This window comes from Cimex lectularius, unplaced genomic scaffold (genome assembly GCF_000648675.2).
Source record: "Cimex lectularius strain Harlan isolate CLEC.00 unplaced genomic scaffold, Clec_2.1 scaffold404, whole genome shotgun sequence".
In the NCBI taxonomy this organism is placed as follows: domain Eukaryota; kingdom Metazoa; phylum Arthropoda; class Insecta; order Hemiptera; family Cimicidae; genus Cimex; species Cimex lectularius.
Window position 1 is genome coordinate 149327 of NW_019392941.1, and position 72089 is coordinate 221415.

Sequence of the window (72089 nt, forward strand, 5' to 3'; positions counted from 1 at the left end):
AATAGCAAAGGGTTTACAATGATTCACTACTTAAACGATGAAAAAGGATTTTTTAATGACATTTCGTTTACTATTGTCTATAAATTTTATGAACAATCAACCCGTCCAGTTTCATAACAATCTCATAAAAGAAAACAATGCTGTTTCAATTTTAAGCAAATGTATTTAACAGTAAACCACTATTCATAATCAAATTACCCTTGCTTGTATTATTATTTAATTTTTTTGTCTATCCTTTCAACTTACATTTCATTTTTTTAACAATTTTTATTTAAATTCAGGGATAAGCCCAATTGGCAAAGAAATGTAAAGGTACTGTCATTAATCTATCACAAGGTTAACTTATTATATGAAAATTTTCTTACAATATTAAAACTTGGAAAACATGTTGGAAGTATCAATACTGTAAGTAGTATTTCATATTTGTTCATCCTGCGAATTATTAAGAATAAACGTCTGATGAAGGGAATATATTCCTTGAAAGCTTGATGAAGTAACAGTGTTTTTCTCTTCTTTCAATTTGCCCTCATTACTAATTTTTCAATAAAAAATATAACATTAAAAGCCGATATCAATTGTATCTAGCTTTTCTAATTTAAACAGCTTTAATTTACAAGAAAAAAAGAGTAGTTCCATATAACCAATTATACAATATAAGTGGTTTTCATTAATGACAAATTTTTCTTTTTTTTGCTGGGTCTTCCGACTTCTAGGTCATTTCAGCCCCCCACTAAGTCTATATTCTATATTCTATACCCGTTCAAACACAACATTCATACAAATAAATAATTCATACACTTAAATACATCCATACAGTACACTCATTCCGTTTGGTCGGTGGAGTACTTGATATTCCTCCACCGACCTATACTTAAACTAAACTAGATTGGGGTCGATGGGGTACTTTTATAAATATTCCGCCATTGACCCCGAACACACTCTCACTCGCTTTCATCGTTCGAGAGGCGATGATGACGTTATATTCACCCTCACCCCTCGCCATTCACGCTAATAAATACATGCACACAGACAAAACATATAGACACATAACACATAAGACATACTATATACAATAAAAAACCCCAATTTCCCCTAAAAAGCGGAACAGGGGACTCTGAAGCTCGCTATTGTGCTCGAGGACTCTTCTTAAATCCGGCGGTATGCCTACACGCTCTCTGTATGGAGCTAAGGCATGACACGCCTCTATTATGTGGGACACATCGAGCAACCTTTCTCTGCATAAGGGGCACCTGCGCGGGCTTTGGCCCAAAAGCAGGTGCTCATGTGTCAACCGAGTATGGCTAATCCTCAGTCGGGTGAGGACGATCCCTCGTCTCCTGCTCAGATTCTCTGAGGGTCATCTACCGGTCGTGCTCTTGACTCGCAAGAGCCTCTCCGACGACCCCGCCCACTGACGCTGCCATCTTTTTTTTATAATATTTTTAACTGCGTGTTTAGCGTCAGGGGGCCTGATCGCGACGGTCCGATCTGGAGGGAGAGACGTACCGGCTTTCGCCGCCTCGTCCGCGCGTTCGTTACCCTCCAGGCCGACGTGTCCGGGAATCCAGACAACAACCACCGTTTTTCCGAGAGGCTCCAGCTCCGCGTATTTCTCTAACAAGAGAACGACGAGAGGGTCCACAGACAACCTGTCGCGTATAGCCCAGACAGCGCTCAGAGAGTCGGTACATACGAAGAAGGCTGAACCCTCCCCGGTCCGCACCGCCTCGAGAGCGTATTAATGACTATTATACGAAGAGTTGTAGTATTTTTTTTTCAGTTTATGAACTTAATAAAGATCTAATATAGTAAATACACTGACAGGCAAAAAAGTAGCCACCCTTAACATTTTTAATAACCTCTTAGTTCGTACTCCAGTGATTATCTTACAACAATACTTGGTGGGCGTCGGTGGCCGCAACGGTTTAGGCGTTGACAAGACGCTCATCACTGAAAGGTAAAGGGCCCGGGTTCCAATCCAGCGGCCCTGCATTCGAACCCGACATACTTACAAATGGTTTTTTTTTCAAAAACACCGGCACCCCGAGGATATAGGATTACAATTAGATTTTGTAAATAAATTTTTGAATAGCCAATCTCTTCTTTGTTGATTTTTGTGTAATGCTTCTTTTTTAGCGTTACAAATTTCTTTGAGTGTTGGTTTTAAGTGATACAGATTCGGCTAGAACCATAGCATTGTTGGAAGATGAAAGAAGTCAAGCGTATGTGGCTAGGCTACTATACATTTCTTGAACGGCCTTCCATTGCTACCAAGATACTGGAGGTGACCCAAGAAGGCATCAAACACGTCGTCATCGTGACCTCAGGGAGATGATCGTTTTATTGTTTCGAATGTACTCCGTAATCGACATTTTATCGCTGTTGAGATCAAGGAACAATTTCAACAAATTAAAACTGTTAATGTCAATTAACGCATTTTAAGACGATGCCTTCAGAAGCTGGATTACGTCCGAGAAGGCCTGGCTGTCAGGGCACAGAACAGCTCGGTTAAGTTTCGCAATAAATCACATCAATTGTCACAGCAAGATTAGACTAAAATCATGTTTTCGGATTCTCTGATGGCAGTGAGAGGGTTTGAAGAAGAACTGGTGAGCGATATATCCCAGCAACATTTTCACTCAGGGGAAAGCATGGAAGGTGTGATGGGCAGCCATTTCCGTGGAAGGTCGCACAAACTCGACCTTCATCTAGGCTTCCATGTGTGTACATTGAATATGTTTTATTAGAAGAAGTTTAATATTTTATTTGAAAAGATCTGTACTCTAGATTTTAAATTGAAATCATTCTTTTCATAACATGCTAACAGCTGTAGATTCTAATTTTCTTTAAAGTTATTGAAATTTGTAATCGCCACAATTTAGTATATACAGTTTTATTCCCATTAATTCTTCCGAATACTTCACCAAAGCGAGACTATAGACGATGAAGCAGCATTAAAAGTTTTCATAAGAGACAAAGGAATTAACAGAAATAACTATTAATATGGCCGTGTCATCTGCAGTATGTAAGCGCATTCTAATTTGTAGGCACATCAGAAGTAAAAATTGCGGAGCAAGTATTGACACTTGTGGCACTCCTACAAGCACGTCTTCGTTCTCAGAAGTCTCAGATCCCTGATTTACAGAAAAAAATTGCTCCATCAGGTATGATTGTATAATCAGATAACAGGCCTGGGGTAAAAATAGTTTTAATTTGTATTAAATCCTTTAGATTTCGTGGTCCGATTGACCAAATAACTCCTTTCAATTAATTAATCTTTATATAAGGTATTGGTTGATATAAAAATTCAGTGTCACGAGCGCGATTCGAACCCACGACCTTCGGCTAAATACGCCGCTGTTCTACCACTTGAGCTATCTATCGTGACTTCGAATCCCGCTTGTGACACTAACTTTTTAATCTCAACTAATACCTTACATAAAGATTAATTAATTGAAATATATTATTTGGTCATACGGGCCACGAAAACTAGTGAATTTAAAAATAAATATATGGAGAATACGTGCAACGCAATATATTGTAAGTGTTGTAAGACTATATAGCGTTTAGATTTTTGGGTAAGAAAACAAAAAATAACTGTTTTAAGTCGTGTGATTGGCAAAATGTAAGTATGGGTTTTCACCCAATATCTAATTATTGATTATAGAATATTTCAATATCTGATTACTTCTCGATATACCTTCTTAAATGTCTGTTTTTTATATTCTATCTAGAAATTACGTTCATGAAGTTTTTTAAGTTTTATTATTTAGATGATAAAGACCCAAGTATAGATTTCATTGACTTAACAGGGTAATTTTTGTGAAATGCCTGTTCTAAAATTGGATAGTTTAATTGTAGGAAACGAAGGTTTCCGAATATACTCCACATTCCTTGTGTAAGTATTCAATTAAAGGATACATGTGAATCATTCCGATGGGAGAATATTACAACAGATACCAGCGGTAATCCGTATCATGTCAATGTTTGGGAAGAGAGTCGCGGTCATTACGATGGGAAACAATTGCAATTAGCGGCAATGGGCCTTCACTGAGGCAACTCCTGAGAAATTAGAGTGAGGAGAAGATCGCGGCCGGCTGCGTAATCCGACGATTAGGGAGGATCTTTTGCAATCGAGGCAGAGGGGATGGATCTTCAGCGGAAATTAATTATTTCGGCCGATCTCTGGTGTCGGCAGATCGCCCCTCTTCGTCCCACCCCTTCCAACCGAGTATATAGTCCTACCGGGGGACTTTCCAGCTCGCAGATTCTCGTTTCCACCTCGGACATGGCACACGTCAAGGTAAATAGTGTGGAAAACATTTCTTTTACATTTTATCTGTTTCGTTTTGACTTTATGTGCATCGGCTTTAACCCCGGACTGAATCAACACGATGTGGGATTAAACGATCGACATCGCTTTAGAGCTTACGAGTGAATGATCCATGGTTGAACACCTCTTTTGATTAGACACGCTACCAAACACATTTTCCATTTACCCCTTAAAGTATGAGCTTGTTACATTTCAATACGAACATGGAAAACAAAGTTCTACAAGTCTTCCAACGCATGTTTTTTTTTTTTTTTTTTTTTGTTAACGACAAAAACTTCATCTGATGTCATCTCATCATCCTTTTTTCCTCCAGAAATATTTAATATATATATTTAATAAATTTAAACATTTGTTTGTGTCTAAAGTTTTAAGGTGAACTTTTCTATGCAAGTAATTTAATCAAAAAAGCAAAATTTCTGTTTCCATCTTTGCCAGTCGCAGAAACTATTTTCACTTGTCAACCTGAATTTTCGTAAAATGGTCTTTGTGGTTAAAAGGTTTAAAGTTTAAGTAATGTACTTTCGGTACTGTCTTAATTAGGCTGAAAAGTAACCTAAGCACGCAAACATACATACACTCGGTCACGTCGTCCTAACCAAAAATACTTCGATCCGCCTCTTCTCCAAGAGAGGAAAATACGGATTTTTTAATTTTAGTTTATTTCTTCATCGTAAATCTGTTATTAGAAATTTTCGTTTTTCGATAACAATCAGCTAATCACTGGCTTCTGTACATAATATGGATATTATGCGCGTGTGAGGTTTATATAAAAAAAATCTATACTTAAAAAACTATCGTAAGTGTAGTTGGAACATACATATAAAAGATGTGAATTAGTTGAATAAATCAATTAGTCTTTTTAGACAGAAAAATACCAAGAATGAAGGTTTAGGATTATTTTCACAGATAGTAAAGTTAATTCCTTCATTGGAGTTTTGTTTGTTTATATTTACAAGATAACCATAATCGCATGCCAACGATCACTGAAAATCAATAGAAATCATATATTATTCTGCAGTTGAATTTATACGAAAACATTGGTGCAAAAAAAAATTCATTCCATCAATATTTCTTGTTTAAGTATTATCTCTGCAGGCCGTGAGCTTTTCAGATAAATCTTTCGTTTATCGATCATTGTCCTACAATAAATTATGCTTCCCATGCTTCTAATTAAAAAAAAAACAAATGTGAAATTCATCAAGCTGGACGAGGAAATTAAATCAGGGCCTTTATATTGTTTTTACGTAAAAAAACTACATAAGGATGTATTTAGTCAGTTATGCTAATTACAGGCATAAGTGTAATGGTACGTTTCGCTCTCAAGATACTCGTAACGTAACTGTTTCATAAACAAAAAAATGCATTCTATTTAGAAAACGTTCGTTAAGGGTGTTCTTTTAATTTCTTTATTACTTGCAATCCGCTGGTGCTATAGTTTCTACTGCTGTCTTTGCCCTTAAATTTTTTGTTGTAAAAAAAAAAAATATACGTATATANATATATATATATATTTTTTTTTATTTTTTTTTTGTGTGAGGAAAGTGTACAATTTATGTGAATATTTTATATTGATTGAACATAGTATTTGAATAGGCATTGAACTATCTCATATGCTAATCATAATTAGTTCTTAAACTAATTTTGTACAGAATTGAACATCGTGTGTTCATGCTTGATTCTTAAACAAACATTTTCGCTAAATTTGCTGACCAACTTTTGAACTTCCATTAGTCCAGTCAAATTTTGTGCACATCGTTCTTTTTTATGAAATAACCTCCTACACTATATTATTTGTATTTGTGCAGACAATAAAAATTCTTTATAATTTGTTATAATAAGATAAATTACTAAATAAATAATGAAGTTATTACAAGTTATGATTAAATAGACAATAATTTTAAAAAAACATTTAATCCATCAAACTACAAAAACTCAATTACACTTCCGTATTAAAATTAAAATAATGTTTTAAATAATAAATATTTTTTACACATGTACAAAATTGGTCAAATAATTGTATTTCCATGACAATTTAACATTAATATTTTATGATATTCAATTCAATTGTTGATTAATTAATTGATCTAAATTAGTTAATCAAGGAGTATTGTACGTAAAGTGGTATTAACTGTCTAGACCGAATGACGAGAATAATAATGAGCTAAGATCCACGGGTTCATGGATCAATCAATCGTAATCAATTTAGTTAGGTTTGCATGTATGTTGCACATATTACAAATTTTCGCACGTAAATATGAAGTATTTTAGGGGTTACACTTAATAAATATAAAACAAAAATTAAAGCTGTTCAATTTTAACAGAGAGAAATTTGAAATTTGGAAATGTGGCATCTCCAGAAAAAATTCTTATTTTCTCATTGTACCTCTCTGTCTCCCCCCACTCACTCTATCACTCTCTCTCTCTCTCTCTCTCTCTATCTCTATCTATCTATCTATCTATCTATCTATCTATCTATCTATTTATCTATCTATCTCTCTTTTCTCTATCTCACTTTGTCTTTCTATCTCTCACTTTCTTTCTCTATCTCTCTGCCTGTCTCTCCCCCCCTCTCTCACTCTCTCTCTCTCTCTCTCTCATATATACTATCTCTCTCACTCACTCTTTTTCTTGCTCTCTTTCTATATCTCCTTCATCTTTCTGCTTTGCTTTTACAAATTATGTATTTATTGCTGTTTCTGTTATCTCCTTCACTCTTATAAAAAATTCATTTATTGTTACATTTCTATCACTTTTATTAATAATTCTTTCTAAAATTATCTATTTATTTGTCGGAGTGGCAGTCTGAACATCTTTTATTCCCACTCTATATACTTCTCTCTGTCCCTCTATCTCTATCTATCTGTCTTTATATGTATCTCATTCGGCGTTTAACAAAAAATATATTATTAAAAATCAGCAATCTAGTTCTAAACGCATATTATTCCATCTGGTATATGTGTATATATTATGTTTTCAACGTTTGCAATATGGGTCTGGTTGTCATAATTAACAGGTAGTTAATTATGGAACCAGTTAAATTTTTTGAACAGTTTTAAGCATATCTTCATGTAATTGATACCAGTTTTAATATTATAATAGTATACATAACGTCAAGCGGACCACGAAAACTAGTAAAGTATAAATAACATTAAAAAAAAGAAATAGATATTTGACGAATTTCAAAGTATGTCAACTACTATCAGTTTGTTTGTCAAGCTTTGGAAGGACATATTCCCTTCATCAGGATATTGATGATTTCTAATGATTTACACGGTTAAAAATATAAACATATTTTCTCACAATATTAAAAATTATGGTTGAAGCAAAACATTTTCAAAGTTCTGATAAAATAAATGTATCTTTCAGAAAGGCTGATGAAGGAATTGATTGTTTTTCTTTCTTTCAAATGTTCTTTATCCCTGATTCTTTGAATACCAAGTTGCAAATTTAACTAAACAATTTAATAATATATTAGGTGAAATTCATGTTTTACACTGAGCTGTTACAAAAACAACTAGTGCAAATTGTTGTCTTCCAGATGCTGTACCTCCCTCAACTGAAAACCCTAGAAAAACAAAGTTCACCGTTTGCGTTAATGTTCATCAGTCGCATGCATATTGTAAATCGCATTCTGATTACCGATTATAATGAATTTATGCGGATATGGAAATTTCATTAGGATCGATATGCCCCGGCAGTACTGGAATTGTTGAAATTGCCTGGCATTTCAACCGGACCAAGCCATATCAGGAGAGCTGCTTGACGGAAAATTGCGACTATTCCTGTTTATCGTAGCCGCCAACTGTAACAACAGAGATGATAGTGTTTTCCTGATAATTTTTTTTTGTTTATAACTCAAACTAGAGAAAGGAAATATTTGAAAAAATACTTTCTCTTATACGCACAAATAATTTTTAAAATATTTAAAATATTTTTTTAACTCTGCCTTTCTCAAAACAATAACCGTTATGAAACGAAAATAAAAATTTCTTATCAATATTAAATGGATAATGCACTTCGTAGATATTTACCAAGAAGCACCATAAGGTTTAATTTTATGAATATTTGGAGACTCGCTCTGGTGTGACGTAGGTTTTAGAAAAATTTTTCTTTATCGTGTCAACGTTTCGATCTTTATTGAGATCATCTTCAGGGCCTGGGATTTATAAACATTGTTTAAATGTTACAAATACATGTTGGATGTGAAAAAATGAATTTATACAATGCTAGAAAATTTAGATTAAAAAACAGGAATTAATACAATGCTAGAAAATTTTAGATTAAAACAAATGGAATTTATATAATGCTAGAAAACTTTAGATAAAAAAATGAGTTTATACAATGCTAGACAATTTTAAATAAAAAAAGAGTTTATACAATGCTAGAAAATTTTAAATTAAAAAAATGAAATTCATTACATTGTAAAATTTAAACAATGTTTATAAATCCTAGGCCCTGAAGATGATCTCAATAAAGATCGAAACGTTGGCACAATAAAGAAAATGTTTTTCTAAAACCTACGTCAAACCAGACCGCATCTCACGATCTCCGAATAATAAATGATTAAAGTCAAGTACTTTATGTCATACAGAAGTCCGAAAACGTTTGGGTTATTATGTATACAGTTGAAAAATTTTAAACTACAAACAAAAGTAATAGTAAAATGTTATTTTTAAAAAGATCAGTCTGATTTCTTGAAGAGGAAAGTTTATCTACGTCCCTTCGGTCCTTTTGTTTGTTGACCTTCGCGTTAACAAGGTAACGTGTAAATAATAAAGTATAAAGGAAAACCCGCATAGGCCGGTAAAAATTGCACTCTTTCATTAATACAAATTACGAATGTTTCATTGATATCAGGCAATTATCTAAACAAAACTACATTCAAAATATTGAACTTCGGTGTCTGGGTGAAGAGAAGTTAATTTCAATCACGTTAAGGTTCAATCATTGACGAATATAATTTCTTCTTGGTATAATACGGGGGGGGGGGATTAAATAAGTCCGTCAATAAAAATGTCAGTTGTAAACAAATTAATCAACAATACGTGAACAATTTTTTCCACTACATATTATATAATTTTGTAACTACTCCCATAACATTTTCTGCCGTTAACCTGTGCGATGTGTTTTCTGAAGTCCACCAGTAAGTGAATTTTTTTATAGTTAATAAGGAGCACATCTCAGTATGATGACAAGATGGTAAAAAAACTACCAAAATGTGATTAGCCAATGCCGGTCAAATGAATTAATCTCTCCAATCGAATGCAGTCCGAACTAAAGTTAACGGTTTGGTTGGGCAAAAGAAGCTCAAAATTAACCACCTTCTTCCCATGCCTCAAAATTTACGACATTACATTCATGAGCTGTAATCCGGATTTTGGAGTTGAGGACGGTGGGTCACTGTGTTTTCATCAAGATATTTCTCTCTGAACATTGTTTTAAAATCCCCATTTTTCATTCCCGGTAATCACTAATTTTAAAAATCGTCGTTTGAATTGTGTTTTATAAAAGAATTGCAAATGAAGATGATATTTTTAAATTACTAAATTAATTGCCGTGACAAAGAAAAAAAATGAAAGAGTTGAGAAGCAATTTTGTTACTTTTCCACAATATTCTTTAATAAGTCCATTATATTTCGTGGTCCGATTGACCAAGTAATTTCTTTCAATTAATTAATCTTTATTTAAGGCATTGGTTGAAATGAAAAATGGCAAAAAAGGAGGGAAAATACGAAAGGTAGGTTGAGATGAGAAGTTGGTGTCCGAGTGGATCAAAATCACAATAGCTCAAGTGTAGAGCAGCGGCGTATTTAGCCGAAGATCGTGGGTTCGAATCCCGCTCGTGACACTAACCTTTTCTTATCAACAAATACCTTAAATAAAGATTGATTAATTGAAAGAATATTCTTTATGAAGATTCAAATCGAAAATATGAATAATCGACTGTAATCGTAGCAAATGAAAAAGATCTTAATATCTTACATTTTTCATTGTTTTTCTTTATTTTACCTTTTTCTTTTTATAATGTATGAACCTACTACTAGGAACTACATATCGGTGCCGTTTGTTCTTTATGGTCTACGGGGTTTTGAACCCACTCAGCTTGGTTGTTTTCTGATAATTTTGAATTTCCTCTCCTTGTTGTTTTCATCTGTGAGGCGCGTGTCAGCATTTTGCCATATTCTGTTGTGTATTTGGGTTAAACAAAGTGTGAGGCATACAAGAGAACTTAGCAAAAAAATTGACTCATCTTTAAGACAAATACAGCTAGGATAGGAAATACAATAAGGTTAACTGTTTTCACTTAAAACAAAATATAAAAGTGTATTGTCTAATACCATAGTAGCTTTAATTTTTTTTTTAACTAAACAAAATTTTAGTCGACCAGAAAAGAAGTGGCTAAAATGTACAGGAATATCTAATGCGTGCAACATTTACACATAAATAAACTATTACCAAGTCAAAACAAATATTTATTTGTTACATAATATGTTTGATGAAAATAAAAATGATTTGGGAGTAACTTCACTTGTCGACAATGTAATTTTAAGCTTTTCTAAATTTGCAAATTATTTGCATTATTTACAACTTATACCATTTTTAGCCATTGAAAATAGACAATGTAATAATAATGAAGTTCATATTATACAAATAATAATGTAGTTAATGCCACCAGGAATGTTTCTCATTGTCATTTTCTTTTTTGGTGTATCCGACAGCAGAGATGCAACGTTAGAGATACAAAAATTATCTAATAAATAAATCACAGGGCGTTCTGCTTTCCATAATAATTCCGTCACGTATTCCGACCGCTAATTACACGAAATTTGGATTATTAAAATTCCCGACACGATTTTACTCATTAACTCAAAAGTTATTTACCCAGTCGCCCGGATATAATATAGGTTCCGTTCCTAGCGGGCGACAATTACGCAACACTCCTAATGCCATGTTTTTATGCTTCCATGTAATAACGAGAAATTGATTCTGCACCAATTCGGAATCCGCTCCGCTTTTTCCCTATTTCGCCGTCCCTTAAACCCGAAAGTAACGAAATCTAGAACTATTTAAGCAGCGCATGGTCGAGATAGCGGCTGGAGGTAACGTGCTGCCCGCTGGGAAAGTCAATTCCGGACAAGCTTTCATATTTGCATACTGGAATATTCAGCTTCGGTGCATCCGGCTTTTGGGGTCACCAAGTCGTTCTCGCGGTTTAATTTGTAAATTCTGCAAATTTACAAACAAATTGTATTGTTACATTATTCTATCAAAAATGGGCCCCACAGCAAAAAATATTTTTTTTTCCAATTCCATCATTTTGCACTCTCAACACGACACGCAAGAATGGCACAATTACACAGAAAACAAACACTTTGTGCCCTGGATTCTCAATAAAGATCGAAACGTTAGCACGATAAAGAAAATGTGTTTTTCCAAAACCTACGTCACACCAGACCGCATCTCATGATTTCTGAATAATCATTGTGAGGAATGTAACCCCTGTTGTATTTCATTTGGAATGTATCGTACATTTGGCGGGTGATAGAACTCGTTCTTTCTACTAAGCTAAACTCTTAAATTTATCATACTTGAAACCATAAGTTTTAATATGGTAAGTATATACATTTATATTTGCTAACAATGGCAATAATTAATTAGATACTGTAGGATCCCTTTAAAGTTTGACGAAGGAGCTGATGGTTCATTTTATTTCATTCAAATTAGCTATTTTTTATTTTTAATATACAGTTATACTTATATATACTTATAAGGGTATCGACAACAAGAAGATAAACTCATAAATTATCATATTTCACTGTGTGGTCATCGGGGTGAGGAAGCAACGCGAATTATATTCAAGCCTACGTTAACAAAAATTATTCGCTTTTAATTATATTTATGACCTTCAGATTGTTAATATAAACTATTGGGTTGTAAAATAGATCCATGGCGTTTTTCAATAATTCATTTTAGCCTTTTGATTTGAAAAAACTTTTACAGCAGATTAATTATGTTCTTTCAATCGTCAGTTTTGTTCGAGATTTATAAGTTTTAAAAGTTGTTTTAAGTTTAAAAAGGAGGAAAACAAAGTGCATTTTTGATTACTGCAAAAGGGAAAATAGCAAAATTTGTAATGTGTTTGGTGAGGACATTCTAGGAGAAAGCACATTCGGTAAGAGGTTTGCTCTGTACACGAGCTAAAATTTTGATTTGGAAGACCCAAATAGGTCGTGTTTCGACCATTCATGGTGACCATACAGCTTCTGTAACAAATAACCCAAGCTCAACACAATACATCAGACAGAAACTTAACATGCATTTGAACAAATCTGAGGGTAGCTGGATCTGTATGTCATGAGACGAGGCTATTTCTTGACACACAAAAAGATGAAGTGATGAACAAGGCCTAGATCAAACGTTTGTGTGTAAAATCATGGACGGACACAAAACACTAGGATGATTTGAAATAATCAGTAAATACCCAACTTCTCGATCTATTGTAAGCCAAAGACTCGATCAATTCAGAAACGCTTTTGAACAATTGAGTTGTCAATCAAAGTTGAGCAAACACAATTAACGATCAAAACGAAGAGAACTAAATTATCAAAATAGATTACGTAACCCTTTTTGATCCCTTTAAACCCAGAAGAGTGTTCTCTATTCATCTTAAATTCACGGATGTAATAATTTAAAGCTCTTCTTTTTTCCATTGTTTTGTTGTTACATAAATAAATTAAAAAAGTAGAAACGTTTTAAGGTCATTGACATCAAGTTTAAACAATTTTTTCTCTACATTTTTAAAAAAAATTCTTGATCTCAGGGTAGATTAATTTTCACATTGTTATTGTATGACAGGTATTAAATAAAGTGGTGTAATTATTTAATTCATCAAACTTGAAGTACGAACCTATTTGTAAGCTCATTTTACCTATCTATATGTATTATCTCTTGAGAGATGCGTGTTTAAAATAACATATAGTATATTTTCACATTTACGAAGAAAATTACGAGTGCAGCGCGAGGAGTTGAACCGGGTCTCTATTCAGAAAAACAAAACGAAAACTAATACTTCGGCAACAATTGCCAATCTCTGACTGGCATACAGTAGTTTAACAATTTGACTTTATGTACATAACAAAAACAGGCTTGAGAAATATATTATGTTTTCAGATTTTACTTTTGGGAGCTTTAATGGCATCCGCGGCCGCCGATTACAGCGGAGGTGTCGGAACGACATACGGCGTGCCATCAGGAGGTGGTGATTTCGGTGGAGGATATCCTAGCTATTCTTCGGGTGGCGATTTCGGCCATGGGGGAGGCGGCAGCTACAGCTCCGGAGGTGGCGGAGGAGGCTACGGAGGTGGCCACCACGAAGAACACCATGAGGTAGTTATTTTTCATTTAACATGCTTTTGTCAAAACGGCTTAATTTGGAATACGTCTAGTGTAGTAAGAAAACGTCTAAAAATGTGTGGCCAGTCTAAATATTTGTTTCTAAAATTTAAATGTAACTGCTTTAGCAAAATAGATAATAGATAAGAAGAAAAAAGGTGTTGAGAGTGAGAGTGATAGAGAGAGAGAAAGAGAGAGAGTGAGAGTGATAGAGAAAGAGAGAGTGAGAGAGAGAGTGAGAGTGATAGAGAGAGAGAAAGATAGAGAGTGAGAGTGATAGAGAGAGAGAGAGAGAGAGAGAGAGAGAGAGAGAGAGAGAGAGAGAGAATAAGCTCTGACATCTTTTTTTTCGGTAGCATGTAACGATTAGACAGGGAATACACACAAAATTGACCGGAAGAGTGGAGAAAGTACACATTAGAAGTACTCCAATGATACTAAATTGTTTTCTGGTTAATTAATACTCGTGTCAATATCACTTCTCTTATCACTGCGTACAAGATTTCGAGGTCATCGTCTCTTCAGTCGCGAGAAGGATTGGAGGGTATTTGATGCCAGATTTTGAATGTGCTGATTTCGTTGAGAGGGTTTTGTTATTTTTTTCAATAATGGTAGTGGATCTCATCTTGAACGAAAGAAATATTTAATTCTGTATGTGTAATTTCGTTCTATAAATAAAATGGACCATCAGGGATTTTTTTTTTTGTAAAATTAAGGATTTGACAGTTTGGAAGTGGCGGTTGTTGGATTGTTTGACTGAACCTCACAATTCCGGTCAGTAAGTCCATATAGGCTTATCTATCATGCTGTGAAACAACCGCTTATTTTTGAGAAGTAAATTAGTACGTGACTTGCAAAATACCTGTATGTTATAACTTCTTGACGTTTCAGTCGTGTGTAAGCTCGTCCACTTCAAGACTTTCTCGATGTACGGAACGTAGTCCGCAGTTAGGACAGTAATATTATTTATACGAGAGGATAGACGTTTTTTAGAGTGAAGGCTAGTGTGGCTGGAATTGTCTGTGTTAATTTTATTCTTTTTTCACACCAAAATTCTAGTAGGGCGAAGTGTTGGAAGTTTCAAGTGGAAATGACAGGGTCATAGGACTATAGCGAATTATTGGTGTATCGTCAGCAAATATGAGTGTGGTGAGGATGTAATGGTATGCCAGCTGTGTACACCTGGTATAGTGCGGAACTAGAACGCTACCCTGAGGAACCCCAGCATGTACGGGAAAATATTTAAACAGAGACTTACCATCAATGATTCTGAAAAATCGGTACTTGAGGTATCTGTGCAGTACGAGATTATGCAAGAAGGATACCTTTGAACGTGCACAGCAAGCCCCGTGCTAAACGTGATCAAAAGCAGGGCTTACGTCAAGAATGATTCCCGAACAATACTGCCCTACCTCAAGACGAGAAAAAATAATGTCTACCACACGATGGCATTGTTGCATGGTTGAGTGACAGTTACGAAAACCAAATTGATGTTGGGGACTATATTTTGACAATTTAGGATTGGAAGAAGTTTTTTCGATAGTATTTCAAAAAATTACCCAAAACAGGCCTACATGAAGTTGTACAATATGTTGGATTTTTGGTTTAAGAAGATAGGGATATAGGAATGTTTTCAAGCTAAAAGGAAGTAGGTTATACGAATAATAGAATTAAATAGGTATGTAATGAGTACGATGGGGGATATTTTTTAAACATAAAATTTCTTTAATAAAACATTTAGCAGTTAAACTAGCTATTCTTCAATTCTTTATTTTTTAATATAGTAAGCCCCACTTGTAAGCATCTGTGCATGTTCTTCGAATATCTCACTTGATTAATATGTCCATTTGATATTTATTTAGAAATCGTGAGATGCGGTCTGGTGTGATGTAGGTTTCAGAAAAACATTTTCTTTATCGTGACAACGTTTCGATCTTTATTGAGATCATCTTCAGGGCTCAAAGTGTTTGTCTTCTGTGTAATTTTGCCATTCTTGCGTGTCGTGTCGAGAGTGCCCGCTGGCAAGACTGGCACACTTACACAGAAGACAAACACTTTGAGCCCTGAAGATGATCTCAATAAAGATCGAAACGTTGGCACAATAAAGAAAATGTTTTTCTGAAACCTACATCACACCAGACCGCATATCACAATTTCTAAATAAATATCGATTAACGGTCACTAATCACTACACATTTTTATTTGAATTCAGTAGGTATCAGTATAATAGACGGATTCACGCAAATCATACGAACTGACAACTCCATGACCGGCTTAATCAAACATGGCGTTTCAATAATGAAAGGAAACCCATGATATCAAAAGATTATCAACCCAACTTCGTGTATTTGGTGGGGAGGGGGGTAAAGTCATGCGACCGAACTACTAAACAAAGCGCACCAGGTAGTAGTAAAAAAGCCATTGTGCTTAAAAAGGACCGCCCTTTCAAAGCATAAAATTTTCATGGCTCCCGGGATTGAATTATTTTTTACGGTGCATTTTTATAGGGGGACTTCATCGTCAATGATCTCGCTCAGGTCCGAAATGAGTCGGGCTATTGTTATTTTAACACTCTTGTATTAATAATTCTTTTTAAAAAAATCATTTCCCTTAGAAATTGTTTATCAAAGGTTTTTATTTATTAAAATTTGATTTTAATAATAGTATTTTAAATTTTAATTATGCTTTTGCTAACCATATATGACATTTTAACTGTGGACTTCAGGACCACTGGTGGAGTTTATTTTTATTTTTTACAGGGCTTCAATTTCCTTCCACTTTGTCCCATCTAATTCAGTCGTATCAAGTCAAACTAGTGTCAAAGAGGACCTGCATAATAAACTCCATTTTAATGAAGCCGTACAATAATGAACGGAATCATTATGAACACTTTGAAGTATAAAATGCAAATTCAATTTACCTCGAGCCCGTTATAATGCAAAGGCAAATATGAACTGAGAGACGGTGGAAAAACTTCCCTCTCGTGCATCTGATCTTTCCTCGAATAAATATAAATAACATAACAGCATGAAATTAATTAGTTTGAAATTTAAAAAGATTAATGGGGGTAAACTATCACGAATTAAAGTCGTTTGGCTAAACTTGACCCTCCTTTGATTAAAGTAAATTTAAACGCATGTACATCATAAAATAACAGGCAAAACAAAGGGAAGGGGAAAAAACAGAATATTGGAGAAGGGAAAAGAGATAAATAAACAAATATATATTTGTAAAGTTTGAATATCAGAAAAATATATTCAAAAGACAGTAGTATACAAATTATTATTAATCCATTTACGTTTTCGTGGTAAATTGACAAAGTTACTTCTTTCAATCAATTAATTATTCTTTCTAAGGTCTTGGTTGAGATAAAAAAAAGTCAGTGTCACGAGCTGGATTCGAACCCACCACCTTCTGCTAAACACGCCGCTACTTTACCATTTGATTGGCCTCTCACGGTGAAATCCTGCTCGTGACACTGACTTTTTTATCTCAACCAAGACCTTAGAAAGAATAATTAATTGATTGAAAGAAGTAACTTGATCAATTGACCACGAAAACGTAAATGGATTTATAATAATTTATATACTATCTTTTATCTCAACCAAGACCTTAGAAAGAAAAATTAATTGATTGAAAGAAAGAAACTATTAGTTTATTTGAATTGTTGGGATTTCGCTGTTAATAGTTTTTAATGAATTTTCTGAAACTGTTGATTATTAGCGGTTATAATTATGTTATTAATCGTTCATCCAGACTTATCTGGATTGAAACGTGGTTTCTGGCCTCCGTTAACTATTTGAAGGATTTCTATTGTCGGTCGTAAATTCAGGGAGCTGTAGCTTCTAATCTTGGCGGGCACTGATTTGAGAAATGCATTTCGCCCGGTAACGGGCCTAAATAAAATTAATTATGCTATTACTCAGTTGACGGATACATTTTAATTGCCGGCAGTCCCTGTTAATTGAAATTTGCGCGCGGACGCAAAAACCCGGACAACACGAATGAAGAAAAATGCCAGAGAAAAACGTCACGTAGCGTAGTGCGATTTTAATCAAAACGACAATATTTACGTTCCTTGTTAATGACAACTGCAAAATTTACAAAATATCATCTAAATTATGTTTATTATTATCAAAATTTTCACCTAACGAAACCTCTAGAAGACTAATATCAATTTTCCAAGCTGAGATCGAAACAATATATGTAAGTTATTGCTCCAGAAATATTTAAAAAACAATTAAAATGTGGATAGATTTACATATTCTCAGACAGAAAATCAGCGTTGAATATTTGATCATTTTCACGTTTCTCTCTTCCACTTTCAACTCAAAGTTGGTCTTGGGCGAATATAACTCTAATTATCCAGGGAAAAAACCAAATAACTCTAATGTGCCAGTAGTCTAGGGGATTAAAAGAAAAACAAGTTAACTAAACAGATTACCACACACACACAACAACATACAAACACACACACACACACACACACACACATTGGACCAGAGTTCACGATCGATACGTCCAAAATATGCTACTAGACTAACTAAACAAATTAATGGATAAAGGAATGATTACATGCTTTAACTTTCCAGGTGCAAAACAATCAAACGCTCTCTTTCTCTTACTCACTCTCTCTCTCTCTCTCTCTCCCTCTCGTTCGCGATCTAAACTGGCTAGATTTTTTAAACCGAGTGTAGCTCAGTCGCTCTTTTTTTCTCTTCCTTCGTCTTTCTCTCTCGCCCTTTCTCTCTCTCCCCCTAGCCCTCTCTCTCACTCCCTCTCCCTCTAACCCTCACTCTCTCTCTTTCTCTCTCTCTCAATCTTTCTCTCTTTCGCGATCTAAACTTGCTAGATTTTTTAAGCCGATATTCATTTCTTTCTCTCTCTCTTTCTCTTTCTCGTTATTTCGTTCTTTATTTATCTATCTGATTGTCGCTCAGTCTCTCTTTTTCTTTCTCTTTCATCGTCTTTCTCTCTCTCTCTCTCTCCTCCTCTCTCTCGCTCTCACCCCTTCTCTCTCTCACTCCCTCCCTCCCTCACTCTCTTCTGTTCAAATGATTACCTCTTTACCAAACGCGCGTATCGCTGCATTATTTTTAATATGTAAAAAAAATAAGAAAGTTTATTTTCCGATTTGATTTACAGTATTGTTCGTATTATCTCAAATAAAATTATACGAAATGAAAGAATTTATATATTTTTCTCGTGAAATGGATGAGTAGAAGTGAGTTAAGAAGGTAGGCTTGCATTAGTGTAAAGTGTTACTTAAAACTTAGATAAGTGCCTATGAAAATTTCATGAACAACCTGTTTCACCTTTCACTAAGGAAGAAAGTACCACACTTTTTTCTTTTTTGGAACGAGGGTGCATCGATATTAATAAAATAGCGCGTCCGTTAACCGGGGCACGAGCGGATTAGCGCGTAACATAAAATCAACCGGCCAATTACACTTTCTCCGTTGTTAAATAAATTAATCGGACGGCCGGGCAGTGTTACGTAGGGTGACCGGTTGCGTACACGGCCGTTGTAGGTAACGAGAGGAAAATTACAGAGTCGTACAGATGGCTCTTTGATGGTCAATGTTCCATTGGCTAAGCCATTTCACTCTCTTCCTGTCCAGCCACGGGCCCGTTTCCGCTATAATAATGCGGCAAAACTATTGTATGCAAAATTGTATTAATGCTTTGTTTTCTGTCTATTTCTTTTTTTTTCTTTTTGTCTTTCTCCATTGTTATCAGACAAACCTGATAAGCTTTTATGCTGAGATATTTTCCCCTTGGTCTGTAGTCATCAGGTAACGGTGTCCATTGTGTTCCTTGAAATTTGATAATTGAAACAATGATCTGGCCATTTATTCGTTATTACGGGGTGGGTCTTTTGTTTAACAAGAGGAAAACCGTGACGTTAATTTTGACAGTTGATGGAAGTGACCAGATTAGTAATTATTTTTGTTTTGATGTCCTGATCAAGGGGATACATTGTGAAATATCGGCGAGGAAAGTGATTTATATTTTTTTAATAGGTCTTTTAATATAACATTAAAATTATAAAATAAATACAATGTAGAAATAAATTTATCATAAAAATTTGCAATTAAATAACTATCAAAATAAATTAATCTTTATTAAACCAAATTATTTTAAAACAGCGAGCATAATTTTATAAACTTTTCTTAATAGAAATTACTTATCGTATTATTTACACCACACATTTACTTGCATTGACCTGGTCCGCCAGTGATCGCTGTATATTTTTGTGAAACTACAAACAGAAAGAAAGCATTAAATAGCTTCAATTATATAAATTTAAAGCAGATATTTTACATGATCATTTAATTTAGCTTCATTATTTGTATTGTTGGTTATTGAGCATATACTGTAGGATGGAATGTTACTTTTTAAAAATACGTTTTCGACATGACACGAGTCCTCTTCAGTGTTAATTTACAATGTTACATGCATGGTTGGGACAGACAATTATAAATTAACACTGAAGAGGACTCATGTCATGAGGTGGAAAACCTTTTGTTAAAAAAATAAAATTCCATGCTACAGTATATGTTCAATAACATACAAAAAAAAATGAAGTTTTAAAATTAAATAGCAAAAAAGTTAATTACTACAAAAAATATAAATTTACTTTAGTGTTAGTATCAAGCAAAAATGTATTAAATAGAAATTCATACATAAAAATTAGCTTGCCAATTTTGTTTTATGTTTTCATCAGATGGGTTTTTCTTGCATTTGTCTAAACAGGTAATACAGATCATGTATCTTATATGATAAATTGTTGATTCTGATCATCTTAATACTTATAAAAATATCTTGTTTTGTTGCAATTTTTTATGAAGGTCAAGTAAATATGGTAGATAAATACTTATCGCATAAAAAAATTTTAATTACTCATAAAGCAACATTTTCTATTTATTAAACCATACGAACTAGGAGAAATTTCTTCAAATAATACATAAATATTCATGCAGATCATATTAATTAAAGAGGCTGCTAAATAAATTTAAAATACTAAGTTAACTTTCATAGATCGTCGCATAATATATTCAACATAATTTTTCTAATAAACCTGACCTACCTTCTTTTGCTTGACGTTTCCATGTTTTTTGATAATGAAGATACACGCTGTAAATTTTCCTATCCTTAGTGGTGCTTAAAATGTATTTCGTTCCCACAGAAAAAAATGATGCAACTGGTTTCGTAGAGTCATTTAAAAAGCTCCAGTTACGCTGAAAGATGCGGCCCTGTACATCAGTGGAACAGTTGTGACATACGTGTTTAGGATTCTGTTCAGTCATGCACGACATGCGAAATCGCTGAGGAGCCATCAGACATAAAGGAGGGCTCTGACATTTTAGTAATCTCTATTATTTACCAGTTCCGTTTTATTCGAACGTACAATGCAGGAAACGGTAAAGCCTAATTATTTTTTATCGATGCATGTTCGGTTTTTTTACACAACGCATGGTTAAAATATGGGTCTGGGTGAAAAAAATCTAATGAATTTAATGCGTAAATGCGTAATTTAAATCTATTTTCCTTGTTTCTGCCTACTTGAGCCCTTATTTGCACGAAAATCTATTGAAAATTGCAAAACTACAATGATAAATAAGAAAAATAATTTTGATAAATGTAGTACATATGCAATATCGTTTGAATTGTGCAATGTATGATCTGATTAAGAATTTTTGGTGTCCATTTATTTTCACTCCATAAAACTGATACCTCTGTTTACCTGTTTCTGTTTTCTTAGTCCTGCTTGTTTTATTTTTGACAGATTTTGATACTAATATACTAAATTAAAGAAGGTCTATACGCCTGTAATTATATTAAAAGTTACGTGAAAAGGTAATTAAATTCATTGGATTTAAAGATAAATATTCAGTCGCTGCCGATCACTGAAAATATATAAACAATTAACACTACCCAAACCATGAACCATCGTTCCAAACTCTTTTCAAATTAAAAAGAAAAATAACAAAAACTATAGAAGTTAAAATAGTAGGCTTCTGTAGGGTCTTACGCACCTTGACCAATATGTTTTGTGTGCAATATGCATTATTGTTTGGAGCTATTCGTTATGCTTTTATAGTTTGATCTTAAGGATTACCTCGTGTGTACTTCAGGCCTGAGATGTTTTTCTTCGGGAGTATGAATCTAATCATGAATGTGCATTCAACCAATAGAGGACATGTTCCGTAGTTTCTTGTTTTTTATGGCAATTTATGTACTGACTTGTTTCTGCTACTCCGACTTTATACATAAGTCTCAGGGCGTCTGCAGTGTCCAGTCAGCAGTTAATAATCCCATTTTAGTGATAAGTGGTTCTAGATTTAGTAGTTCTACTGTTAGTTTTTTTGATAGTTCTTTAATGAACTGACTGAACAGATTATTTGAAGATCGTGAGATGCGGTCTGGTCTGACGTAGTTTTAGAAAAATATTTTCTTTATCCTGCCAACGTTTCGATCTTTATTGAGATCATCTTCAGGGCTTAAAGTGTTTGTTTTCTGTGTAGATGTGTCAATCTTCTCTGTCGTGTTGAGAGTGCCCAATGGAATGTTGGTGATAGGAAGTTTCAGATTTCTGGAGAAATGTTAGTTTTTGTTAGTTTTAGAAACCAATTGTAATATAAGGTGTTTGTTTCTTGATTGAGGTTAAGTTTTTTGGTGTGTTTGTTTTTAATTTGATACGCATCTTTTTGATGTTTGAAGAATTTTTTTAAAGTGTCTGTAGATATATTGGCGGCACTGAGTCTTAATTGGTGCAATTTTTGTGTTAATGTCTTAATGTTTTTAATGCTGGTAGTGATTTCTATTTTTAAAATGTTTCTTTTGAAATGTATTGTGGCCTTATGTATGTCGTTAATTCTGGTGTGTGGTTGTGTCAGTGTGGCATTTGTAAAGTTAAAGTTGTTTTTGATATGAGTAGGAAATACCTGCATTTCAACAAAAAGTTCTCTGATTGATAGATTGATGTAATAGCATACGTTCACACGTATGCAGATTTGAGCTTGTATGAATCAGTAGTGTCAAATTCTCAACAATACAGCCAAGATAATCTGGAGTTCGTGGGCACCCTCAACACGACAGCCAAGAATGACTCATCTACACGGAAAACAAACACTTTGAGCCCTGAAGATGATCTCAATAAAGATCGAAACGTTGGCACGACAAAGAAAATGGTTTTCCAAAACCTACGTCACACCAGATATCTCACGATCTCCAAATAATCATTAAGTAACGGTAACTAAACGCCACACATTTCTAAATGAACAGAATCAAACCTGCGTAGGTTAGGTAGGCCACGATGATCGTACATACGGAATAGAGCCTCTCGAATGCAACTGAACATTTTGATGCAACAAACTTTTTTTGAAAATTTATAATTGACAATTTATTCCCATTCTTTAAAACATATTTTTTAAGTAGATGATGGGATTTCGTCTGCGAGTTGGTGAACTCACGTTGAACCGGCACATGGGCTCTACTGGGTCTGTCTTCACTTTTTTTTGAGTTATTAAAACGCGTTCGGCATTGCGCCATCTTCAGTGAAAAACTGTCAGTCATTTTGTTGACAAAAGTGCCCGTGTGCCGGTTCAATATATTTTTTTAAGTTATTTAAAAGGCTAAATTGTAATGCATTAGTGATTCATTTTAACGTATAAAACAGGCACCATTGCCATAAATTTAATTAACGGTTGAAAAACAAAATTAGCTTTATTTGATTAATTAAAGACTGGCGTTTATCCTTTTTTTGCAGACAGTTAGTTGGGACGACAAACTCTTCAAACAATTTTATTTAAATTATCCACAGTGGATTTTTTCCTTTTTTGCTGTTTACCCAATAACAAAGGAAGAGGGGTTTCGTTTTTCTCTCCAATAAAAGGCGTAGGTGTCGGGAAACATTGATACCGCTTTACAAACAGAACGTGAGAATTTTAACAGGCCTCGTGTTCACAACGGTTTATTTACAGGGCGCTTTACAAACGCGAGGATCGAGAGAAAAATTCGAACAACATCGTGACAGGAGCTGAAACAAAAATAGGCAGATCCTGTAGTCGGGAGTTTTTGCACCCGGCATACTAATGCAAGTTAAACTCCTTAACTCCCCGCTTAAGAGGCTTGTTTGTCGCAAGTTTCCAAATATTTTCCTATTCTCTTCAAGACGTTAAATAAACAGCGTGCGTGCGCTGGAGGCCACGTAGGTTCTCAGTCCTTAACGGCATACAAATAGGAGACTTGTTACGCCCCGTACTGCTTAATTATGTTTGTGTCGTTTTGTTGATGTTGTGTATTTGCGCGTGCTGATTCACGCTCTTCACCACGGTGTATCTTAATTAATATAACAAAATCAAGTAAGTCGTCAAACTGTTCTGTTAATTTGGACCTGCCGACTCACAAAACAGTGGGTTCGTCACATATGCAATTTCGTTAATTGTACTGACAACTGATGAACATGAGATGAAAAATAATTATGAAAAGGCTCAGTAAACAGCTTTTCATAGTGTAGTGGTTTCTCTAAACATTGTCACTCTATATTTAAATCGCAAATATTTTCCTGGTCCGACAAGTTCACTGGATGTCCAAATATTGTCGCACGTACTAGTCCATTTTTAAAAATATTGGTTATGCACATACTATGAATTACCCATCCCGCGAAGCACGAGCTGTCAACTTTTAGGATCAATTTCAACCCCAACACATTTAGCTTTAAAATCAAGACACCCACTCACTCATTCCAAAATACATTCTTGCCAACTTCCATACTATTCAATCAAGTTGGGTGGTGAAGTACTCGATTTCCTCCATCGTCCTTTAAACATTGTTAAAAGATGGTCGATGGAGTATTAAATTAATTTAATTTTCAATTTTAAAAAATTCAACCATCGCTCACACTAAAAATTCAGGCTAATAAATACATCTACACGGAATATACTCAAAACAACATATCTATCAGTGCCACACTTAATAAAACAGCATTGTCTTGTTCAAGTACAAATCTCATATCAGGTGTTTTTCTTACACTCTCTGTGTTAGGAACCAAAGTTTGACACCCTTCAATTAAATGGAACAAATAAAGTAACATGTCTCTACATAAACATTCTCCTAAAATTAACTGTCCGTGTGTAAACTTCGCATGGCCTTCTTAATCGGTTGAAAGATGAACCCTGTTCAATGATTCAGACCTCCGTGGGCCTCCCATCGGCCGTGTTCATGCGACGGAAGACCTTCTTCTCTAATCCGACCCACTGACGCTGCCAATTAATTTTGATCATTTTTTAATGTATTTTTAACGCCTGCAAGCCGCGTTATCACCTACGGATGCTTTACCGGAACAATAGAAAAACATAATCTGCCAAAGATTAAGGTGCAAAGAGTCACATGGTGATCATAATTGGTATATGATTCAATTACAATTATTAGCTCGAACTATTCGTTAAACTTAAGCCGTTTTATCAGATCTTAAAACTTTGTTAAGAGCCTGCCGAGTATATCTTTCAGGTCTTGCAATTTTTGATTTGCCTTTCTCAGATTTGACTCTCTTAAGAATCTCAGCCTTCATGTGTCCTCAAATCAACAAAGTTCATGTTCTGTTGTTTCATTTTCTTCCTGTTAGCAGTGTTGTTTATGCAATTCCGAGTTTATCCATATCCGTCAGGAGTTTGTAATAGCCCTGTCAGCTGTTAATGTATTCTGGCACGTCTTATTTTAGTAGTTCTGACATTAGTTACAGTGATTGTCTCATTAATGAGGGTTTTAACATGGCTCTGTCATAGAATATCCGAATACGTATCTCATTGAACCTAGGATTAATTCTTAACCGATCGTCTGATGGATCTACGTTTTTAGGCTTCTAGGCAATTGACTCACCAAAAGTACCGGCAAACATGCTAAAACGCTGACACACTAACCCACCCCTCACGACCATATAAAAGACATGTGACTTCATAAAAATCGCAAGGCACACTGAAAATTGGGAAAATTTTGAAACGCTTCTGACAAAGCAACCAAGAAAGATAGGTAGGTCAAAATGGTCGCTACTGACTAAATTACTTAATACAAGATTTCTAACTTATTCATTGTGATTATCGTTAAAACAAATTTAAAATGTTCAAATACTTCGATTTGCATATTTTATTTTTCATTCAATATTTATCCGTTAAAGAATATTAAATTTTTAAGTGGCTTTTTCTATTTCCAGCACTATAACTGAAACCGAAGTAATAGAAAAGTTTGTCTCATGCCGAGAGAATCGGGTGAAAGCTTTAATTGCTTTTATTGTAAATTTAATTGATCCACTGTTCTACAGTTTAGATGTTATATAATTCAAGGGTTAAAAGGAAAATTGCTGACGACACAAATCTCCAGATACACTTGGAAATTTTTATCATGCAACAGGTAGTTTTCATATAAAATTGGCACATTCCTTAATAGTTAAAAAATAGCCTGGGATAATTGTAAAATATGCAGTATTCCTAGTACATAAAAGTTTGGCCTTCGTCATCGCAGCCGCACTAGAAAATTGTGTAATGAAGTACGCCTCGAGTAGAAATGACTCTTCACAAACCCTATTAAGCTTTCTATCATAAATTTTAGGAGTTTACAACTTCCTGTTCCTGTAGCAAGTCCAGAGCGGAACAAATTCTCAAGTACCATCCAAATTTACGCGTTTTACGTACAAAGGATTGTTTTTCTTGCAGACTTCGGTACGGCGGATTTGTCGTGGAAACATCTATAGCATAAAGTTGGAGCTAAATTTTGTTTCTTTATTGACTTAAATTGTTTCCGGTTTAATAATAATTTTAAATAGTGAATTAAAAAGCTAATTTGTATCATAAAGTTTCACAGTGTAGAAGTTCCTGTAGAAAAACAACATTTACAAAAAAAAAATAACAACATAAAAGCAGACTTTAAAAAAATGATATAAGGTTGGGGAGTGATATAGAATCGTGACAATCCTTCCTCCAATGCGACCTAAGTAAATCTATTGTAGAACCTCTATAAAAGCAGACATGGCAGCAAGTCAAACAATGCTCAATATTACAACTAAAAATGTACGATTGATAATAACAAACTTCCCATGTCAACGGAGAAAATAGGTTGGACAGACAGTAAGAAAAATAAAAGATTGATTGTGTGACTAACATCAAAAATCCGCGAGTCTAGACGGACCCGCATGAAAGTGCTGGTTCAATATCCATCTATTTCTATCTTATTTTCAATTACTCGCACACTTTCTTTTAATTTACTCTCTCGCTCTCTCTTTTCTTTCCCTCTCGCTCTTTTTTTCTCTCTCTCTCTCCCTTCTCTCTCTCCTCTCTCTCTTTCTTCTCTCTCTCTAACTCTCTATCTTATACTTATTTTTTAATCTACCATCCTTTCACTATCTACCTATTCATCTCCCTTTATTTTTAGTATTCTTTTGATATCCGACAATTTTCTTTTGCCATCATAATCTTTCACTATTTAACTAACTAGATTATCTACCTTTCTATCTAAATATCTTGATATCTTTTTAAATTTACCCAATTGAAATTATTTATGCCGAAAAATATTTTTTCAATATTTGACTAATTTTTTTGTAATTATAACGGATGTTTTTTATTATCTTTTATTCGCCATTTCCAAAACGTTCTGTCTATTATTCCCTCCTTTTTCCTACTCTGTCACTTGGAGGGTACACAGCTGTTGATGTATACAATTTTTCAATCTTTTTCACAAATTCTCTGCTTCTATTGTTAAACTGTTTTTTTAAACAAATTAATTTGATCGGTGTTAGTTCCTAGCAGTACTTATTTATTGTGGGAGGTTATGGCCGACAAACAGCTGAGGGCATCGCTGGCCTCTGCGTATTTTCCTTCTTCTTCTGGTCTTTCATGCTGTTTTGTTTTAAACTGCAGTCACTTGAACGTCTAGATCTCTCCCCCGAAGTACTCCATATTCCTCGGTGCGGTATTGAACCCAGTCCATTTTCGCTAATTACTTACTTTTATTCTCCAGATGTCGGGCACTCTCTCCAGAGTACTCGATATTCTTCGAGGCGTGGTTAAACATTCCCTTTCTTTCACGCTAATAAATTACATTCATTCCAATAAATTAAATACACAACTCTCGATTAAGAATATTTTTAGGTTTATGTAGAAAATTGGTCTATTATTTTAAAAACGTTTTCTTCTGGACAATCATAAGTTCTAATTTTATTTATACGATTTGTTGCAGGCTAAACCATACGAATTTGGCTACTCAGTGAAAGACCATCACCACGGAACCGATTTCGGCCAGCAGGAGTCGAGCGATGGCCACAATGTCAAAGGACAATACAGAGTCGTGCTTCCCGACGGTAGGACGCAAATCGTGACATACCACGCAGACTGGAAGACCGGTTTTCACGCAGACGTTAAATACGAAGGCGAGGCTCATTACCCGGAACCCACCGGACATGGACACGGACATGGCGGAGGAGGCGGTGGAAACGGAGGCGGATACCAGTACCCAGATCCACATGAATTCACCCAAGCAGATTTCGGACACTCCACCGGCGGCTACAAGAGATGAGACTTACAAACTTACGAACGGACAACGACCTCGCGACCTTATATTGTAATTGTTAATATATAAATTATGTTTATTTTCTAAAACTTCTCATTATTTATTTCCTTTTTATTTTTATTTGAAATCAATATTAGAAAAACAACCCTCTTATAAATTATTATAAATATGTGTAACAAAACACGTTTGAAATGAGACTTAAAAAGCAAGTTTAAATAAGTTATATTTATGGGTAAATGTGTAACAAATTGCTAGATGTCTATATTTACAATTTGTTTAACGCAAACCTCATTAATCATAGTAAATATCGGAAACCCCTTATTTTTGGAATAAATAGCACAAACTACCCTAGCTTATTCTGGGGTCTGCTAACTGTTTGGTCAATATTTTTTAAAATTTGGACTAGTTTCAAAATGTTATTTATTAATAGAAGATGGTTGGAATGAGAAAGAAAAGATTCAAAACGAAGTTAAAACTGCATTAAATTCAGTCTCACCAATTAATTTTGAAATGCAAATTTCAAACACAGTATTGCAACTTTGGATATTAATTTAAAATTGTCAATTGAAAATAAAACCGATCAATCGTAATTTATCATGACATAAAAATACTTATTTTAAAACCTAATAAAAACAGACCGGAATACGTTACCACACTTAGCATATGAAAATCTTAAAAGTTATTTTTCACATACAATGTTTAATACATCCATTATATTTCTTGGTCCGATTGACCAAATAACTTCTTTCAAATAATTAATCTTGATATTGGTTGAAATGAAAAAGGTAGTGTCACGAGTGGGATTCGAACCCACGACCTTCGCTAAATACGCCGCTCCTATACCACCTTGAGCTATCGTGACTTCGATCCGCTCGGACTTCTAGCTTTTTTATTTGACCAATAACTTATATAAAGATTAATTAATTTAAAGATGTTATTTCGTCAATCTGACCACAAAATATAATGGATTTAATAAGTACAACGAAGCATAACTTCACTAAAGCTTTCCATGCCCATTTCATTTGTCGCCGAGAATCAAATCCTGATTGCACGACATTTGAAAAATGGCAAAAAGGAGGGAAAATTCAAAAGATGTGTTGAGATGGGAAGTTGGTGTCCGAGTGGATCGAAGTCACTTTTTCATTTCAACCAATACCTTACATAAAGATTGTTTAATACATTTGGGATGGTGATTGATCATTTGAGTGTCTAGGGCCAAGAGCATCAAGCTGACCACTCGGCCTTCTGGCAATCACGAATGCTGTCCAATTGTTCGACAAAACGTAATTATTTTTAAGAGCATCAAAGCATTACTCTCGGCGAATTTTCTTTTCGTTTTAAAGCTTTATAACAACATGATCCCAGTCTTGTGCTCCATAAGTTAGAATGGAAACAGCTCATTGTAATCACAGTATACCCTAGCTGATACGGTTAAAAGGTTGATTATTTTTTCTACTCTGTACAATGATAATCCCCATTCCTGGTCTGTGTCGATAATGACGCCAAAGCATTTGAAAGTTTTGACATCTTGTAATTTTCCACCTCTTACGTAAACGATAATGTTTGATGATTGGCGTTTTTGAAAACTCGTATTACGTGTGATTTTACCACACAATCTACAAGGGTGGACGTAAATCAGAGAACGGATGGTCATACGCGATATTCCAGTATAATAAGTTAGAAACGACATGCAAGTTCAGAAAGGTTGAACGCTGTTAATAGCATTGCTGAAATTATTACCTTGGAATAACACTAACCCAGAAGCTAAGCAATTATAATGACAAATTGTTGAGTAACTCTAAGTACAATTACAAAACCAAACCGATGTTCTTAAAGCAATTGTAACCTCCAAAAATCAGGGTGGGCTATTCAATTCCAATTAACAAGAGCACATGCCAGTACTGTCGAGAAGGAATTAGCTGACATGTAACCAAGCAAACTTCAAAAAACAAGTTGTTCACCCAAGTGAAATGATCGGTTACTGAATGGTTTAACACTTCTTCTTGAGCCATTAACTGAATTTCATACCTTTGTTAAATCATCAACTTCAAGGTGACACAAATACTCACGGGGCACGAAAACAACGTTCGTACCTACATCGATTCGGCTGGCAGCAGATCCAAAGAGTTTCCATGATGAAGACATTCAAGATTGAAAACCTTCAGTTTACGATTTATAAGAGGTTGGAAAGTTGGATAGCAACGGTAATAAGAAAGGAACTTTGGAAGTGGTTTCCATGGCTGCTGAAAGAAGATATTCTGAAATGAAAAGAAATATTTCACAACTTTGGCTAATTTCTTTAAAACTTTTTTCCCGAACTTTATAAAACTATAATTGGCACATAAAATCATATTATAGATACATGCAGAAATAAACGCCCCTTCGGTAAAATAAAGTTATCTGTACATTTTGAGGACTTAAAAAAAGTTAACGGAATAGCCAATGGCGCTAATAAATAAAACAATTGCAATTATAAAAAAAAGGTTGTTCTTAAAAAATGTACTTTGCCTAGATTCCTTTTATAATTACTATTAATTATTTTCAATTCACGGGCCCCAAATGCTTCGAAAAATTCAAACACTAAAAAAGATTGGATTATCCAAAAGTTTAACAGATGATTAAACATGTGCTTCAAAATTTGTTTTAATTGTCAATTTGTCTTTCGAACCCATCAACTTAACAGAGTAATTAATTAAGGTTTTTTAGTTGGGATGAAAAAAAGTTAATGGCACGAGAGGGATTCGAACCCACGACCTTCGGCTAGATACGCCGCTGCTCTACCACTTGAGCTATCGTGACCTCGATCCACTCGGACATCAACTCCCCATCACAACCCCACCTTATGAGTTTTCCCTCCTTTTGCCATTTTTCAAATGTCGTGTAATCGGTTTGGATTCTCGACGACAATTGAAATGGCGACGGAGAGCTTTAGTGAAGTGTACTTCATTTCTAAATCATTAATTCACTACTTTCGTGGTCCGCTTGACCAATTAGGTAGCTCAGGTGGTAGAGCAGCGGCGTATCTAGCCGAAGGTCGTGGGTTCGAATCCCTCTCGTGCCATTAACTTTTTTTCATCTCAACTAAAAAACCTTAATTAATTGTCATTTATTAATTGGCCAAACGGACCACGAAAGTAGTGAATTAACAGAGTAAGATTTCATTACTTCATGTCTCGAGGAGAAACTGTACGCGACTGGAGCATTTCTACAGTTGTTTCTCTAGCCTTCGACAAAGTATGGCAGATTATTACGCAAATTAAAATTATTTTCATCCAGACTTATTATCTGATTATACAGTCATATCTTAAGGAGATTTTTCGCAGTAAATAAGGGATCGGAGACTTCTGAAATGGAAGAAGGTGTGTGACAAGGGTCAATACTCGCTCCAGTACATAATTTACTTCTGATATGCCCACAAATAAGAATATACTTACCGCCACATACGCAGATGACATCGCCATATTAACAAGTCATCCCTCTTCTACACTAGCATCACTTATGTTACAAAACCACATATCAACAATTGAAAAATGATGTAATCTTTGGAAAATAAAGTGTAAACCCTCAAAGTCACAATATATCACTTTTACACTTGTCGTGAAACTTATTCTAGTACATGCTTATACAATGAACCTGCTCCTCCATCCGACAAATTTAACTATTTCGTACTTACATTTGATATAAGACTAACGAACGATTTAAAAAATTTTATTACCTACTTGATGGAAATCAAAATTACCATTAAAATCAAAACTCTCGACATACACATACTTGCTCAAACCTTTTTGGATGTACGGGTGCCAAGCATATGGATCGGTCAAGCAGTCCAAAATTAAAGATTAGAAAGTTTTTATCCAAAATTTTAAGACTAAGTGTTTCTGCCCCTTTTTACATAAACAATAGCACACTTCACTGAGATCTTCACATACCAACTGTTTTTTTCATCCATCAAAATTTATTATAGACGTTTCACAGTAAACTACAAAATCACACTAACACATAAATACGATTACTCCATTCCACACATTTACCACCTAAGCGACTGAAAAGAATATGGATAAGAGACCTCTTAAATGATTAATATCATTTTATTAATCCAGGGCTGCCAATAGTAGCCTTCTCTATAACGCCCATAAAGCCACAAACATAAATTATCCGATCTGCTGTTTGCATATAATATATGTACAGTTGTAGGTAAAAATAAATGAAGTTCAAAACCATTGTCCAGAAAAAACAAGTATTTTATTTTTGTTTTAATTGCTAAGTATAATCATAGATACATTTTTTCTGAGTCACAATGTAACCCATTCAACAATACTTAATTTATTTAAATCGTTTTTAATGTTAGCCCTTAACCAGAACTCATCTCTCAAGGGTACCTTACAAGTCAATGTATCGTACTAAAATGTATATTGTAATTAAATGTGACGTAAATAAAACTGTGAAGATGAAAAAATAGCCATTTATTTGATCTATAAATTTAATTTTTTTCAAATCCTAAGCAATTTTTATTATAATTATGGTCTTATAAAAATATTTAAAATAACACAAAGTATTTGAATAGTAGCGATATCTTCCAAAATATTTCATTCTGATTCATCGTATCCTAATTTGCAAAAATTAGTTAGTAATAACATGTGGAAAACTCTTTAATTGATGCTGTTTGACGAAACCAAGTTGCGACGTTAAAAAATTATATAATTTGATTTTTTATTATGTAGGGCCTTTTCAGGATTGAATCGGATAAAGAAAACGTAGACTTTTCGTTTTCAAACACACGCTCTTTATTCTCTATATACATAAGCACTTGTAACCAATAACCTTCTTAGAAGTGACCAACAGATTTAAGTACGTCACTGTCTGACGTCACCTTGGCGCAACTTTCAAATTTATTCTCCTACAATTATTAAATGGCTATTGATAAAAATGGTTGTCCAACCGTTATTTGTTTAAAAATAAAAATTGCTAAAATAAAAATTTTTTGTTTTTACAAATTCATAACATTTTGGCAATTAGTATTTTGAAGTCTTTCAACCAGTATATACAATTTTTGCCTAATCAATACTTGATACACAGCTGATAATTGACGTTAAGTAAGTTTCAATAATTTGTCAACTCTTCAAAAAGTCAGTAGTCTACAGTTCGAAAATTTCCACCCCTCTCACGAACGTCCCGGGAAGCAGACCATTTTGTTAAAACAACCCTTGTTTGAAATTAGTGCAATTTGAACAATCCACGTATGGGCCCATCGTGGTTTAAATATGTAACAACCCGCAATGGGCCTACCTCTAATTGATTTAGGGCCGAGTCAGATTATTAATATATAAAATGTATATCTGGATTTAAGCCGAACGCCGCCGTCATGTTCGTGTACGTTCTAACATTAATAACAATCGAACAATCATTAAATGGCGTACTTCTGCAATGTTAATGCGCGTAAAATGCTTCCCATGTATAAACGAAATGCGGCTTCTGAGAACTGTTCAAAAATGCAGCGGTTCGTTAAAGATGGTGTCGGTAATGTCTTCTCCCCAAATAAACCCAAATAAAAAAGTCATGTATTAAATAAAAAATACCCTTTTGCAGTTAACAAAACATGAAATATTTATATGACAAAGATGATATTCCAATATAGTAATATTATGTATTATTTGAAAATCAGAGTGATTTTAATTTAAATTACGGAAAAATCAGCTCATTAATTGATTAAACAAATCCACTTGGAAACAGAAGTTCTTTTTTGTTCTAGTACAGATCTAATTAAAAACTTTGGAGGGAACTTTATTCTTCCAATTGGCTATTGTTCGATCCAAAGTTCAATCGTGTTTCGTTATTGTTCTACTGTCAGCGACACTTTTGTACGGTTAATTCACATAAAAGCGTAGCAATTTTCAATTTAAAACAATTATAATGGCCAGTTATCATATTTGTACATACAATATTAATATTTTGTCTTAAAATACCACTCTTCACAAACCTTTTTAAAATGTTTTATTATATTTATAACAACCGTTATAGATACATAACTACCACTTGAGCTATCGTGACCTCGATCCACTCGGACACTAACTTCCCATCTCAACCCCACCTTTTGAAGTTTCCCTCCTTTTTGCCATTTTTCTCTCATTTTTCTTGAATTTATTTTTATTTATTTATTTATTATATTTCCTTTTCGCTGAATTCTTTTAATGGGAGAGTGGAATGTGGATGAGGCAGTGAATAAGTTTTGTATTCGTATAGGGACATTGCACTTTGACATTGAATGCGAAAGTGATTAAGAGATAAAATCATTAAATTATTTGTAAAGAAAAACACACTCTTCTTTCCTTGCAAGGTTGCTTAATTGTAACAATTTAAATCACATTTATACAAAAAATGTCCGTTTGGTTTGAACCCTTTTAAAACCTTTAAACACGAGTTTTTATAGAAATTAAAGTAGAAATATTTGGCTGATTTCGCGTGGAGGTCGTTTTTTCCGCGGAAGTCCCGTGCCCCACATGAAAATTTAATCCATCATATTCAGTGTTCTGAGTAACAAAATTACTTCTTTCAATTAATAAATCTTTTTATGTAAGGTTTTGGTTGAAATGAAAAAAGCTAGTGTCACGAGCGGGATTCGAACCACGCCGCTGCTCTAACCACTTGAGCTATCGTGACCTCAAGTGGTTAGAGCAGCGATGCATTGAGCCGAAGGTCGTGGGTCACTTCAAGTCATTCATTTCAAACAAAATATTACAAAAATAAAAATGTAACCTCATCAAAAGTTTTACTTTACAACTAAAGTTGAAATTTAATTTCCGAGGTGAGATTTGTGCTATTACGTTTAAGCTGGAAGGTTGAGTATATATATANATATATAGAATATATAAATTTATAATTTTTTTCAGCTAATTTGAGGACGGTTATTCCAAATTGAAAACTTTGGCTGTAAGGCTTTAAATTCGTGTGTAGAGTCTGAAAAAACAGCTCCATCGATGCTTACTAAAGTTTACCCCAATTTAAAACCTTGTAGCCTACTCGAAAGACACAAATTTCTACGTAATTAAATTACAATTTGAGATATAAAAAGATTTTGGATTTGTATCGCCCAAATCCGCACATGTACTTACATATGTACAAACATGTGTCGAGTTGAGCCTATCTGCTTCTCGCATTCGACCGGCAATTCCAGCTTTTGCTATTTAGAGTAAATGTCCGGCAGACTCGAGAATCACCCACAGAGGGTGTTGGCAGGACGGTGGCACACCTGTCTTATCCGTCCAACCGGCGAGGTTGGACTCTGGTAGGAGGGGAGTGGTGCTGTCAACATCTAGGTCAATTCAGCACCGAACGCATGCAGTTCCAAACTCATTCATACTCACGTTCATCCTTAAATACGTTCACCCTTATTCTCTACCTGATAGGTGATCCCTTTACTTACTATCACCCTTTACTCATATTATACAACTAACCAATTGAGGGTCGATTGGATAATCGATATTCTGTCATCGACCATCTCACATCACACCTTCACGCTAATAAATACAATCACTTTCAACACAAAGTTATACATATTTTAAAACTGATTTAATTGAGGGTCAATGGAGTGAGTACTCGTTATTCTGCCTTCGACCCTCTCACATCACATATAAAAAGAATTGTTTGGCTAGGTTTGGTTTATTTCATACATATTTTCTCACTTACAAAGGCAAGTAATGCAAACTTAGTGTAAACAATATGAACATATTTTGTATGTTAACATGAGTACTCCAAATTAAAAATTGTTCATACCATATTATTTTTTAGCATTACTTTAATTTAAATTTATCAGCTCCTAGCGCCCATTGGCAAGAACACTTGTCTTATGTTTTTCAAACTAGTATCACTAAAAAATTTAATTTAAATCTGTGTTCCAAAGCGTTATACGTTGAAGATTTGGTGGAGTTCGCATTCTATACATTAAGCAGTAAGTTTGTTATAATGTTAATTGCTTAAATCATGATATAAAAACTAATCTGCTTACTGTTGTCTATCTGTCTGATTCTTCTACTGTTCTACTATTCTTAACAAATGGCTATTTTACTTTAATTGTCAGTGATGCAACAGAAATTCTTGAACATTCGTGGATCTAAAAACTTTTTCCAGAGCAATTTTCTTTCCACTATTAAAATAACGATAGGAAGGAGTAGAAAGTCCATATTTTGCGGTTGTGACAGCACACCCGATTTATACCGTGAGCCGTTCGGATTCCCTGTGGAATCCGTGTTTCTTGCCGATTATGCTGACTTCCACTCGTCCGGATTATCAAGCCGCAAAACCGGCGCAGACTGTGATTAAACTACATATATACGAGCGGAACGTTCTGCGGCAAGTTTCTTCGTTCCGGCCAGTGATAATTGGCTGGAGATACACTTTCCCCGTTGAGATATGCATCTGCCGCATAATCGTGATGATCGCCGCGGACGATCATGCACGCAAATCAACTGGGCCATGTGCCTTAAAGTCCGGGATTGGCTTGAAAATCGACAAGTAAAGAGCGAGCGAAAAATACTTTATAGCCCTTATAGATAGCATAGATTTCAAGAACGATTCACCATTCAAATGAAGGGCAATTTTTTTAACAAAAAAATTCTTCCAGATTTCATTAAAAATAAGTAACCACAAAGGATATTGCAAAAGTTCAACTATTAATGCTGTCGGTAAGCTTTTTGGTTTGAAAAAATTCAGGTTTATATAAATTCTAATTTAACGTATTTTCGAAACCGACGGGCTCCCTCAAATACATTAGGGATAAAAAAATCAAAAATCTCTCATCAGGTGAAAAAGTTTTAGATACATAGATTCTTAAAATTCCAACCATTCTCTACATCAGAACTAATTAATAATGAACGCCACATCTTTTAATTTTCTTCTACCTGATGATTCACTTACATGAGCTAAATATTTTTGCCAAAAACCTCTCTTCAACTTATGTCCCACATCTGCCATCCTTGAACCACTGCATAGCGAGAAAGTACGAAGGTTGAAGATTTGTTAACCCTTTTTCAGATTACATACAAAACTACAAAATTAATTCATTTCGAAAAAAATTCCAGTTTAAAATTAAACTGAAGCTCTGTTGCACAACTTTAGCCAAATAAATGTCCTTAGATTGTTATTATTAATTTGTGACTTGAAGAATAAATCAGTAAAATATATCATATGTTTTGTTTAGCAGTTCATGTCTGAGATAATTTTAACCCGGCCTTATACAGAAAAGAGGTCATCCTTTTATGCAATCCTTAGAATGTCTTCATCAATCAAGACGCAATTTATCTTATTAAACTAGAATTAATGATATGAATTAAACATTTTTTACAATTCTGTGCAACAATATTCTGTAATTTAATTGATAAAACATCTAGTTCAATATTAATTTTGGAAATTTTAGCATTACAGTTTGTCTTAATATTTCTAATTAATTAATTTCCTTCGTATCCTAATATTTTTCTAAAAATAAATTAGAATAAATTCTAAGAATGAGTTTTTCTTCCTAGATCAAAATTGTGAGGTGAATTAAAATTTTCTCTATAAATGTGATTTCAACCTACGACCTCCCTGCTTGACTCAAAACATGATTATACGTATTTTTATTTGACTTTTCATTAAAAAAACTACATTATTAGTTAAAGTTATATTCAATGTATAGGAGACCGTTTTATTTTAATGCCGTCAATCATAATTAAGATCTCCTCTCATGAAAGCAGGAGTATCTATGGGCAATGTTCTTGAACCATTTTTATTTTTATTATATACCTACGATACACTGGCACCTTAAGATATAATCACTGCTCAATTTGCTGACAACAGCGTCTCCTAAGTCAGCAACTTATTATGAAAGCCCAGAATATACTTGAAACTCACTTACTGTCAGATCAAGAGAGGGAGCAAATTCAATAGACAAATGGGCCTAAGTCAGGAGAGTTTAATGACTACCTATGCGTTGGGTGTCTCAGACGACGGGTCAAAAAAGTTTCAATAAATTTGGTATAATATTATTAATCAAAATGTCATGGGCTCTGCCGGGATTCGAACCTAGAACCGCTGGCAAATCGGGTAAAGCCATTCTACCACCTTCGTCCGTTTTATATAACATTTAATGTTCAACTTTTTTAATTTATTTACGTTTTCGTAGTCAATTGACCAAGTTACTTCTTTTAATCAATTAATTATTTTTTCTAAGGTCGTGGTTGAGATAAAAGTCAGTGTCACGAGCGGGATTAGAACCCCCGAACTTCGGCTTGATACGCCGCTGCTCTACCACTTGAGTTATCTTGACTTCGATCCTCTCGGATACCAACTCTATATTTCATATTAACGAACCAACTCTATATTAAACGAAAATTCACCTTTAAAGAATCCAATATGAAGTCTAGGCTACTTAATTTTGGTCGTCGACGGGTGGTTTTTTGTAATCTACCTGTTTATTGCATACTTGAATTTTCTAGTTGGCTTAGTTCTAGCTTTGTTCAAATGACGATTGGTAAAAAATGTGAAAAGACCAAATAGTAGATTTATTTTGTTCTTCAATTTATTAATATATATAAAATACGAATATATAACGGCAATATATTTGTCCAATCTTGTAGTAAAATAGTAAAAATTGTGTTGGTCAATTAGAGGAAAAGAAAACAGGTCGTAATCTTTACGATTCCGCTGGGAGAAATAAAAATGCAAATGTAGATGTAAATTAAATTTCACTGAAGCCAGAAAGCCGTGCAAATCCTTCACAATTCGCTTTCCAATCTAATAAACAGACAAAATGATGCTGTTTTACCGTTTAATTACGGTTTATTACACATACATGCCATGGCTCGTTTGTCACAAGGAAATGTTTACATAAAAATGGACGTTGTTGTGTAAACTCAACAAAACGTGCAACGAGAATATACGAACCGGAATAACCCAGACATTAATACTTAAAAAATAATTTAATGTCAGACGTTCAAAACAAAAAAACAGTACAATTATTGAGTTATGTTATCAACAAAACATTCTAGTTATATAAAAAATTACAATTTACTACTATTTGCATCTATATATGTATAATGAAATATTATCGGTATTTTCAAATTTTTTATGTGCTAATATTACATCTTAGCGGTAGTAATCTTAAACAATTTGCGCTCAAATGTTTGTTTCGGATATAACAGAAGATGTTATAAAATGTATGTACTTCATTTACGAATAATGTGGATTGCAGGTTGGAGGCCAACAAAGAAACATCAGGTGCCATTTATGGATTCAAACATGTCCTTAGAGGATTTTTCACCCCAGTAAAATTTTCCTGAGTATAAATCATTTTTAATTGATAGTTTCTTCTTCGTTTACTCTCGTTCTCACCTTTACGATCCAGGTAACAATAGGAATGCGATATGAAATGTTCTTATTTCCAAATGAAAGACTTCGGGATGGTCATTGGCCAGGATGGAATTCAAAATTTGCCGGCATTCGAATCCCGGCATTCAATTCATGTGTGTAAATTCCTATTTCCTCATTAATCACCTTAGCAATATATAATACTAATATTTCGGTGTAATAAAATATTATTAAATAATAAATTAATAACGCGGTGGTGATTGATTTTTTTGTGGATGGTATTTCCATAGACTCTTTATTTATTCGTCTGAGCTTTTCTAATAACTTCTTCTATTGGATTTGTTTTAAGCATGAAAGTCTTAATTTATAATAAAGTTTTAAGAGTTTTTCTTTACTGGCTGATTTTAAGTAAGTGGAGGTAGTATTAATTATTTAGTTATGATCCATCACTGCTTTGACTAGCAAATTAACAGAAATGAGTGAGTGAGTTTGTTGTCCAATCTTTATAAAATGATTATTACTATATTTTTAAATGTGTGGTGTTCAGTGACCGTTAATTAATGATTATTTGGAGATCGTGAGATGCGGTCTGGTGTGATGTAGGTTTCAGAAAAACATTTTCTTTATCGGGCCAACGTTTTTATCTTTATTGAGATGATCTTCAGGGCATGGGATTTACAAACATTGTTTACATTTAGGATGTGGAAAAGTGAATTAATACAATGCAAAATATATTTTTTATATTCAGTCTATAATTCTACTCGCTCAAAGTGTTTGTTTTCTGTGTAGATGTGTCATTATCCCATATCGTGTCGAGAGTGCCAGTGAGATATTGACGTTTTATGTCTATATACGTTCGATTTTGAAAGGGTGGTAAAGGAAGTCGGGATAGAAAAAATGGGTAATGGTTCGGCCTGATTATCCTATTAGGAAGGAAAGCCAAATTGTTAAAGAATTAGACTACGTAGAAATGTGTAATGTGTGAAATGTGATGATTGTTTTATATGTTATATTGTATGTTTTGTGTGATGTGATGATGATCATCATTAATAGAATTCTTACCCATTTTTCCTCATTGTCAGCTACTTTCACCTCAAAGAAGCCGACTCCTCTTATAAAAATGTCTTTCTAACCCGACTTCCTTCCCCACCCTTTCAAAATCCAACGTATATAGACATAAATAGGACAATAATCCTCACTGGCACTGAGGATTGTGTGGCACACGACACACAAGAATGACACATCTACACAGAAAACAAACACGTTGAGTGAGTACAAATACTTTGATTGAATCTAAAATGTCTAGCAATGTATAAATTCATTTGTTCACATCCTACATGTATTCGTAAAATTAAAGAATGTTTATAAATCCCAAGCACTAAAGATGATCTCAATAAAGATCACCTAACCTACGTCTCACGATCTCCAAATAATTATATTTTTAAAACATTAAACAACAAATTCACTCCACCATTTATCATTTCTAACATATTAAGCGTGTTAAGGTTTAACAGATTTTGGGAGGAGCACTACACACTTAAATACGTTGTGAAATGACGAATGTGACATGAAAAATTGACGACATAATTTTTAAAAAAATTATTTCAATTTTATATTTTTGCCTTTCGCTGTACTGTTCCAACCAGAAACATTATAAATTCAACTACTTCTTTAACGCTTCGCTTTGAGTATTACAAGTTTTGAAATTTTAAATTTTTAACTTACTTATAACTAAATTTTTGAAACAATCGTTCATTTATTTATATTATATTTTCGTTATTATATGCTTTTTTATCATCTAATCGCATTATTTTATTTCAAAAGACTGTTGTATTGAACTAATATGTAATTAACTTAAAAGATGGTGCATGATGATATGATATTAGTTGTCATAATATAATCCCAAATGCTGATATCGGTATGAAAGGATTCTAATCATAATATACTGGAATTAAAATATGTGCTGGCATCTGTTGGTCATTTGCGTTATCGACAGTTCAAGGCAGCTCCGTCAGAATACACGATTGTAGGCCGTTGACAAACAGTCTATTCGTGTAGTTTTGGGGGAAAACTTACTTATTTTCCATACTTTTTAAAAAAATTCAAAGTTAATTATTTTGGATGTTCTGACATGGCATACAAAATGATAAAGCGAAAAGTCAAGTTTTATAAATTATGAAATACAATTTTAATTGCGATATTTCTTTTATGAAATTTGGGGAAATCTCTGTTAATATTTCAGGAAGGGTATTCACGATCTTTGTGTTAACTCTGTTAGGTCGTGTTAGATCGAGCAAAATGAAGAACTAGACTTGTAAGAATCGGCTTGTAAACATTGCTCAATCTACCAGGCCATGACCAATGTTAGATGTTAAGTCGAAAATGTAATCACATTGCATTCCGTTAGGGCGTAGGTAACCAACATGGCAGCCATGAATTTAACAGCTGTTTTTTGTTTACACTTATTTTTATTCTTAAATATACATTAATTAAATCAGACCAATACATGTCTTTTGTTAATTTCTGACCTGTCTTTATACTCTCATTCATAAAAGATAAATCCCCTATCCTATAAAATTGTAGGTTGTTAGGATACAAGTTAGGTATGCCGGCACGAGTTGAAGCGTATCATTTGTTAGTAATTTTCGAGTGCACAGTTAGCATTTTGAATGAAAGAGTTGGTTAATTTTCCTTTTTTAGTAACTTCTAATATCTTACAATTTAATACAAAACAAAACTATAACACACAATAACAAGTCTTCAAGTACTGATATAGCTTTATTTTTGGTTCTACCAATCGCCCCGCGCAGCATTAACGTTTAACATGCTAAGAAAAAAAGGGGCGTTCACGATCTTACTGGACATTTCTCTATTCGAGTTAACACGAGTTAACATCTTACTAACATCGTGAATACCCCTAGTGTAAACTTGAACAATCGTTATTTTTCAGCTCATCCAACGTGTTTTAGTCTTTGGAAATAGTTGCAACCACACGAAAATGACCTAGTTAAAAAGGGCAAAATCGATCCTCAATAAAGAGTATCAGGGGGTCTATCTTATTTTCAATAGAATCAATCCTCACGACGGGGACCAACCGCAAGAACCACTAAGTTCAGAAATCTTTAAAATTTAGGTGAACATTATTGTTCTAGAAAAAAAACTTACCTTAGTCGGTTACGTACTTGACGAATGGATTTGCAATAGATCTCTTTTCAACACAATCACCATCATTTATAATGAGGGTACTGTAAATAAAAACGTAACAAATGTTGGTTTAGGCTTCAAACACTTGCATGAAAATGTGTTTGCCTTAAGGGAGGCTACAACCATTTTTTCATCTCGTTAAAAATTGAATTTGAAATTTCGTATTGGAGGTTTACATTTATAATATCCAATTTCCTGTGGAATGAATTTTACTTCCTGCTATTTCAAAAACTCCAACTCTCCGTGGGACTATTACGATAGTTTTCAATCGTCTAAATTAGGACTAATATTATTAACCTGACGTATCGCATTAAGGAACTCCAAGGCATTAAGGAAGTGAACTTAACTAGAAATGAAAGATCTGACTAATAACTTTTTAAACAAATTATCTGTGAACGCTGTTAGTTCTAATTTGATGAAAAAGTAAAATACTTGATATTTAGAATTTATCACTAAAACTCAATCAGCCCTGAATCAAAAGTTACTCAGAAATGACAGTTTTTTAAACAAATTGAAACTGGCCAATACCTTGAAAATTGCAGTACAACTGTGGTTAAGAAAAATCGGTTTCTGAATGATGGGCAAACGATGCAGCTAACGAGTTACTCAAAAATTACAGCGGTTTAGACCGTTTGCCGTTTAAACAAAGCAATTGATTTATCTAAAACGTGACTGGATTTTTGATATACGCACATCCTTGCAAACTTTTCCAATAGAATTTTTTTTCTCAATTCGAAAGTCGACTCTGCTTGCGAATCGCTGCAATCTTTGGCCAGAGAATATAATTATCATTAGGTAATATTTATTTACAAAAAAATCATTTCAGTTAGACCCAATTCTATTTGAAAACACTTTCAAGATTTTTAATAAATAAATGTTATTCTCAGTCTAATGCTATCTAATTTTTATAAATATAATTTTAACACCTTTTTTCTCAATTGATTAAAGTTAGAATACAATTTAGCCAAAAATTTGTGTTATTAGGACGTCATTCTTGTCTATTCATGGTTTTGGTATATTGTAACCGTAACGAATTATCTTTGAATTCTTTTTAAGATCCGAAATATACATATTTTACTATATAGTTGATACAGTACTAGATAGATGTTTTACTCAATTTTTTTTAAAATTTTAGTAAAGGTCATTAAATTTGCTTGGTGCAAGTTCCAATACACTGACAGGCAAAATATTCAACCCAATTAATTTTTATTAAATTTCCAGATAAAAGACAATTCTGACTTTAATTTGTCTCGTTGTTTTTACTAATAAATATTTGTTTATGCTATGTTTTAAATTGGGAATATCATTTAGAGGTAAACACACTTAATCCGTAATCCAAACAAAGATAAAGAAGTTTTCAATGTTTCATTTTTACGGAATTTGAAATTTGTTTATTCAGTCTCTTTAGACTTCTGATTCAACAAAATGTTTAGTTTTCGTCTTTGTTTTCTTGATTTCAAATTGTAAACTTAAAAATGCCACTTAGTGCTGCACGTGGTGTGGCAATTATTGATGATGGATGTTCTATCAAGTATGCGGCTATTGCCATCGGAGTCCCCCACGAAACTCTGCGAGACGCCGTTTGACGTTTTCGAGATACTGGGTCCCACCATAGAAAGCGCGGTTCTGAACGCCCTATCACCGTTACAAGATCACCGATTTTTGACCTTGAGAATTTTGCGAAACCGGCAACTTACTGTTGTTCAAGCAATTCATCAGCTCTAGAAAGTTCGAAGTGTCCAAATTTCTGAACGCACTGCTCGAAGAAGAATAAATCAGTATGTAATTTCCAAGAGGACCATAATTACCAAAACAGACGGAGTTGCACGGCTCACATTTGCTCGAGAACGCAGCACAGTTCATTGGAAGATTGGTCTGCTGTAACTTTTACAAATGAGTCTCTAGTCATTTTGCTCTACGATCATCAGATGGATGTGAAAAAGAGTGCACAAGGCGAAATGAAAAGTACGAAGCGTGTTATTTTTCCTAGAGCCAATGTTTTCAACGTAGCTCAGTATAGAATAGCTATGTATGCTGATGACATAGCAATATACTGTTCATCGTGGAGGGTAAGTGCTATTACTAACAAATTGAACCGATCCTCCATAGGATCGTTAGGGTTTGCCACAGATGGAAACTCAGGTTAAACACAACAAAAACTGAGGCAATTCTATTCACAAAACGACATCCTATACATAGGGAATTTATAAGAATCGGTGACTCAAATGTCCCTTGGCGCAATAGTGTTCAATACCTTGGTTTACACCTCGATAGCAAGCTTAACTTTGGTACCAACACTTGTAAAACGGTTGATAAAGGGAAGTGTGCTATCAAGACTCTGTTCCCTTTAATGTGTAGAGAATCTGGGATGAGTCCCCAAAATAAACTCATTATATATAAAACCATAGTCTGACCAATGCTCTTATACTCCTGTCAGGTATGGAGCTACACAAGTAACACCAATATAAAATGCCTACAAACAATTCAAAATAAAATGTTAAGGTTAATTACATCCTCTAAAAGAGTGTTCGTATAAATTATATGCACCAAATTTTAAAAATCCCATATATTAAGGATGATATCAAAAGGATCACTAGCTCATTTTATGAACGTAGCACTGAGAGTACAAATATGACAGTAAAGAATGTAGGAAACTATAACCTCAACAAAAATTGGAAACACAGGAGGATCAAACACATTTTAGTATGACTGCTTTGTATATTTATTCACTGTGATATTATTTATTAAATTGTTAATTTTACTGTTTATATATGTATTTATTTATTTACCAAATTAGTAAATGTCACACTATGTATTGTACAAGTCCATTCAATGATTTTAACTCATAATAATTAGTAATTATTTATTAACTTGCTTATTTATTAACTTATTTATGAAATTAGCTAATATTAAAGAAATGTGTTGTTTATCAAACTTATCTATTGTACATAGGTAGTCAATGACTTATGATTTATAATTTATAATATATGTAATTATTTGTAACTTCCCTATTTATTAAAGTATTCTTAGTGGTTTTTAGTAAAATTTTCACCTCTGTTCTTATTTCTCTAGGCAAATCAACAAATATTGTAAATATACTTAAACCCTCTGCCACAAGGATGTATAATGTCCTAGACATTTCCCCTTGTCACTTTTAGTCACTTTGTACAAAATGTATGTAAAAGTATCTAATAAATAAACTCGAACCAAAACGTAGCTCAGTGATGGTGTAGGAGGGAATTTTTCAAAGGAGCCTCGCACAGAGTTGGTTGTTGTTCGTGGAGAGTCTTTGACGGCCACTCGCCTCGTGGATGAAATTCTGAAACATCATGTGTTGCCTATCCTAGATGAAAGCTGCAACAATCCTACTCTAATTCACGATAATGCCTGTCCACATGTCGCTCGCATTGTACAAACGACAGCATAACATCAGGGTGTTAGCCTGGCAAGCCCGTACTCCAGACTCCATCGAACATTTATGGGATAACCTCAAAAGACGAATAAGACCATGTCCATCACTTCCTGATACACTACACGATATTGAAAAATCTCACCGTGAAGAATGGGCTAACTTACATCAAAGAGACATTTCCAGACTGGTAGAAGTAGGCCGAGGCGTCAATTTTTAGTTCTGGTGTCCTTTTTCTCATTAATGATTTTGATTATTTTTTTAATGAAAGGTAATCTACTCTAGTATCGTTTTAATGCACAATTTTGTTGCGACTTGGGAAACGGTTTGGGTCCCCTAAGATTTGCATAAAGTAATACTTTGTAAGGCTAAATTTTGGCACTTTTGCAATAATGAATTAAACAAAATAATTAAAATAAAATAATTGGTATGTAAGTCATTATCATATGATAACGTAATGAATATGATATTGCAATTTTTTCATTTGGGGTTTTTCATTCATTCAGTACTTTTCAAGCATAGTTCGCTACTTAAAAAATACATATCCACCATTTATAATGTTGAACTATTTTATTTTCGTTTATAAAATGCGTCTGTCTAATATTTGACATTTGTCGATTATTTAAAAAAATTGCTGTTTGGTAATAGTCGGCTGATTGTACAGCAAAAGATAACGGCTATTGTGATGAAGATTCCCAAGGCAATTATTTTTACTCATTATTCTCTAGATACTTTAAAAAATATAGTCATGATATTACACGATACAAAGTAGATATTAATGTCTCATCCTTCCCTTGGGATAATTCGACACGAATACATATTTATGACCAAATATTTGATAAGTATCGTCCGGCGACGTCACGAGAACATGCAAAATGGGTCTATTGAATTTTCCCACGTGTTTTCCCTTGAGCCTGGGACTTGAATAGATGCACCTATTAATTGGGCAGGTCACGTTTCGATTGTTATTAAACTGGCTTACGGAGAAAATCAGATTTGTTTGGAGAAAAACGACGGCCGGCCCCAGGGCGAAAGGGGGCAGAAATGATGGGGCCCTTTGTATATTTTGCCTCTCACTTGACCCCATCTGCAAACAGAGATGAGCCCGTGCGGTTGCCTCACTTCTGGTCGAGTCGAAGCGGGCGGGGGCGAAAGTATTTCGGAGATAAGATCCAGTTTCATCATTCTCCTCGATCGATACTAATTATAACATCGTCCTCTATATTTCAATTTCGGAAACTAGAAACGTGTCAAAGATTAGATCGATAAGTATGTGCCTGTTGCGTATGAGGAACGTGGTTTGATGAAAAGGGGGATGACTTAATTGGAAAGGTCGAAGACCTCACCAATGATTAGGAATTTGGAATCATCAACTAGGAAATATAGACATCACTGTTTGTATACTTAAAAAAAAAGGAACTTTAAAAAAACCGGAAGGATAAAATGCTCCACGACAACGAGAGATTGAAATGCTCGCTCGATAATTTATTTATTTTATTTTTTTAATTGACAATAGCCAATCAAAAACATTAGTTGAAATTAATTCGTGTAGTGTTGCCATTTTGTCTCAGAGCGTATCCCCCTTGCCAGGTAGCTTTTCAAGTCTCACGTTCCTGCTTCGATGGGCACGATTTCTGTGCTAACGATCCAAAAATTCGACTAAATACCATTCGGTTCAACCTTTGTACTACCGTGAGCTAATTCGTCTTCTTTTAATGGGCATTATGACGTGGTAGATTTGTTATAAGAACCGTAATAGAAGATAAACAATAACTTGGATATCTATTATGATTGAGATTAGCTATGATGAATTGTTTGACGTTTCGCCAGTATAACCGTCATGATGGGATTTTGTCGTGTCTCTACGTTGATTTCCGAAAACCCCAATAAATTACATTTAAGCAATAATAACAAATGACATGTCTGAATGAAAACAATAACGTTACTACTCTTTTCAATAGCACAAATATTACATAAGAGCAATAAGAACAAATCGATTGTTTGATAATTTCACAAAAAGAAACATTAAAAACTATTCATTTGAATAAACATGTAGCCAGCAGCACACGCAAAATTCAACGGTTTTCTTCTATATTTCAAATAAGATTTTCTTTGTTATTTTTCACACTTTTTTAGTTTTCAATAACTCTCGCTCCTCTTTCTTTCACCCTTTTTTCCACTTACACCAATAATCAATCTTCCTTTTCTTGTCCTATACCCCGCTCCACCACTAACTTTTTCTGTAACTTTCGTTTTTTCTTTCTTTCATTTTCTCTACTTCTTATCTTTCTTTCTTTTTTATCACATTGTCCCGCTTCATCGCGTACTCCTTCGTTCTCTCTCGCTCCCTCTCTCTCTCTCTCTCTCTCTCCCGCTCTCTCTCTCATTCTCTCTCTCTCTCTCTCTCTGTGTTTTTCAACTCCTTTATTGCTAGGTATCTCTTTGTCACTCACTCTCTTTATATCTTTTTGTCTCAATTTCTCTCTATCTCTCGTCATTTCTCTCCCCTTCATTGTTTCTCGTTTTTCATTCTTTATCAATTAACGCATTTTCTTTTCCTTCACAGTTATTATCGTAGTATTCTCCTTTGCCCCTTTTTCCCTTTACCTGCATTTTCTTTTCTCTCACTCACAATTCTTCGCATTTTTTGGTTTCTTTTGGTTAATATTTGTCTTGTACACGTTTTTTCCCTACATCTATATTCTATGTCACGGTAGAATTTTATTCTATCTGTCTATTTCATTTCTAGGCTCTTTCTATCATAATAAATATAAATAAGGGTGATGTATTTGTCAATTAGTCTTTAATTTTATAGTATACGAACATGCCGATGATTGATCTGGGCCAAAGTGTTCAGAGTCACAACACAACTAGCATGTGTACCTACTTGCAAACATAACATGATAATTAATTATACAAGCTTAATAAACTAAAGACAGTAATAAATTATTAAATTTTCTCATGTGATCTGCAGGATTATGAACTTGAAATTTGGTCGTTACCGATCATTTCGTTTAGCCATTTCTCGCTGGTTTAATCTGTCAGACCTATATCGACGTTTCATCGATATATAAATTGTATTCAATTTAATTTAATTTTCTGGTAAAAAGTCATGAATTATATACCCAAAGATCGATTACCAGGTATTGCTCTTAATAACGCATTAAAAATAAAACTATTTAAAAAATTGTTAGTTAAAGTTTAATCTATCATTAAATGATTTTAAGCTGTTCGATGAATTTTCTTTCAAACCATCATAATTTTTTTTTGACAGCACTAGCAAAACTCTTGTTGTGATCATACCAACAAATACAATCATACCTTGACCTACGTAGATCGCACTCATACTGTTTGGTAGATGGAGTACTCGATATTCCTCCATCTACCTGTTCACTACAATAAACTTCTCTAATTTGGGGTCGATGGGGTACTTCAAATGTTTTCCGCCGTAGATCCAAGTCAAGCGCGCAACATGAGGGGCCACATCAGCCCCTCTCCATTCACGCCAATAAATGCATTCACACCAACATACATTGATCACAGTTATTCTGTTTGGTAGATACAGTATTGGATATTCCACCATCTACCTGTTCACTACAATAAACCAAACTAAAATGGGGTCGATGTGGTATTTTATAAAAGTCATGTACACAACCTGAGAGGCGATGGAAAAGCTACTTGGCCATCAGCCCCTCCCCATTCACACCAATAAATACATTCACTCATACAAAACACATAACTTAACTTCTATATACAATAAAATGTTCCCAATCCCCTAAAAAAGCGGAATAGGGGACCCTGAAACTCGCTGCTGTGTGAACCTCCTTTAAATTTTGCGGCATGCCTACTCGCGCTCTGTAGGGAGCCAAGGCACAACTCGCTTCGACTATGTGGGACACGTCGAACAACCTTTCTCTGCATAACGGACACCTGCGGGCGGATTGGCCGACCAGCAAGTGCCCATGTGTCATCCGAGTATGACCTATTCTTAATCTGTCAAAAACTATTCCTTCTTTACCGCTCAGATCCTCGGGGGCCATCTACAGGTCGTGCACTTAACACAAATAAATCTTTTTATTTCTTTCAGAAATTTTTGATGTTTAATTTGGTTTACATTAAAATAAGTATGTGTGGTGGTTAGTGACCGTTAATCGATAATTATTCAGAAATCGTGAGAGGCGCACCGCAGCAGACCGCATCTGACGATTTCTGGATAATTAAAATAAGTATGTTGCAATTAATATAAGGATAAAAATATTTACAGTTTGAAATAACTACAAAATAAGTCCGGTATCTGGTTTTGTGTCTGGGTGTATTTTATCGCAACTACTTTAAATGAAATAATCCCCTTAAGACAGATGTACTAGCTATTAGAAAATAGTTTTAAATACAATTTCTTGTCAGCCTTGTAATATCGTAATCCCTTTGTTTCTTTAATCGGCGATTCAACGGCGACAGATTAACACAATTGTATGATTTAACTACAAGGTTAACGGTTGTGTAATGATAACAAAAAGAAGAAGAAGAACAAGGACCAGATGATCAATTACACTAGAAATGTGATCGGGTTATCGATGAGGCTCGGTTTGATCGGTTTCCAGTACGAGATACATTATGTATACAGCCTTGATATTATTGTGCTATGTTCTCCTCTTCTAACAGGAACACTCGTTACCTCGGATTTATTGAGAGACGGATCCTGGTTTCAAGTTAAGTAGTGAAAGGGGTCCGCGCTTCTAGCCCTTCTAACGACCGGATGGCAACAAACGGAAATCATGCGGAAAATTTCGGAACACTGGCCTCCCCATTTCAATTTTGGCAATGTCAATTAGGGTTTTGTAAATATAACATTGACGTTTGACTGGGTAAACGACCAAAATATAACGGCAACGGCTAGCGTACATAAATAGCAGCAATGTCACAAGTTCAATTGTTTTTAAAATAAACATAATTATGTTTAGGGCAGAATAAATTTGAAATTTTCTGTATATCTATAAAAAACTCATTCAAACATTATAATCATTTACATTATAATGTTTTAATAATCATTTTAATAATTAAGTAGATTATAATGCCCTAGCTACTTTATAGTAGAAACAGTTTTAGAATATCTTAATAATTTACATCACAATTCGGACAAAAAATGATTAATCTCATTAATTAATAGAATAGAATCGAAATACTTTTTATTTCTTTTCCTCAAAATAACAACATACAAATGTGAACTGTACAAAAAGTATACACATTTGAGATACCATCTGTCTGCGGAAGTTGGCACGCATAATATGTATATAATATAAGAGGTATTGAATCCTATATTAAACCAACTATAGAAAAAATAACAATACAATAAACAAGCGTACATAAACAATTTCTCAAAATGTAATATATAAATTAGTTTAATATATGTTCATACCCCATTTATACAACATAACAACTATTAATAAATATTGTATACAGTACTCAATTTAACATTCACAAAATAAATAGGCTTTGAATACCATTAACAATCCCACATAACATAAACAAATTATATATTCAAATAGTAAAAGATGAGAATAAATAAATAAACAGATGAACAAATAAATAGTTAAATATATTAATTTAATAATTAAATTCTTGTGACAATTGATTTCTACATTTTAATGCTTATAATACACAATTGTATATTTCCTTCCAATTTATTCCATTAAAATATTCGAGAAATGTATTCCAATTTAATTCGAATGCAAGTAAAAAATTAAAATTAATTAAGGTTTTTGGTGGTAGAGCAGCGGCGTATCAAGCCGAAGATCGTGGGTTCGAATCCCGCTCGTGCATTGACATTTTTATCTCAGCTAAAAACCTTAATTAATTTTAATATATTAATTGGTCAAGCGGACCACGAAATTAGTGAATTTAATGAAAGCAAGTAAAAAAAGTTTTCTATAGTTCCGCAGAATTGGGCAGATACATACAAAATGGAAGACAGTTTCATCTGCTAATATATTGCAGAGAGTACATATTTATGCTTCACCTCGCTTCTAGTGTACGAACAAATTAAATTTAACATTTCTCTCCTAGTTTTCATTATTATAAACATACAACACCTTTGTTCATTAATTAATATAACTAATGGAAATTGACTTATAAAATGAATATCGATGATTCGTAAGACAAAATAAACACTTTGTATGAATTAATAAATGACATAATAATTATTTGTCGTGTTCTTAATTTGTTAAAATAAAGTCAATTTTAATATAAAAATGAATACTTTATCATGGAAGAATTGGAGATTAAATGTGTATATTATAACTAAACAATTTTTTTTTTAAATTATTTTGACTTTTGGGATTTGTATTTTATAAAATAGTGAACATTTAATTACAAAAGTTCCTTAGAATAGACCGATTTGCCAATCAATTCTCATATTATAAAAGTTTATAACGCAATTTTTGATTTATGGCCATTTAAAGCAGACGGGAAAAGAGTGTGAAATTAAATTATAAAGAGCTTACTCTAATCCAGACTCGCTTAGCTAATCCAAAAGTCTCAATAAAGCCGCCAGATTGACTTGAATCCTATTCTTCTTTTGACACTTTTCAAACAATTTTCAAACATTTTCATCTCATTCCGGCCAGATGAGTTCAATACTCTTACTACAGTCTCTTACAGTGATTTCTTTTCTAATACTGTAGGAATGTTGTTCACAAGAATGTTGCTCGATAGGCTTAATATGTGGGGTGAACAACATAGTATACTTGGGGAATATCCGGCAAGATTTAAGATATTTAATTCTGCGAATGATGATATTGATACATTTAAATGATTAATTAAAATAAAATGGAGTTATAAGCGACAATTGGTGTATGATTTATTTGTAAATCAAAGGGTTGCATTCGACGCATCGTCCGTCATTCTCTGTTCTATAAGTTATATGGATTAGGGGTTTCCACTAAAACGGTCGATTGCATAAAAAAAACCTGACTACTACAACCTACGGCTCTCAATGGTTTCATAATTGACTGAACGATTTGGTACTACTATGGGCCTCAAACAAGGGTGCGAGTTAAGCCCACTACTTTTTGGGATTTTTATCAACGATCTGCAAGTGTCCTTCGATGGTGGAGTTAATGTAGGAAATAATCTGATTAAGGTGTTTGCGTATGCGGATGATTTGGTTCTTCTGGATTCACATGAAACTATTCTCCGAAAAAATGAAGACATGCTTAGAAATTATAGCCTGGAAATTCCAAAAAATTCTTGTTTTCAGGATCCGAGGAAAACTAGACAAGAATTTTAAATTTTTTAAGTTTTAAAAAAATTGCACAAATAATTAAAACAAAATAAATACTTTGGTATAACTTTAACTCCAACTTGACGTTAGAGCATTTTAAAGAAAATAAAGAGCGTGCATAATTGCACAACTTTGATAAAATAACATTTAATATTAAAACTCCAAACTGCAAGATTTAAAAGAGTATCACAAGCGAAATTTAGGGTATTCACGATTTTTGTTTTAACCCTGGTTATTCTATTAGGTCCTGTGAGATCGAGAAAAATGATGACTTAGACTTATAAGAATCGGCTAGTTAACATTGCTCGATGCAATAGGCCAGAGCCAATGTTAGGTGTTAGGTCGAAAATGTAGTCACATTGTCATCCGTTAGGGCGTAGGTAACCAACATGGCATCCATGAATTTAACAGCTGTTTTTTGTTTACACGTATTTTTATTCTTAAAAACACATTAATTAAATCAGACCAATACATTTCTTTTGTTAATTTCTGAACTGTACTTATATCTCATTCATAATAAATACACCCCCTATCCTACAAAGTTGAAGGTTGTTAGACCTTAGGATACAAGTTATCTATGTCGGAATTGAAGCGTGTCATTTGTTAGTACTTTTAGAATGTATTAGCCATTTTAAATCAAAGAGTTGATTAATTTTCCTTTCTTATTAACTTCTGGCATATCATAATTTTACAGAAAGAAAGAAAACAAAACAAGCCTTCAAGGACTGTTATAGCTTTATTTTTGTTCTACCAATTGCCACGCGCAGCATTGTGGAAAAATTAACGTTTAACACGCTAAGAAAAGAAGGGGGCCGGCACGATCTTACTGGACAATTCAATATTCAAGTAACACGAGTTAACATCTTACAAACATCGTGAATACCCCTACTGTGTTACGAGGCACAACTCTGGGGTCATCGCAGCTATGAAGGTGCTTTGTTTTGCCAACAAGCACACTTGATTTTATTATTTATCTAGAATGATGAATTTTACCATTATTTGTTTTTCACACTAAAGTTAAAGTTATGCTATATAAATAAATGTCTAAGCAAGTCACATCCTAAAATAGTCCTAAGTATAATAATCAATTGAAAATTGTTTTAGTACAAAGATGTAAATAAACTCTGTGAGAAGTATAGTATAAATATAATGGATATAATGAATGTATTGCATTCTAAAAAACAACAAATTATGAATTTAATACATAAAATTAAAATTTTTATGGTTATTGATTATAGTCTAAGAGCTGAAAAGTAGTACTCATCATCCTTTCTATCAACATTTGCATACGTAAGCCAAAATTTAAGATCCAAAATAAATACAAGTCCGGTACGTTGGTTACTAAAATTTAGATGTGATTTAATCTTTTAAATAAATTATTATTCGGAGATCGTGAGATGCGGTCTGGTGTGATATAGGTTTTAAAAAATTTTCTTCATCATGCCAACGTTTCGATCTTTATTGAGATCATCTTCAGGGCTCAAAGTGTTTGTTTTCTATGTAGATGTGTCATTCTTGTCATGATTCATAGTCATTGAAGATGGTCATCATTTTGTTGTTTTGTTCCCTATCTTAACTGAGTATCGGGTTTGATTTTAATAAATCTATATTAACTATATCTATTTGTGGACTATATTCAATATTTAAATGGAAGGAACTTTCGTTGTATAGTTAAATACTGTAAGTAGCCCTGCCAACATAGATACAGCTTAGTAATTGAATTTAACATCTAAATTGTGCATTAAGTGCACGTTAATGGTATTTAATCACAATGTCTCCAACGTAATTTAGATTAATGTTTTGAGAACTTAGATCTAAGTATATATGTAGCGAAATCCACTTTTTCGGCAGTTGATGTTACTGTATTGCCATTTCATTCTCATATTTTTCATTTATTTATTTACTTATTAACATACAGAAGCCCACAAAGATTGTAATATGTATACTATGCTTTGGTAGATGTACTAAACAAATACAATGTACATATATTATATTATCAGTGTTACATTATGATGACTGTTCTTGTTTATGATTCTAGAAAACCCCTCCGGACATCATAAATGGCTACGAGTTATAGCATTATCCTCTTGGACTCTTGTTAAACATGTTTAAAATTAATAATAATTTAATGAAACCAATAGTTCAATGAATCTCATATCTTATTAAACAAAAATGTCTAAACCGTTAAAAATAGGACTTTGGTAATTCTTTCGTCAATTTACTAAGTTTAGATTGGATGCTACAAAGCATAAAATAATAGTCATGATGTAAAACCGTGATTTGTTCTACTTGTTTTAAAAGACCTGAGTGGTAACTTCATCCAGTCTGGGAAGCGGTGGGGCGAAATTGAAAGTCCCCAGTCCCATGAGAAAGAACGAAAAGCAAATCGCCGTTAGGGTTTCATGGTTTATCTTGAAAATTGCACATTTAACTTCCTTAACAGCTCTTAAACATTTTTTCCTTCAGCTTAACTTTGAAATACGTCGAGTACTGAAGCAGGATTTAAATATAAATACAAATATCTAGAAAAAATTTTCGCTTCGAAGTTCCCACAAACATTTTGAAAAAAAGTTATAAATTATGCGACCATAAGTTAAAATTTACCAGTGGCATGCTTCCTTAAGCTTAAATGCTTAACTGAGCCAACGTTATGGAACTAACTGGCGGCAACAGCAAGATCTCTTCATTGAAGGGATTAAACCAAAGGGATGTTTGCTAATAGGATTGACGGATTATATTAAAACATACCAATTAATCGTGCGTTCAAACAAACATTAATTTGGAAAACAATAAGCCATATTGCTGTTAATTGTTTATAACAAAGGATATAATACTAAGTAAAAAAATAAATTAATTGACCATTTTTTGCTTGATTGAATCTCTTTTAATCAAACATTGTATTGTCTTTTCAATTTTACTAAGGCAACAAGGAAAGAGAAAATGTTTATGGGACTTTATTTACAGGATTTATCGCTTAACAAATAAAATATTTGTAACATTAGTAAATACATATGAAAATTAAGCTCATTTAATACATTGGTAGTAATACCGGTTGTTTTTTTCATGTCGAAAATGGTGAAAATATTTTAACAATGGCAAGGAAGTGCAAATCATTAACGATAAGTATATTTGTCAAGAAGTTTAACGTTTAGATATAATACTTTTCCAAAAATAATGTTATTCATATTTATGAGTGTCTATGAAATTTAAGCAAATTTCATATATTGGCCGTAATATCAGGTTTTACGTTTAATATGTTCTAGCGTATCTGTTATAGTAAAGCGTAACTGTTAATGTTATAGATCCTCCTTCTAGCGCTTGAATTTTTGATGGACTTGTTAACATTTTGTTTGAGGTGTAATTTTATAGTCGGTTAACTGTTTAATTCACCAGTTTCCAAAGGATGATATCTTTAGAGTTTCGGTCGTTTTGGGAACAAGATAAATAATTTTTTTACTTTTCTTATACACAACCAGTAGATTTTTATTTTGATATGTGACATTAATTGGTAGTATAGAGAAAGCTTAACCGTTCTGGTCTACGAAGTCCTCTGATCGATATTCATTTCAATTATCTACGTGGTAATGGAGGACCATGGAGTAATTGCATTTATGTGTTACTATGATCTTACTACTTACTGTGAAATATTTGTAATAGTGAAAAAAAACAAATGACCTCCTAAGATCTTTGTTGTTATAGTTTATATATGAAGAGGCGTTGATTGATACGTTGTTGGTAGTTCTATAATAGAAAGTGAAAAAATGAAATAATTATCCGTCGACTTAAAACCAAAGACATACTTTGTCAGAAGGTTGCAATAAAACTGATGAAAATTTTTTAAAATAAAATATATATCTATTGTTATATTGTATTATGTAAATGTTGCTATTTTACATAACAGAATAAGAAATGCCCCCTCACCCAATTTTACTCCTAAAAGATTCCTTCTGATAAAATATATTCGGTGTTAATTGTATATTAATTACCCTTAGAGATTATTTTACTTTCTCGGCGCCCTAACGATTTTAATTGTACAATCATTCGTTTGATGTTTTCATTAAGATATAAATATTGGTAGTTTTAATGTTTTTGACATGAGCATATATTTCATAATCACGGGATGAGGTAGAATTTAAAATGCTATTATCAGGAAAGTTGTTGATTCGTAAATCTCTATAAAATATCACCGTTTACATTAACCAATATTAAATCATTAATAACAAGAGAAAAGTCAAGTCTAAGAAAATGAATACATCTGCAAATGTATTTATACACCTATTTCTAGGATTAGTTTCCATTCTGATAAATAATTCCTTATAAATGTAGACTACAGCACAGCTAAACATTATCCTAATACACACTGTAAGAAAACTAGTTTTCAATTAGGGATTAATTTGTATGTTAATTATATAAATACATGTAAAAGTTTGGGATAAATCGAACTCTGTTATATTAATTATGCATTTAACTCCATGTTTAATTATACATTTTTTATTTCAAACTAATCCAGTTCCTTTCCTTTGAAGAAATTGTATAATAGTTTTGTGTTTGAATTTAAATTGAAGTTGTGCCTTATATCAATTAGATGATTCTTAAATTCAGAAAATTTGTTAGATTTAGGCAAGTGTTCTTTAACCAATGTTTTAATTTCTCTGCCGGTTTGTTTACATATTTACTATCTCAATCGTTACAATTAAGTTTGAGACGATATTTCTATGTAAGCACTCATCAGTAAAATCTACTCTAAATCCTTCTCGTTTGAAAACTTTACCTATTTTTTTATAGTTTCCAAATATTTGGAATCAACTAAAACCTAACAATTGATTTATGGTGGAGTAGCTCAGTCTGATTGTTGCTTCTTTTACATTTATTGTTTATTTAATTTTTTGAAAATAATTTTTCCTAACAACCTATCAATAAATACTAATTCGTTTTACCCATTGTTTTTAGTTTTAAGAGTTTGTAATTCTCTCTTATAATTAATTGGTGTTGGTGGGAGTTTCAGTTTATAAGAATAGTCTGCTGGTGTAGTGCTTTCTGTTGCGGTGGGCTTTCTATGTACATCTATTTCAATTAAGTTGCTTTTTATGGACAGTTTTTTGTCTAAAAGGTTGAAACAACCTTCTTTATTTTTTCCTAATGTAAATTTTTTATTAGGGTGCAAATAATTAATTAGTTGGAGGAATTCACTTAGATCTTCTAGGGTTCCCAACCGTATAGATAAATTATTGTATACATAGCTTTACCAAAAGAGCACAGATTAATTTAATTCGTTTTTTGATTTGAATATCAATTTTTTTTCAAAATGTTCCATTAATATTTAGGCACTAAGCGGGAACAATGGAGACTCCATTGGTAACCCTTTTATTTCATAAAATTTATTATTAAATTTACAATAATTAGATTTTAAGCATATGTTTAAGAGATTACTGTATTGTTGTTCACAAATCCGTTAGTGAAATGAAAAATCTTGGTCCTAAATCATTTTCAAGTTACTAATCAATCATACAATCATGAGGTAAACATTCATTTTGTTACCAACCAAATGCGGTCCATAGTGAAACCAAATTTTTAAGTAATTTAAAATACGCTCAAAGATTAAAAACCGGACACCTGACATATTATGTTGTTTACATCATTTTTGTATTTTTATCGTTATATTAATTGTAATATATCTATTGTAATGTAAACCAAATTAAACGTAGTAAGAAATTTAAGAGTTTTGTTGTAAATATTTAATTAAGACGGGTATAAGGTTTGAAATCAAATTTACCAAAACACCAGAAAATCGTTTAGTGAAACAACCAATCGTTAGTTAATGTTTAAACCTATCTCTTTTTCTTTTCTTTCAAATCATCATTATTTTTTATTACATTTACTTGATATTTACAACTAAAAATGTTCATATATGCTGAATTTATCATTTGAGACTCTTGTAGGAGATGTTGCCCAGTGGCAACATTCCTGCACACTGAAACCTCGTCAATCTTCGCCATCATTATTAAATAATTTTTGTTAAAACACATGAAATTCTGATCTTGTTTAATTTTGGATTACATTAAAACAAGTATGTTGTAATTAAAATAACAATAAAAATACATATAGTTTGAAATGAACAATAAAATACGGGAGTCTTCCAGTATATCTTTTCTGCTTCTAGCATTGGAAAAAACGCTGGGACAATAATCTAATATTTTTCGACCAAGTACCACTAAAAAACAATTTAATTTAAATCGATGATTTCATGTCCGTAACCAATTCTCATTACTTTCATAACCGACATACTACAAATGGAATAAAATGTATTTATTGAAGTAACCAAACAAAAATCTTTTGCCAATTCCTTGTTTTTAAGGTTGCAGTAAGGATGAGTTTTCGACTGCAGATAGAAATGAAAAACAACGTTAAAAAGGGAAAGGAAAAACAAAATTATTTTAATATGATTAGTTAAGTGGATTGAAAAAGAAAATGTGTCATTTTTGTGTAAATATTTTCCATATAGTATAAATAATTTCAAAATGTTAATTTTTAGCGGTAGAAGTGGGAGAAAATGGTAGACAAATATTTCTTCTTTTGGAGTTAGCGAGGAAGGCGTATTAAGTAGCTCGACGTCCCAGCTACTGTCAGTATGACTCAATCCGATCGAGTTTGTGCCGTTCCTCCAGGGTGGAAGATACAACCGATCCGAGTGCCACCGTTGTGCAACAATTGTCGTGATGTCACGAGAGGTCGTGGTAACGGAGAAGGGTTACGTCCTTGCTCTTATAAGATCCTACCCCCCAAGTCTTTTATATATATAGTTTGTGGCATCCAGAGAGGAGTCAGTTCTAATCACCAATTGAACGGCAATGATCCCGAAGGTGAGTACAGACCGAGCTGGCGGGACGATTCGCGAGACGGGGGAGAGATCCCAGGGGAAGCCGTTGTGCATAAAACGATTTACATTGCTAATCTAGTTATGAGGAAGACCTAATACATAAATTACAACTTTGACGAGGGTGTGACCGAATGTATAACAGAGTGGGTGTAATTTTCTCGTGTTGGTTGAAAACGAGATTTCCAGTGTAGAGAACAACGCTATGTAGCTACAAAATTTGCTTGAAAGGTACACCATTTGAATCAACCATGTTATATCAACATGGAAAAAAGTATATCACGTATATTTTGTAACATATCAACCATTCTTAATGATACTTATCATAAATTCACTTGTTTATTTTAAAAAAATGTCCGCAATTTTGTTCAAATAAACCATTGAAGTAAATTCAAATAAAAATCCCTACCGTTTTGTAAAAATATAAATATGCGTAAAATTAATGTTTATAAAAATAGCTGTTACTGTTTTGCATTTTGCTTAACTATCTAATTCAGCGCCTAATTTTGGGCTGAATAGAAAATCGTTTACGTGTCTCTAGAAGTTTTGTAAGAACATGACAAACCAGCAAATTTTCATAGTTAAATAATTTATATAAAACGGGCATTTATACAAAACGGGCAAAATTGTTACAAAATTTGGTCTTAGAGTGAAGTTGAAATGTGTAGATGTATAGTTCTAATTAATAAAATAATCAACAAAGTGTTTTTTTCCATATTTTTAAATAATAATATATTATTAATATGTTTATTAGATTTTAGCTCACACAAAAATAGTTTACCCGAGAATCAATACCGTATGAGAAAGGACGTAGCTGTAATGTTGCCTGTTTATTGAACTAATTACAATTGCCACTATAATACCAATACAATACAAAGTATATGCTGTATTAATCGATTTTCGGAAACAATTTGAATCGTTATGCATAACCTAAATATGACTTCAAAATTGCATAGTAACCCAACTTCACGATAAGAAAATTGTCAACGTTTGTTCTACTACAATGGCAGCTACAAACAAAAAATAATTATTAATTTCGGGATCTTGCAGGCTCTTTATTATTTGATCTGTTTATAGCAGTCTTTACAGAGTTAATTGTTGACTAAATTAATTGTTTACCCGGTAAACTCTAAAGTCTTTCTTTAAAAAAAAGATAATTTGTCTCGACGCATTAGTTGATATTTGGGAACGAGAGCTGTTTAAAAAACAATACGAAATTTTATTATATTACAGAAAAGACGTTAAAATTAGCCGAGGGATATTTTTACAGTAGGTTAACGCTTTTTTTTTTCATTGAAAAGCTACAAACACAATTTTTTAGTCTAGTTTAAGCCTATAATCTATAAACAGTTAATAAGCCCAACATCAGCAAAATCAAATTACAATTAGACCTACACACTAAAATAATTTTATGTATCTTCTCAAGTACAAATGATTTATGGGAGCGTCAAGACAGCAACTTTTTGAACCTGAACGTTTTAAAAAATACTGCCAAAAAAACGGAATCACTTCCTTTCGAAAGAAGATTTGGGATAGATCGAAAACGCACATATTTTAAACAAAACTTATAAGAATATTTACATACTTATTTAACTATTGTTCTATCCGCATTATATAAAAAGCACTGTTATGCCAGATACTGAATTTATCTTAACTGTAGGGAAATACGATTAGATGACGTGAAACTTTGTCCTATTTGGGATAGGCGTTAAATTCATGGATACACTTTCTTCTTGATTGTTTCCATATTTCCAATAAAAGGGTTACGTGTTTTTTTGGCTGCATCACTAATCCTGGCCCTCCTGATAACTCTTGTCCGATAGTCCGTCAAAATAGCTTTCAAAAATTATAAAACAATTCAAACACTTTTTCCCAAAATTAAAGATCCCACACCAATAACAAATAAATCTGACGTAATCTACAAGATCAACTGTTTACACTGTCCGGCAACTTACATCGGTCGTACATCCCAATATCTGGACAAGAGAATAAAGCAACATACCTATGATTGCAAAAAACCTAAGCAAAATCCTACAGCACTCGCTACCCACTGAACACAGAACAAAACAAACATAAACGTAATTTCTTAGAAATGGTTTATATAAACAAAGATAAACACAGCATCAATTACAGAACAGATACATGTAAACTCAGTCGCAGCTTCGCCAATATCATTAATCAAATTCAATGCAGATAACATACCTATATCATCACATTACCTTCCACACATCAAATATTTTTCACATAGTCTAATTTTTCAATAATTTAGCTTTCCTTTTCCTATTTATCCCTTTCTATATAATACTGAAAGGATAATCTGACCGAACCATTACCAACACATTTTTTCCCTCCGCCGGCTCTTTTCACCTCAAAGAAGTAGACGCCTTATACAAAAATGTCTTTTCTATACCGACTTCCTTCCCCTCCCCTTCAAAATCCAACGTATATAAACACAAAATAGCAAAATCTCACTGGCACTCTCGACACGACACGCAAGAATGGCACAATTACACAGAAGACAAACACTTTGAGTGAGTAGAAATACTTTGATTGAATATATAAAAAATATATTTTGCATTGTATAAATTCACTTTTCAACATATAAAATGTAATTCTTATGTGTAAACAATGTTTGTAAATCCCAGGCCTTGAAGATGATCTCAATAAAGATCGAAACGTTGGCACAATAAAGAAAATGTTTTTCTGAAACCTACATCACACCAGACCGCATCTCACAATTTTTAAATAAATAATTCAAGTTCAATTTTTTTTTAACAACCCGTAGGATGAAACTAGATTTTTCGAGCCTTTATTGCAGTATTGCTGCATAAAACCTTATGCCAAGAATTTGTTCTTAGTTCAACTGTTAATCAAACTTTAAAAAGTCACGCTTTTGAAATTAAGCTGGGAAATTGTTGAATAAAACTATCAACTAATAGACTAAACCTTCAAATTAACTTTTATTTATGACGTGTCCATGTTTAGATTTTAGAATGAACAAGTTTTATCTAGTTGGTAGTTGTGTCATTGATAAAGATATGAAAATTCCATTATTAAATAATTGTTTAGGTTTTTTTATATTATTCAACCTTTAGGTTATTATTAATCAATTATCGCAAATAATTTTTTCTAATATATCCACATTTTTAAAATAAATAACATTTTTTTTAATAAACTTTAAACAAATGGTCCAAAGGTCAACTGAAACAAATTTACAATGTATTATAAAACACTATTTACACTTCAATTTAAAGTTTAAAGATTGATATAAATATTGGAAACATCTGGAATATAAAAAATCCTTAATCTACTTTAGTAATTATATCAACATAATTACATCATTTTTATAATTCAATTCATTTTTTTAAACAATCGACCAGAAAGGTAAAACTATTTGTCTCATTGATTCTATCTAGATTCAAATGTTAATGTATTACCACAACACTAAAAAATAGAACAGAAAAAAGTCAATGTTTTCATGGTTTGTAAAAAAAATTGGTCTTATTTATTAGCCTAACATGAATTAGATACATATGAAAACCCATATGAAATAAAACGTAGAAAAATATTAACTACTCACTCAAAATTTCAGATTATTTTTCGAAATAAACTGAGAACATCTGAAATGTAAAAACAACATGAAAGGCAGTTAAAAAAATGTTCGAAATTTAATGGGAATACCAAAGACTTGAGTTTGTAACATTGACAAAAACCATAAATGAAATTCGCTACGAAGAATACAATTGAATTTATTATTATTGAATGTATTAAAATTTTATATCATTATCATAAAAATATATCTATAAAAACTTTCACAACCCTCGAACGCCTCCGGTTTAATTTGAGCTTTAATTGTATCCATCAGTTTAGAAGATAGTTACTAAGTTAAATGTTGTTAGTAAGCATGATTCTAGGATTAAACATAACATAAATTTGAAAATAGTTCGATAAGACAGACTGGGAAAAAGAATATAGGCGACTCTAGGGGCCCGAAAATAGACACAGCGTATAGATCTGATAAATTGAATTGTGTTTCAGGTGTTTTTGTATTCCTGCTTGATAATCGGTTTAAGCCGGGTGCGGTGTGATGCGCCCGTCAATTCATACTTACCTCCCAAAAGTGGAGGGAGCGGAGGCGGAGGTCACGGCTTCGGTGGTAATAACCTCGGAGGCGGTGGTGGAAGTGGATTCGGGGGCAACTTCGGAAGTGGAAGCGGTTACGGTGGTAGTGGAGGAGCTGGACATAACGCAGGAGGCGGTGGTTTCGGCGGATCCGGCAGCGGTGGTGAAGAAGGAGGAAAGGTGAGCTGTCTCTATTTTTCGTTTTTCTGTACAAAATAGCTTCGGTTAAGCATCATAAAGAAATTTAAAATTTATATAACCGGCAGTTATATCAAAGCTGTTAAGTTTATATCAAAGCAAACAAACCATAAATTTTAAATTATTCTGAAATGAACGATGTCTGAAGAAGGTATTAAAGTCAGCAGATTTTAAAGATCAGATTTTCCTTTGGCGCAGACGGGAAAAATACGGTAAAAATGAGTGATATTTACCTCAACTGACTGGAATTTATACCTCATAAATATTACGTAACTTACTAAAAAAATTAAGTAACAAATAAAATAATTGAATTTGAAAAAATGCCCATTTGTAGTAATTCAGGGCCGCTGAGATTTGAACCCAGGGCTCTTAATTTTTGTGAACCTTGCATGTATTTTCCTTGCTCTCTATTTCTTACTCGTCGTTTATAAGAGTTTTTAAATCAGGATCAGGAGACAATTCTTTTATTCACTGAAAATAATTTTAAAAAAGGTATATAACGGGGGACCTCAAAAGCCCTCAATATTTTAATAGGATTAAAAAATAACATGCGAGGTAGGAACTTCCTAAGGAAGTAAGAAAAGCACTCGTACCGTTAGAAAGTGGAATACATGTTGACAGAACTTCAGAGAGGAAAATAGATGAATAGGAATAAATTTAGAGGAAAAGTATCATGAATGAAGCAAAGCTTATTCCAGTGAATCCTTGGATTTGAAGCTGGGTGTTGGTCTTTGTTGTTGAACTCATAAATATCTTATACTGTGATTATAAAGCAAAATAAAAGTAGAAGGGACGGTCAAACGAAACGGGTAAATGCAACAAATGAATACAAAGCCGACCAATTGTGGCCACCTTAGCGGCGCCCCCATTAATGTTCTTATTTTTGACTTTGGCTAACCCAAATGTTTAAAAATTACTTTTTCCTAAAGTCTTCGAATAAAACGTAATAGTGATTAATTAGCTGTTACTTAAGAGCTCTTTCATTTATTACTGATGTATTAAGAATTGCATAACCTACTAGTCTTGGCAGTACATGGGCAAATCGAAAGTTTTATCGGGCATACAGAACTTACAGACATAATTAGGTGATGTAATTTTTTTATTCTAAATTTGTAAGATTTTTGTGATTAAATGTGAGAAACTGATTACTTATTTACATAATGTCATAATACCAGACCATTGTGTAAACAGTGCAAAGGTGGAGCTATGGATAATTATGTTTCAGTTTAATCTTTCTTTATGCTGGTAATTGTATGCTTGTGAAACCCAAGCTATTTTATTTTCTAAAAGAAAGCCAAAGCCATATTTGGCAACTGTTAACAATTATCAAGCACAACATACATTGGAGCAATGTGAGTAAATATTTGGAGGTGGAGATTTAAAACTAGCATACATACTCCACTTAAACACATCATAAATCATCTGGAGTCATTCATAGAAGAATGGCTATTTCCTTTGATTATTCGAAATGAAAATTTTCAATATTCCAAATAAAAAGTTAATTTACTTATTTTTTTGTATAAGACGAATTTTAACTTTTGCTTGCCGTATTTTGTCAAGCACTAAAAAAACTATGAAAAGCTTCAAGTTCCTGTCAACAAATATGTGAGACTTGTTGATTCATCTCATGGATGAACTCATCTATCACCATCGTAGACTTGGGTTCGATTCTGACCGTCTCACCTGGAATTTCTGGACGATCCCCATCCAAAATTCTGTCCAACACATAGAAAAAGATAAGTTATGTTTATCGGAAGGACAATCTTATATCAAAGCGATATCAGTGCAATATATGTTGCTTAGAGAATTATTTGGTTTCGAAATTCTAATAATTGTGTTCAAAAGAGATTATTTTAATTGTACTCATTGTTCGATATAAATTTTCTACCATAACTCACCAACAACATTAACATCACTCTTCAGATATTGCGTAAAATTCCTCTGATATGTAAAATTCATTGATAAACCACTTCATTATAGAAGAGATTCAATAATTATTTTTATATTATTATTTTATGCAGTTACCGGCACAGTGTGAAAAGTTCAATGAACTATTTTACTGACTATTGTAAATCTCTTCTCAAAAATGTAAACAATCAACAGAAGAGTTTATGTTTTCAGCCTGAACCTTTTAGCTTCTCGTACGAAGTAAAAGACCCACAAAGCGGCAACGACTATTCGCACAGGGCGGAAAGCGATGGCAACACGGTCCGTGGAGAATACAACGTCCTCCTTCCCGATGGAAGAAGACAGAAAGTCACTTACACAGCCGGCAGCGACGGCTACAACGCGGACGTGCAGTACGAAGGAGAAGCCAACACTGGCTTTGGAGGTGGAGCCGGAGGCTTCCAGTCTGGAGGAGGCAGTGGAGGATTCAACTCCGGTGGAGCCGGCGGTTACGGTTCTGGAAGACCTAGTGGCACTGGCGGTTTTCCGAGTGGAGGCGGTTTCTCTTCAGGAGCAGGAGGCAGACCAAGTGGAAGTGGAGGCTACCCGTCAGGAGGAGGTGGAGGTAAATATTCTTTCTGTGTTGTTGACTAAATTTTCTCAAAACGTTTATTTTCTCACAAGGAGCCAAGATTTTTGGTATATTGAGGGCCAAAAAACGTAATTTACAAATTTGTTAATAATGCTAGGAAGATGACCCTCTCACTCACTTACTCACTCTATCTTGCTATCTGTATATATGTCAGGTTATTCCATTTTGATTTGTTATTGAGTTTTAATCAATTTTGAATGTTCTTAACAACTGCAAAATTACGTCTCACATTTTGGAGAAGTTAGTTTTTCTCACAGAGATTTTGTACAATAGAACTATCCTTTCCAAAAGGATGATTAATTGACCCCACCTCAACCTTTCTATTAAAGTACTTTTTTTTATCAATCACAAAAAAAGTCTTTCAAACTCCGTATCATTTTTAAATATGATTTAGAGCAATCCTTATTTAGACTTAATAAAGTAATAAAGAGGTTGGTGCATTGTTTTGTTTAGTAAATTGAAATTGCCAAATCAAGGCATCGCTGCATAGTTTTTTTGTAAATCGTGATAAACGTTTCTAATCCAACTTTGGCTGGTTAATAATTTTTAAAATGTTTAAAATCATTTGTATTTGTCTTTCATTCACTCTCTCACTCTCTCTTTTCTTTCCCCCTTTCTATCGTTCTCCTACATTTTAAAATTAATTAATTTGGATTTTTTTTTATGTCCACAGGTTATCCCTCGGGTCGTCCTGATTCGACGTACCTCCCTCCAGGAAAGTAAGTAAACAAACGAGGGGAAAAGCTTGACAACTGTTTACTCAAGACGACGTTTATTAACAAAATTCTCGCGTTAATTATTTGTAAATTCTAATAATTTAAATGTTCATTTTTAATAAAAATGTGTTTCATGTGATAAGAAAGTTCAATTAGTTAACCAATTTCTCTTATTTTCTTTGGCCTTAGAATAAAAATAATTAGAATTAGCCTTAGAATAATTCAAGAACCACGATTCGTGCAAATGCTCTTTTCCAAAGGAAAAAAGTAAAAATGCACGAAGGAATATAACATTAAATCGAGCGTGAAAGAAACATTATTCCTTTTTGACCTTTTTGGGGTCAGAATCAGTGTAATATGAAAGCTTCTGTTGTTCCTCATGATTTATGAATGAGTCTTAATTTATAAACAGTACAGTTAAAGATAACAACATGTTCATACAACGAAAAATGTGATATTTTATCTGACACATTAAACAAAACATCCTTATAATTGTAAATAAATGAATAGATGAACGATAAAAAAAATTATAATGGTCGGCCGATTATGACATCGTGAATAACAATCGAAAGTGAATGTTCCAAGTGTGAAACACGAAAATCACAAACTAATAACAACAGGATTCGAACCAACTACCTTCGGCTCAATACGCCGCTGCCATTACCACTTGAGCTATCGTGAATGCGAATGAATCCTCTCGTACACCTCAACTCAACCTATAATCTTTTGATTTTTCTCTCTTTTTGCCATATTTTCAAATGAAAGGTCATCAAGATTGGACTCTTGACGACTTTATAAAGTGGCCACAGTGAGCTGTTAGCACAGTAAACACTTCTGTAATAAAATATTAATCTGTCAATCTTTCATATATCATCAATATGTGTTTTTTAGCCATAGTTGGCCTGTTAATTATTTTAATTAATTATACTTTTTATTAAGTATTGGTTTAGATGAAAAAACTAAATGATTGAAGTCATGATAGCACAAGTGGTTAGAACAGCGGTGTGTTGAGTCGAAGATCGTGGGTTCGAATCCCGCTCGTGACTAGCTTTTTCAACCAAGACCTTAAATAAAAGTGTCATTAATTAAAATAATTTATACGGTCAATTATGGCTACTAAATAAATATATGGATTAAATGTTATTATTAGATTTTGAAAAACGATGTTTCTTAATTTTGTTAAAATTTTTACTCAGTGGTTCCATATCAACCCGTTTTTCCTCATGGCGAAAATACACCGTCGCCGTTTCCCATAGGAAACTATAAATCACGAAGTCAAACGGTCCTCCGGTTGATCTGGTATGGATCTAGAACAAAGAGCCCCGGGGCGCATAAAGGTCAGCACCGGCGGAACAAGAGGACGACCTAGTATTTAAATCGGGTTCTAGCATTGCAGATGCAGCGTTGCGTCACAATACTTGCTCCTCCTCACGAGAACAGCCGCTCAATTCTCGTGAACATCATTCCCCACGATAAACAGCCACCTCTCACCTATTTTATATAATTGCCGTGCGAACAGTATTGGGGAGTATCAGAAACCAATATCTTTGAAATACTGAAGAGCGATAATCTGCTTGGGAAATTGTTAAAGTGGAAGGAAAAAGTATCCCGATCTTTTCCTGAAGAATGTCACCCTAAAACCATGAACACAGGATCTGTAACTATTTGACTGTCTAACAGATATTCAATCTATTTTTACACCTCATTACTCATACTCACACATACACACACAAAACCCTCACTCTCTCTCTCTCGTTCTCTCTCTCACTCACACATACATCTGACATCACCTTCACTCTATCTCTCTCTTACACACACACACACACACACACACACTCACATCTCTCTCTCTCTCTCTCTCTCTCTCTCTCTCTATATATATATATATATATATATATATATATATATATATATATATATATCAATCTCGCCCTCCCTTTCTGACTCTCTCCCATTTTCTCGTTAATTAAAAAAATGAGTCGTACGTGACAAAAATTTTTTTCTTTCGTTTATCACATGCTCGCTGTTCATTGTTTCATTTATTTTAATCTTTCTTTTTATCTTTCACCTTTTCTCCCTACTTCTTATTTTCTTTTTCTCCGTCGAATTGACTTTGTATTTTTTCGAAAGTCTTTATTTTGCTCACATGTATTCGTTGGTGTGAGATATTGACGTGGGGGTAGTACAGTAATTGTTTTTAAATATTTTCTTTAACTCAAGATCTACGAGGTGGTTTTTCATTTTGATTCTCATTTAGTTTTTACAAGAACATGTCTCTTCTGGTTATAAAGGTATAAAATTTAATATATTTCAAAAAATTGTCTGTACAATTTTAACAAAATCATTTTAGCCTATTATTTAATAAGTTTATTTCATTCCATTTTTCTTGATGCACTACGAAATAGCTAAAGCTTCATAGCTAGAGGGTTTGAAAATAAGTCCTTAATTTTTTGAATCAACCTAAAATTGTGGCATGATTTTACTCAAGTTTGAATTAAAAAAGCAATATATATGTATTTGTACATTCCGTAAAACATGACACCCCGCAATTGTTTTTTATAATTGGTTTACAAATTTTAAAAAGAATCGTTTCAAAATAATGAATGATTTTGGAGAAAAGTGTAATCGAAAGGTAAAAAATATATCTTTCTAGAGTAGCGATTTTCTGATCGAACTCGAATTCTTCCCGTTGACAACTAATTTAAGTACACCAATTTCTTCAGCACTAAATAGCTCATAGATGTTTTAGTTGTGTTGTGACAGAATATTCATAACAACGAACGTCGTAAGATGGTAAGGAATTGGAATTGCATCTGGGCAATACTTGCCAGAACACCATTTGCAACTAATAAAAATGTTTGAACCACTTATAAAGCTAATTTCATAAGACCTGGCTCATTCTGTCCAAAAAAAATGTTGTAGTTGGATATTTTAAAAAATTTTAGAAAACCATTTTTTCGTTCGAAAATCGTTGCTACCTCTTAATAGGCTGTGAGAGAGCGTCGGTGGACTCAACGGTTTAGGCGTTGACACGGCGCTCATCACTGTAAAACAAAGGTCCCAGGTTCGAATCCAGCGGCCCTGCATTCAAACCCGACATAATTACAAGTTTTTATTATTTTTTAAATTTATTTTTATATATATATTTTTTTAAACACCGGCACCGAGAATATACATATGTTTATGCGCGGAAAGTTTGCAGTTAATTCATATAGCAATTTCAGTGTCTTACAATATTTTAAAACCATGTTCAACTAAGTGTCGAAAACTCTGTTAAATTATAATGAAACGTGCTTTTTTGTAGAAGTACTACTAAAAAATATAACGAATCAATATTTTAAATTTCTTACTGTAATTATCAATAAACTGTGTTGTATTGTAAAAGGCTGAATTAAGCTCTTTTTATGAATACATTAAAATATTGTGATCAGGTTGAAAAGATTGACCTGCTTGCATATCTGATTATTTTTTAAAATCTGCTGCCTTAAGACATTTCAGCTAAAAAATATTGTTTCGTAGTTAAAATAACAACAATAAAAAATACATGTAGTCGATGAGTATTGAATAATTGCGGAGTTGATCGGGTGAACGGATAATAATTGCTTAACTAAATCATTCTTCAACATCGACAGACCATAGAAAAAAATCAAATTTTGACGTTCTTTAACAAACACATTGTAAGCGTGAATTGAATGATTAGTTGCTTTGGCATTTGTGAAATTCGCAAGTTGAATGATTCCCGGCAATTCGAGCCCGCAGAGATGACCCCGCAGCCGTTGCATCACCCCAGGTGTTTGGTGAAAGGGGGTCAAGTTCTTTGGAGCACCCACATCAATCTTCAGACAGACGGCAATAGATAGCGCCCACCTACCTCATCCGCGGTCACTCATCGCCTTTGCCTCTTTCCGAACCTTCCTCTTCTTCGTTAGATCGCTTGAAAGACACTCCAAAAAGACTGTCATCGAGTAAGGACATGGATTGTAGATTGAGTTAATTATTTTTAAAAAAAATTTAACCTTTATTTAACTACATTAAGAAACGGAGAGCACAAATTTTCACCTATTTTGTAAAAATCATCGTCAATTATCATTACTGTATCGTGAGGCAGAATAAAAAATAAGTA

At 33.4% G+C, this 72089-nt stretch overlaps 2 protein-coding genes across 2 annotated transcripts; both read left to right on the plus strand.

The window, feature by feature from the left end:
* The first annotated feature begins 4172 nt into the window (after positions 1–4172).
* Positions 4173–28377, plus strand: LOC106666843 (pro-resilin-like). The gene is made up of 3 exons (XM_014394324.2): positions 4173–4303; positions 13505–13720; positions 27959–28377. Exons 1-3 carry the CDS (start codon positions 4289–4291, stop codon positions 28292–28294), a joined length of 567 nt encoding a protein of 188 aa, XP_014249810.1. The 5' UTR covers positions 4173–4288; the 3' UTR covers positions 28295–28377.
* Positions 28378–60278: 31901 nt separating this feature from the next.
* Positions 60279–68086, plus strand: LOC106666701 (keratin, type II cytoskeletal 2 epidermal-like). Its single transcript, XM_014394061.2, has 4 exons — positions 60279–60377; positions 64430–64693; positions 66833–67223; positions 67924–68086. The coding sequence occupies exons 1-4, from the start codon at positions 60366–60368 to the stop codon at positions 67971–67973; spliced, it is 717 nt and encodes a 238-aa protein (XP_014249547.1). The 5' UTR covers positions 60279–60365; the 3' UTR covers positions 67974–68086.
* The last annotated feature ends 4003 nt before the right edge of the window (positions 68087–72089 follow it).

Bases quoted from the DNA above. Each gene is read 5' to 3' on its own strand.
- LOC106666843 (XM_014394324.2), top strand. The intron at 13,721-27,958 runs GTAGTTATTTTT...GATTTGTTGCAG, and splicing joins ACCACGAAGAACACCATGAG to GCTAAACCATACGAATTTGG.
- LOC106666701 (XM_014394061.2), top strand. The intron at 64,694-66,832 runs GTGAGCTGTCTC...TTATGTTTTCAG, and splicing joins GTGGTGAAGAAGGAGGAAAG to CCTGAACCTTTTAGCTTCTC. The intron at 67,224-67,923 runs GTAAATATTCTT...TTATGTCCACAG, and splicing joins CCCGTCAGGAGGAGGTGGAG to GTTATCCCTCGGGTCGTCCT.